General features: G+C 37.2%; 1 protein-coding gene across 1 annotated transcript; it reads right to left on the minus strand.

The window, feature by feature from the left end:
- Window positions 1-38,664: 38,664 nt before the first annotated feature.
- LOC107739798 (paired box protein Pax-6) lies at window positions 38,665-56,198 on the minus strand. The gene is made up of 14 exons (XM_016552002.1): window positions 55,818-56,198; window positions 52,094-52,243; window positions 49,331-49,384; window positions 48,483-48,512; window positions 46,231-46,361; window positions 45,820-45,861; window positions 45,514-45,729; window positions 45,075-45,240; window positions 41,383-41,541; window positions 41,067-41,172; window positions 40,819-40,886; window positions 40,597-40,709; window positions 40,247-40,388; window positions 38,665-39,532 (listed from the first exon to the last, which is right to left on the minus strand). The coding sequence occupies exons 2-14, from the start codon at window positions 52,104-52,106 to the stop codon at window positions 39,447-39,449; spliced, it is 1,326 nt and encodes a 441-aa protein (XP_016407488.1). The 5' UTR covers window positions 52,107-52,243; window positions 55,818-56,198; the 3' UTR covers window positions 38,665-39,446.
- Between the last annotated feature and the right edge of the window lie 10,832 nt (window positions 56,199-67,030).

Genomic DNA, 67,030 nt, shown 5'->3' on the forward strand with positions numbered 1-67,030 from the left:
TTTTGTCTTTTGTGGTTGCTAATGCTCTGACTTTTAATGGACACTGTGATATTAGGGTTGCATAATTACATGCTGTGTTTGCATTTGATTTTATGCACGTAATCTAAATTCTATGTGTATTTGCGTGCATGCATGTCAGTATTGGGAAGTATCTAACTGTAAGACCCTGTTTACGCCTTGTATTAACATGAGTTTTTGATCCATTTTAAATGAGATGGTGCTAAATCAGGGTTGTTATAGTTAACTAAAACTGAAACTAATATTACAACTATAAAATTTTGATACTTGAAATAAAACAAATACTAACTGAAATAAAATCTAAAAAAAAAAAAAAAATTCAGCTAGCTACAAAGGCAACATTTTCCATTTTATTTAGTTTAACTGGTGTACTAAAATAAATACAACTAAAACTGAAATAAAAAAATAAAATGAAATAAAATATAATATGACAAAAACACAAAACAAAATTAATACAACTTTAACTAAAATTAAAATGAAAAGTAAAATAGGAATAAAAACGAAAAAAATAAGATTTAAAATATATAAAAAAAATAAATAATTAAGTATAATAGTATCACAATGATACTGAAATAACACTGGGTTAAATATAAGTGTCAACAGAGTCTAAAGCATTTTGAGATTCGGGCATATTTTCGAAAAGCCATGATTGATTGGTTTATTTTATTTTTATTTTTTATTTTTATATTTTGTTTGTGTATTATCATCACAGTAACCCAAGACGTATTTAAATACCAAGTGTAAAGAGGCCCTAAAAAACAAACAAACAAACAAAAAAAACATTAAAAATGTTTTTTAAATAAACAAAACAAACAAAAAAAGCTTTTCAAATTCATTTGTTTGAATTTGTACAGGAACAGATTCAGAAAGTAATTCACAGAATCAAGTCTCTCCGTTGCATTTTTTTTTTTTGTAGCAAAATATTTAAAGTAAGTAATATATATTTAAAATGAAATATTTAATATTAATAAATGTAATAATTTTAACTATTTCTAAGTAATATGTATTTAAAAGGTAATATTTAATATTAATAAATGTAATAATTTTAATTATTTCTACTGTTCATTACACTAGTAGCTTCAGTGATGTTTACTTAAATCTACTATTTCTAAATAGCTTGGCTATAGTTTCCCTACTTGAACTTGTTTACTTGGCAACCTCCAACTCTACTGTAGTTTTCTCAACACTGGTGCATGAGTGCCTATGTATGTATCCTAATGCTCTGGCCCTGTGTACATTCTGGTGTTGGTCTGCCTTACTGTACATTGGGGTCACAGCGTGCTGGGGACGGTGTCAGCTGGGTGGGCATATGGAAGTCTTGGCTGCTGGTGCAAGCAGACTGTGGGCAACCCTGGGTCCAAACTTGGGCACATTTGTTCTATAGGCAGAAGGCAGGGGCAACCCCTATACCGGCCACACTCTGAGGACCCGGGACAGCGGCCCCCACCAGATGCCTGTTTTTGTCCACCCAGTGCACTGCGCCATTTTGAGATAAATCTTGCTGTAATTCGGTTTCAAATGGTTCATTTTAAGAAACGTCCATGTTGTTCTGAAGTGGTTTTAAAAGCATTTTAAGCAGACGCTCATTTTGTTATTGCATTTTCTCGAACTTTGAATAATGTATAATTAAAAGCCTGTTACATCCTGCATGAAATGGTTATATAAACTTAAAAAGTGTTTTTGGAGGCCTATTCTCTGCTGTTCATTTTGCAAACTCATAATCTAGTAGTTCTGGAGCTCTGTTTATGTAATTTCATATGTCATGCTGATTAACTGTAAGAGGTACTACTAAATTAGAAGATCTTGACTTGACCTAACTAAGATGATGTATAATGAAATGGACAAAAAAAAAAAGAAAAGAAAAAAACATAGCTCTCGGAGCATGAATGTTTCATCAGCTCTATGCTGCTGAAAGCCTCGAGTTGAGTCTCTAGCACACAGTTGACCTGAAAGTTTAATAATAGCTCGCTCATGAGGTGCTGCATGTGTGTCAGGCTGTGTTTCTGAGTCTACATCTACATTTTTGCTTGTATTTTCAACTGTATTTCTGTGTGTGTGTGTGTGTGTGTGTGTGTTTACAGAAAATTTGACACCCCCCACCCCATTCTGGATGAAAAGGGTCCTGCGAGAGAGGAGAGTACAGCCAACCACATGGCAGGGCAGGCGCGGTGTCCTGGGCTGGGGCCGTATGGAAGGTCAGGGGGGTTGGCAAATAGTGGCAGCCAGGATTCTGAAGGAAACAGTGGGAGAATGGGGCGGCTTGAGCCCGCTGGTCACCAGCCAACACGCCCAACCTCGAGAGTTCGCTTTCCTCGACTCCCAGTCTCAAAGCACTCCATGCCAAACGGTATGCAGAATGGCTCAATGTAGTTATCCGGTTAGCGTAGTAATGTTGATGTTGCTGACATCGCCCATTCTGAGCTTAGTTATGAAAAGTATAATTGGGATCAACAGGGCTTATTTGTGACTGCACAATACAATCTTAATCTTAAAAATTAAGTGTTCAAGAGAAGGTGTTCGCAGTGATGTCATAAATGAACCATTCTGGGTTCCCCAAAGAACCATTCACTGAGCACTTCTTAAAAGAACCATCGTTTTCTTAGTCTGAAGAATATTTTAATAAACTAAAGAACCTTTTTCCACTATAAAGAACTTTTTTTTCTGAAATGGAAATGTTCTATGGATTTAAAGGCTCTTTATGGAACCATCAATGCCAATAAAGAACCTGTATTTTTAAGAGTGCTTGCCACTTATTATATGATTGTGTTCCAAATAATCAATGTACACAAAAATATTTGTTTTAGTTTAAGTATTGTATACGAGAAGAATGATACCACAGATTGATATGATGAGAGATGTGAAAAAGCTATGTTGGAAATCGTTTGGCCTACATATATGTATGTATATGTGTGTGTGTGTGTGTGTGTGTATATATGTATGTATATGTGTGTGTGTGTGTGTGTGTGTGTGTACCTGTTTTTCTATTCTGGTGGGGACTTAAACCTGAATACACACAGACTCATGGGGACTCGTGTCACGGTGGGGACCTAAATTGAGGTCCCCACGGGTAAACAAGCTAATAAATCACACAGAATGAAGTTTTTTGAAAATCTAAAAATGCAGAAAGTTTCCTGTGAGGGGTAGGTTTAGGGGTAGGGTTGGTGTAGGGCAATAGAATATACGGTCGGTACAGTAGAAAAACCATTACGCCTATGGAGAGTCCCCACAAGGATAGCAAACCAGACATGTGTGTGTGTGTGTATATGTATGTATATGTGTGTGTGTGAATAGATAGATAGATAGATAGAGGTTAGGGTTAGGGTTAGGGTTAGATAGAGATTATCTAAACCTAACATCGATAGATCGATACATTTTTACTGCTGGTCAAAATTTTGGAATATTTAAGATTAAATGTTTTTGAAAGAAAAAGTTTGTTTGTTTGCACAAATTGTTAGCGTTTTTTTCAGCATTGATAAAAATAATAACCTTTATTAATAATTGAGCACCAAGTACACATATTATAATGATTTCTGAAGGATCATGTATCATTTTACTACTATAATAATAGTTATTTTAAATTGTAATAAAACAATGTATTGCATTTTTTTCAATTTCGTAAATGTCATCTTTTGTATTGTTGATCAATACAATGAATGCAGTCTTTGTGAGCATGAGATAAAATTGAAATGGTAATTATTACAAACTTCTGCAATGTATTTTACAGAGTGATTTAGAAAATATATGTGAGAAACAATAATTTATCTATTCATTTCTTTTTTGAGCCTGCCGATCTAATTTCATGAGAATTTCTCCACGTCTTTATCACAAACTCTTTTCAGTCTATATACAAAACAGTCTTCACACCAGTGATACCAAACCTTTGCTCGGTCTCGCCTGTGATTTAAAGTAGGACAAAAACATTTTTTTTCCATGAAAATTGCATAAGGCCAGGGCAACAAACATGGAAAAGGGGGCCATGTGAAATATTGAAAAGGTTGAATAATTCAGGGCATCCGGTCATGTGTTAAAAACAGGATTTTGGGGAGACGGGGAGGAGGAGAAGGTGAGGCGTAAGGGGAGTGATCCCCCAGCTGCTCTCCACACCCACCTGCAGGGTGACAGTCCTCTCTCCTGGCCTCAACCCCATCTGGAGCGGGACGGGATTAGACCAGGCCTGACAATATAGTGCAGGAATAACTATGGAAAAAGTTTAATACAAACTGCTTCTGTTCTAGCTTTTTCCAATTGTGGGCATTTCTATTTAAGTATTACAGCCTTTTCATTTTACAGTATAAAATTGTTTCCATTTTAATCAAATGCAAGTATAATTTTTCCTCATTTGTACTTTACTTAAAATAAAATCTTAAGTAAACAATTACATATAAATACATTTTAAATAACTGAAAATAACGTGCATTAAATTAATCAAATTCAATTTAGTAGTTATGTTGTGTCTATTTACACAGCTGAAGTGTATGTATAATGTATAACACACACATGCAACTGTTATGTTTATTTATCATTTTGACATGTACTTATATTTTATATGATATAAAACTGCTTATGCTGTGTCCATATGGCTACAAAAGTAAGTAAAGGTGTTAAAAGTTTTATAGTTCCAATGATCCTGTGCATATTTAATCCAATCACATGTATAAGAAATAAATATGTTATGTTTATTTTTAACATTATGACATGCTTTTATATTTTACAGGATATGAAAAGTAGCATTACTGCAGAGGACATCTATAGACCAACTATTGGTTTTCTTTCCTTTACAAATCAGCCCTCACATAAACCCTGAGGTATTCTGCCACACACACACACACACACACACACACGCAATCGCACACACACCACGTCATCCTCTCTGAAGTGAATGGAGGGGTGGATGGGCTTCTCTCGTTCTCTCACACACACAAAAAGTGCATTAGGGGCTGGGAGGGGTACATGGCAACTGCTTGCGTGTTGTCAGGATAGATTAGTGTGACACGACTCAATCAGACGTTCAGCTCGGCAGACAGGCTCGGGGGAATTTTGCAGAATGCCGTACGAGATCTCCATTGCTCTTGGATACACACACACACACACACACACACACTCTCTCTCTCTCACTCACTACACACACAAAAAGTGCATTAGGGGCTGGGAGGGGTACATGGCAACTGCTTGCGTGTTGTCAGGATAGATTAGTGTGACACGACTCAATCAGACGTTCAGCTCGGCAGACAGGCTCGGGGGAATTTTGCAGAATGCCGTACGAGATCCCCATTGCTCTTGGATACACACACACACACACACACACACACACACCCATTGGCCATCTCCACTTCTAGTTCTTAGAATCAGACAATCAATATTTATTTATATTTATAATCCTATTACATTTGTACATATTGTGCGTTTATAAGTATTGTTGTATTAGTAGCATATGGCTAGTTGCACTGGATTTCATAAATGTCAACACAGAATGGATATTTTTAGTTTGTTGGTTTTGGTACAAGTTTTATTGGGTTGTTTGGTACAAGCTGTTTTTGTGTGTGTGTTCGAGCAAGAGAGAGTATGTTTGTTCTCTGTAAACATCAGCAGGCCAACTCAGGTCTCCTCCTACTGTTTTGTTTACCAAAATGAATGACCCCATTACATCACTGGTAGGGGAAACTCAACATGGATTTCCTGTTTTTTTATGCCATTTAATTGCATTTATATATTAGGCAAATTATTAATATATTGGGCATCACAACTGTTTTCAATGTTTTCAAAAGCAAATCAGCATATTAAAATGATTTCTGAAGGATCATGTGACACTGAAGACTGGAGTAATGATACTGAAAATTCAGTAACATTTTCAAATATATTAAAATAGAAAAGTTATTTTTTAAAGGTATAATAATATTTCACAATATTACTGTTTTACTGTGGTTTTGATCAAATAAACAGTCTTGGTGAACATAAGAGACTTCTTTCAAAAACATAAAAACCATTTACCGAAAAACCTATGGTTTTTTGTTTTGTTTTGTTTTTTTTAAACAACTCTGTGAAGATTATTCCGAATCACGAAACATCTTTGTATTCTTTCCGACTTTCCTTTTCCGATGACATCACAAAGCCCACTTATTTTCAGCCCCGCCCCTTCAATCTCCTGTCTTATAAAGATCACTCTTCACAATTCAGTCTTCTCCTGATGGATAGAACCAAATCCCACTCACTTTCTTCTTGTTGAATATCTTCTTTCTCGTTAATATGAAAGTAAAATCTGTTTCATATTGGCTTTAAATATCAGAGAGAGCGAAAAAGGTGATCTTTGGAACTAATTTTACCATGTTTGGTCCTCCAGGGGAGCAAAATGTCACAAACCAAGCTGTTGGGTTTTAACATGAGGTAGAATATGTAGCGCAGCTCTCTGTCTGTCTCAGCTTGCTATAGCTGCAGCAATGTGTGGCTGAATCCTGCATGCCAGCCGCCCTGTCATATACAATTAGACCAAGAGCAGTTCCTCTCTTCCTCTGCTTTTATGCACACGTCTCTCATTTCAAAAAGAAATCTACTGCATTTTTTTTCTTGTGACAACAACATATATGCAGTTATGGACTTACAGTGGAAGCCATAGATTTTCATTGTACAATGTAAGTGCTTTTCTGCACAAATAGAGTTGTTATTATTATTAATGGGGCAGGTTTGGGATTTGAACAAACCCTTAAAGTGATAGTTTTACTCACCCTACCCTCAAGACCTTCGTTCATCTTTGGAACACAAATGAAGATATGTTTGATTAAATCCGAGAGCTTTCTGACCCTGCATAGACAGCAACGCAACTGACATGTTCAAGGCCCAGAAAGGTATAGGACATCATTAAAATAGTCCATGTGACATCAGTGGTTCAACCTTAATTTTATGAATCTACGAGAATACTTTTCTCAAACTAGTGTGAGTTTTGCATGATCAAGCATCACATTTTCTACAGAAATTGTCCATATTTGCTTGAATTCAACCATGAATATTGCTTTAAATTTTTTATATGTAAATTTGTACTCTCCCTCTTTCTCTCTCTCACACACAAACACACACACACACACACACACTTGTCCCTGTTTTAGTAGCTGCGCACTGGTGCAATTAATCAAATAAAAAGGACGCAAGCGTGCTGTAGGCATGGTGCAAGGTGATAGCCGGATCTGCTTACTGTAAATACTGCATAAAAACCCCTCACCTCCGTCACACGCAGAGGTGACTGTGACAACGAACCCTAGACGTCTTAAAGAACCACAGAACCTTAGAACGGTTAGTTGTTCGCTCTCCAATAAGAATGGCTGTTTATCTTGTTCTGCTTCATTACATGAGAATAATCACAACATTTTGCTTCATTGCCTCAAGTGTTGAAACTGCACTGCAGACAAAAGGAGCGTGTGTGTTTGTTTGTGCGAGTGTGTGGGGAGGTGTTGCTAGTCCAAGGGGGTGCTTTCGGAGTGGGAACGTTTTGCTGAGTCCCTCATCAGCAAGTCAAGTTTATCCATCTGGGTTGGCAGGTTTACTCTCTTGTCCCTAATTTTCTTTTGTCCTCCAGCAGGGCCTCTCTGTGCGGCTCATATACACACACATTCACATACACACACCTCTGCCTGGTGACCTGGAGTGTGTGTGAGCCTCTCACCGGTGCTTTTAAGCCAAGCTGTGAGCTGCCGGCTGACCGAGGCCGAATCTCTGTGCAACCAAGCATGGACTTAAAAACAAACACATGTTGAATTTATTCATTTCTCACTCAAGTAGATCATATTGTTGTACCCTGCACAGATAACAGGATTTTTTTGTTTTTAATATCCATAACTATATATATTTTTTAGTGGCATGTGAATCAGGGACCTGGGAATGCAATGCACCCTACAAAAAGTTTGAAATAATTATGATTTTTTTTTTTTTTATATTGTGGAAGACGTTTCTTATGCTCACCAAGGCTGCATTTATTTGTTTAAAAAATACAGTAAAAACAGTAATATTGTAAACCGTAATATCAGCAGGGACCTGGTATTATTTTACTAGAATAATAACAATAATAATAATAATTATTATTATTATTGTTGTAGTTATTATTAGTAGTAGTAGTAGTAGTAGTACAGTTATTATTATATTTCATGTTATATATATTATAAGCACAGAGCAACCATATATATATATATATATATATATATATACACACACACACACACACACACACACACGTGTACATACACACGTTGTATATGTGAGAATACACACACTTGTGCATCTTAGTAGCGTAAAACAATCTATTTATTTATCTATATGAACAGTACTATTCATGTAAACCGTATTATTTGTACCACTTATTAACATCCATTAGATGTTCAGTGATCACATTTTGTGGTTTATTAACTAATCTGGCAACATTTTCCATGTCTGTAGTCAAGAGGAACTTAACAGTTTACCTACTGAAGCTCCTTAGTCAAATTACTGATTGAATGATGCTGTTTAAAACCTGATTACATGCGTGGTCTGAGCTGAATTAAGACACTCGAACAGTTTCAAGGTCCATCAAACATTTGCGACAGCAATGTATGTGATATTAGGTTAAATTGGTCGTAAATGTCTAGTTAGCGTTTCAAGAGAAAACTCTCTCAGCTTTTTGCTCGGTCTTCTCGTGCCCGTAAGGAGCAACGGGTTTAGATAACTTGGCTCAATTGTATTCAGTCTCAATCAGTAATCTCTCTTTTATTGAAGTATTAAGAGCCTATAATGGCTTCTAAGCTCTTGTGGGTGGCCGGTGGTAGCATCTAAAGAGCTTCGATGCTGCTTCTTTAGGTCTGGCAGATCTTCTTGCAAAGCCACCACTGCTGAATGTGTCTGAATGCCATACCTCTCTCTGATTAAGTCCCCTGGCCTCGACCAGCTGAGCGTGAAAGATCAAATGTGTGAAAACAGAGGATGGTCCATAGTGACGTAATAGTTATCTGTCCCAGTCAATGCAAGGGAGCGAGATAATGGGTGCACGTGAAACAAGTGGGCAGCACTGACAACCCCGGACCTATCTGATCCTCCCCAGACCGTAAAGGGGGCTTAAGCCAGGCCCTGTTTCACATAAGAATACTCGGTGGATAATTAGCATACTCCTCCTCCTCTCCTTTCACAGACCGGCTGCTCTATTGGTTTGGCACCGCTTTGGTGTTTGGGACTTCACCCTCAAATGACCGATCTGCCCCTGTGTTGACCTGATGGCCTCTTTAGCTGACCACTTGATTAAGAGACTTGGGCGTCCTGTCACATTGTCACAGTTCACCTTCTGCTTTGCTCTGCTGAGGGGTCTCTACTAAGGCTGTCAGAAAATAATAAATATGAATCGAATTAATCACAGTCAGCTGTGCACAGTATTTGCTAAAAAATCTATCTATCTGTCTGTCTGTCTGTCATTCTATCTATCTATCTATCTATCTATCATCGTCTGTCTGTCTGTCTGTCTGTCTATCTCTGTCTGTCTGTAGTTCTATCTACGGTATCTATCGTTCTATCTATCTATTGTTCTATCTTTTGTTCTATCTATCGTTCTATCTACCGTATATCGTTCTCTATTGTTATATCTATCGTTATATCATTCCATCCATCATTCTATATATCTATTGTTATGTCTATCATTCTATCATTCTAACGTTCTATCCATTGTTTTATCGTTCTGTCTGTCTGTCATTCTATCTATCTACCTATCTATCATTTGTCTACCTATATCTACCTATATATCATCTGACTGTCGTTCTTTCTAAATATCATTCTATCAATCAATCATTGTGTGTTTGTTACATTTTTTGGCTGTTTTTTTTTGTTTTGTTTTTTTGCATCTTGCACCATGAGTGTTGCATTTTTTTTTACTTTCAAGAGAAAGTAAACTCAAAACCTCTCTAACTTCTATAAACTAGTAGTTTAAATTTATTTTTATACCCATTTTCTCACAAGATAAATGATTACTGTGTCATTTGGAATTGCTTTTATTCCCTTCTGTAACTTTGCTTGCATATTTAAGGCCGGTCTGTCCCGTTAGTTCCCCAGAGGTGCATTAAAAACCTCCACACCCAATAGCTGGCCCTCTCTACTACCACCTGCCCCCCTCTAGAACACAGCCGTGACAGGCTACTGCCATTTTAACAAGTTACTTAGCGTCTGCTCTAGGGAGTTACCCAAAATCTAGACCACATTAACAGTGTCTCCTCAAAACACTCCCTCAATGTCCCTATTTAAATATCAGAAATGAAATTAATCTGACTTTCTTTTGCTTTTGTCAGAGTAATTTTAATTTTATGTTTGTTGGTTAACCTTTTTTTTTTTTATTTACAAACAATTGTTACATCTGCCTATCAAAAAAGATGTCCAATCCCATTTCTAAAATGAAAACGAAAGAAAAAAATTAAGGCATCTTAATGAGTCAGAGATAAAAATTAAAAAAAGGCTCCATTTGACTAAATGATTGTCCTGAATCTCCAGCAAAGGGGTATAATCCTCAATTGGGCCAATTAGCACAAGCCTGGGTTCACTATCCGCAGACAAGCCAACTGATTAGAGCTGACACCAGTCTAGTTCTCACTGCTGCAATGCCAGGTATGATGGGTCTACTTCAAAGAGCCTCCAGGCATCAGCAGGGCAAAGGATTGGAGGCCAACTTTGGCCGGCCTGCTAATCTCCCTGCCACTAAAGCCACGGCGCTCCCCAGTACTCGCACAAAACCAGCTTACAGTTGCACAATCAGGAGGTATTAAGACCTGAGTCTGAGTCATGCCAATTGCCTTTGATTTTCTGATCGTCTGACCGAGAGGATGGTCACACGTCCTGTCATATGTTTTTAAGGCACGCCTATGATTATATGGCTAAGTAATGCAGTAAAAATGTCTTTCTGGGAATCTAATCTTTACATTTAGATCTACACAACATATTGGTATCCCCGGGCTTATATTACACACTGTAAAAAAATATCAATAATAATAATTAATAATAAAGAGTCAATAAAGTCTTTATTAAGTCAATAAAGAATTTAATACATTTGTAAATAAAACTAAAGTTATTTGATTATAGGTTTTACAAGTATACAAGTTTTATACAAGTACAAAAATTTTACAAGTTTTCTTAAGTATATTTAGTCAAAACAGTATAGTATTTCAATATCGGCCATAACAAGACATTTTCGACTTTTCATCAGCCATAATTAAAGTATCAGGACATCCCTAATATTTATTCATACGAGTACTATCAAAATACATGTAATCAGTCTTTTTTTGTTAGTTCTGTCTTTAATGGTGACTCCACAAACATGTAAAGGTAGCTGTTAGTGTGCATTAGTGAGTCTGCAGCTTGACACATGATTGGCAGGTCTGTCTTTAGAGAGGGTTCAGATAAAGGCTGATTGCTGCTTAAGGGAGTTATGCGACTTCTAATTGATTAATTTTTGACAGATCCTGACCAGCAGAATAAAGAGGAAACTTATGTCACAAAGCTTCATATCCAGAGCACATTTAAGGGCGCTGTCAAACAAGTTAGTAAATGACTCCATTTTCCTTCTTAGTATACATTCCTGGACTTATTGTCAATCAATTGGTGTACATCATGATTTTGCCAATTAAAGAAGCTTAATGTGATCAGTTTTTGTAGGAAACAAAATCTTTTAGAGCAAATTGTTCCCACAAACTATGACTGTGATCTGAAAGTCAAGTTTCAAGAAGGCTAAACTAGACCTGGACCCGTTGAAGAAACACAATTGGCTTTGATTACATAGCTAGCTGGTTATGGGCAAAAATTCCTCTTAATCAATTTACTGTTTGGTGTGAGGATTGACTAAATGTAGACTGATCTTTTATCCTGTAAAAAGAAGTATATGTGTTGCATTACTCATTAAAAACACTAATTTGTCTTCTAGCTAGTAAATGCTAACAAACTGCAAGAACTAATAAATTCGTTTTCCAATTAGGAAATTTGAAAGTGATGTTTTATGCTTAAAATTTGATTAAAATTTGGTTAATAGCACAATTTGATTAAAATTTGGTTAATAGCACTACTTGTATAATGGTAAGCTAAGTCAGGTAGACTTACAGTAACATTCAGGTACATTAGCCTAAGGCTACCATTAACTTCAGGACAGGTGAGCTATGTTGGATTAGTTTCTTCACACTGGAAGGTGAGTTAAGGCTTGGCTAAGAATGTGAAACAGGCATGTAATTAAGCTTCTTAAGCGGTCGGAGATTGAAGCTAATGAGAACTTCATCACTGACAGGGTGAGAATTGGACTACATGATTGGTTTTAAGTTAGCTCAGCTTGATTTGCTTTGCTTTGGAATGTAGCGCATGCAGCCATTGCGTTTCTCAGAGGTGTCATTGTTGTGATGCTTCTGTTAAGTCGTTTTGAGAATCTTAATAATTATTTTGTTTTTCGTTGTTTTTTTTTGTTTTTTGTTACTTTGTCTTAATTGCAACTTTATATCTTGCAATCGTGACTTTATTTTTCATAATCGTGACAATATCTCACAACTGTGATTGTCCAACCCAATGGCAATTTGTACATATTTTACGAGGTGGCAAATTCGTACGAATTCATACAACCTCACTCATATGAATTTATACGATTTTTGCTAAATTGTACGTATTTTACAAATTCCCCAATTCGTATGAATTTGTATGAATTACCTAATTAAACCTGCCCATCACTGGGGTCTAGACAAATCATACAAAATCGTACGAGTGAGGTCGTATGAATTTGTAGGATTAGCTACCTCGTAAAATATGTATGAATTGGTCATGAGATAGCATTGGACTGTCACAAATACAAATACGTATATCTACAAGTGCAAATTTATATCTCATACATGTGACTTTATTTCTCTCACTTTTATACATGCTTTTTTATTTATACATGCTTCCTTGGATAGACCAATAAAACACACACACACACACACAAAACCCCAAAACAACTTAGAGATGCACTGATTGGGAATCGGAATCGGCCGATTTTTCGCATGACCGGCCCGGATCGGTAACCGGCCGGTCAGTCTCACGTCTTGCCGATTCCGAGCCGATCCTTTTATTGCCATCGGCGCCGGCAATGACGTCACAGCCACGCTCACACTCACAGTCGCGTGTAAACATAAACATGTCGTTTCGCGTGAGAATGATTCTAATTTCAGTGTAAGCGGCGACTGATAATGTATTTATGTCATGCCAGATGAGGCTTGCACAGCCTGAGTGAGTGTGTGAGAGAGACAGCACACACAAAGTAACTCACAGAAATTTATAGATGCATATTGCGGTAGAAAAAAAAGATATTTACAAAATATGATTTAGGTAAGCAACATTATACGGCCATGATGTTTCCCCGTATATCAATCAATACACGATTGCAATGTGACACTGATTTTATACAATAGTATTTAAATAAACAAGAAGTTAAAATTAAGTGACAATTGAAAATATTGACTGTTTTTGCTCAATTTCGCGGACGAAAATAGTTCCGATCAAAGCCACAGCAGAATTGTTGAGTGTGTCTCTGAGCAACACACAGCGGTGTTTCGATACTGAATGAATCCACGTTTTTGAACGAATCGAGTGAGTCAATGATTCAGTGGCCCATTCATAAGGACAGTCACTTGCCTCGTTTCTGAATGAATCTTCTGTGTTTCCTCTGCAGTGGAAGGATGGAGTTTGTTGATACTGATTTCATTTGAATGGTAACAGCTCTACAGTTTCTGATTATTCTAACTGAATGAATTGAAACAAAGTAAGAATTTGATGTGAAAGATGACACATTTAATAAGGTTAGGGGGAAAAAATGACCATTTATAGACATAGTGGGAAATGACATTTGTTTTGTTACATACAGCAACTCATTTTAAGTTAACTCTTCCTCTTTTCAGTCACAGAGCACTTTATTTTGAGAGTTGTTTAAGTAACAGAAAATCTGTAACTTAGTCCAGATTGGGGGAATTGTAATGTTTAATAATTTCTTTTATTATGTAAATAATTTTTTGCATTGAAATTTTCATAGATTTTTGTTTGTATATGCTGTCAATTATAGTTCTTAGAAAGAAAATCGGAATCGGCAAAAATCGGTATCGGCAGGTCACACTTCCAAAAAATCGGAATCGGCCAAGAAAATTGCAATCGTTGCATCTCTAGTGAGTATATATTCTTACTAGTATATATGTGTATATATATATATATGTGTGTGTGTGTGTGTGTGTGTGTGTGTATATACACACACTTCTAGCTTTATTCTTGGTTCCAGTTTGTAACCAGAGGCGAACATTGCTCACTTGGTCAATCAGGTAACAATTTAATATGTTTTGCTAACAAGCAATTGGGGAAAAGAAATAATAAACCAATAATAAATGCATATTTTATTTTATTTTGCTTTTAATTTATTTAGTTTAATAATACTTTGAAATCTACAATTTTGCAATGTGAGTCAAAAAGTTATTCATTCAAAAAGAGAAAATACTTTTTCACTGGACAAATGTGTGACTGTTGACATTTTTGTGTGATGTGAGCATGATTTATGAGTCAGAGCTTAATGATAAATTAATAATAGACTTGTTCAATATTATATGTACCAAATATGGTATCTATATTATGACAGGTTTTACTTTCATGGAGCTTCTGAGACACATCTTTCTGATGTGCATTACAGAATTGGTCCTGGTTATATGAGTATTTAAATCACCCATATAAAAAATACATATATGTATAGTTGATAACTCTGTAATGTGATGTGTAAAATTCATCAACAACGCTTTCAGACCCTTTTTAGACCATCAAGCTCAAAACATATGTTAGCGGTGGGATTAAATGGATTCATATATTCATGAGGTATTTTGTGTAGTGAAATAGCAAACAAATTGTAAGTGGATTCTGTTGTTGGAAGCTCCAGCTACAAGCCGAGCTGCTGGAGTCTAGGTCACCAGTTCAGGTCCTTGTCACCTGGAGTAGCGCTCTTATCTGAGCTGTTTTGTCAGATCCTGTCATGACATCTGTGCTCCTATTGGCTGCAATCTAACCTGAAACATGTTGGCATCAGCCTGCCAGAGGTACAGCGATGGGGAGAGAGACAGATGAAGGAAGAGAGTAGGAAGGAGGAAGATTGGAGGAGAAAGGGCAACGGTAAAGACGAGACAGCAAATAAGTACAAAAAGGGGGGTCAGCTTGGGGACTTGAGATTGTGAATTCAGAGCTTGTATTTTGTTCTTGTGCTGCAAATACATGATGGTGGGATTTATTATTGCCCATGTTATGTAAGATGCAAGGTGATGTTTTGAGTGCTGAGGGCAAGATATCCGCCGAAGTGATTATCAATCAGTTCTAATTAAAGGAAATGCTTGAATGAGTGAAAAAGACTTGTTCTATTATGTTCTTTGCCTACTTTGTCCTCATCAATTAAGTTCACAGTAAGCAAGCAGTTCTGGCATTGTTAGGAAAAAATGCTTCGCGATTGTTAAATATGTGACCCTGGTCTTAAGTGTCAATTTTTCAAAATTGAGATTTATACATCATCTGAAAGCTGAATAAATAATCTTTCCATTTATGTATGGTTTGTTAGGATAGGACAATATTTGGTCGAGATACAACTATTTGAATATCTGGAATCTGAGGGGGCAAAAAAATCGAAATATTGAGAAAATCGCCTTTAAAGTTATCCAAATGAAGTTCTTAGCAATGCATATTACTAATCAAAAATTAAGTTTTAATATATTTACAGTAGGAAATTTACAAAATATCTTCATGGAACATGATCTTTACTTAATATCCTAATGATTTTTGGCATAAAAGAAAAATCTATAATTTTGACCCATACAATGTATTTTGGGCTATTTCTACAAATATACCCCAGCGACTTAAGACTGGTTTTGTGGTCCATGGTCACATATTATGGGAGGCATCTTAAAAATCCTTCTTAAACTAATATTCCGCCTACAAATTGAGCGCAACTGACAGAATTTGTGCCATATTGTTGATAACCACACAAAAAATGCCTGAAATTTTGACTCTTACAAAGTGAGTGGGGGCAAATTTTTGGAGCAGTTTTGGGAAAACAAATTAAGCATTCTCTATGTATATTAGATCCTACTTCCCCTGTCTACTCGAATTTTGGGTCTTTAACCACCTATAAACATGGCATAACATCACTTTTGAAATGATTATACTTGCATTTTTAAGAGAAGTTTAATTCCTGCTGTAATGGCATGTCTCATGCAAACTCTACACTAGGCATACATTGAATAATCATTCAAAATGCATATGCTTATGTGACTTTGCACTAAAATGTTGAAGAGGTTTATGTATTTGGGAAACAAAATCAGTTTGCTTTTCATGGAAAGTAGATAACTTTAAATGAATCTGAATGCAAATGTTCACAGTATTATGTAAAAATAAAATATAAATGAAGCTAGTCTTTAAAAACTGGTAGACAGGCATTATCATTTTCTGCACAGTTTATTTTAACGCCTGACAAATTAGCATTGCGAAAGGTCACAGGTCATAGTTTTTGCCAGAGAGTAAACGTAATGCGACGTCATCAAATAGTCACATGAGTGGACAACAAGACTGTGAAAGGATGAGCAAACACTTAATGTTGTTTATCTAGCAATTATATTAGCATTACAGACAACTATAAGTTGTTAAGTTCTTTGATTTTCAAGTATCAATTGTGCAAAATCCCCTGGTTTTGGACTGGCAGGCATGTGACTGTGGTTTTGGCTGAATTTATTGTTATCAGTGTCCCAGGCATCATCCGCCACCCTCTTGTCCGTACTCAGAGGGGGAAGTCCAAAGGTGGAATTTTGATCCAGGCCATAGAGTGCCATAGCCAGGAGCAATTCCTGCTTTGTCTCCATTGGCATTCGACTTAAAAATAACTTTCCCACAGTTTGTGTCGCGTCCAGATATGGGCTGCTGCAGGACAGGCTGTTTTGTCGGATGGAAGCTTTGGGGTTTTGCTTAGGGGGTGTGGGGAGCAACTTTGGTGTGTGACTCAAATTTAAATTCACATTAGACAATCATCTGATGGTTTAACTCAAATGCTTTTTTGACATATGAAGTAATGCTGCGATATATGTGTTTTGGCACTTGCAATTCTAAATTGCACGAGTAAAGGTAATGAGAGCTAACTGACAGCAATGCAAGTATTACTCCTCTCCAAAATAATTACGTAATATATTGTTATATACTGTATTGCACTATGTAATTATTTTGGAGAGGAGTGATACTGTTGTTATATATTGTCTAAACATATTATATAAATATATTTAAATAGTTTCATACTGGAAACGACTGCAGTTCAAAGCTGTCTTGTGCTTCAGTAGAGTCTGTTGCAGCTTTATCAAACAGACAACGTGACCGTACGCATTTTAAACACATGGGGAATTGTGTGGAACTAATGACGGTTTGTCTACATCAGGATTAACACCATATCACATTTCACAACAGGAGATAAGAGGACTGTTGTGTATCTTACAGTACAGTCAAAAACAGATTGAATTTTAATACAATTTAAATTTTTTTTTTTTTTTACTTATATGGTGGCTACAAAGTGTGTGTGTGTGTAATCAGATTATGGAGAGCCACGTGTGTGTGTGTGTGTGTGTGTGTGTGTGTCTGTCTGTTTAAAGGTAGCTTCTATTTATTAATACCATACATAAAAAATAAAAAATAAACTTTCTGTATCATCTAAAGTATTACTAAAATGTCCCTCTCTGTTTACAGAAGAGCCTACAATGATGACTTTAAAATTAGCTTTTTGTGTGTGTGTGTGTGTGTGTGTGCGTGTGTGTGTCTCTCTAATGGAGGATCAAGCAGTGACCATCAGGTCCAAACCCCACAGGTAGCCTTTTAGAGAGGTTGTATAGAGATGTACCAGAGCACAGATAATAAGTATTGATCACCGAAGAATGTACCTTATTGTTGTGGAAAGATTGTTCACGGCCAGGCATAAAGAGTAACACTACTTCAAAAAAGGGTGTCTGTGTAAGTAGATCTGCCTTCTATTTTGTGGAAGATTATTTAGCCCCATTGTAAGCTGAGGATGATTTTAAATGTGTGGCTAAGATAACCTTTCCCATTGTCATTAATGAGGACGGCTAATACTGAGTGACAAGTGCATTTGGAGAGGGAGAAAAAAGAGCCGTTAAATTTGTCAAAGCAGATCATTTCAACTGAGCAAACTTAAGGCCTTTGGGGGGTGTTTTTTTATTCTCATGAAACCGTAGCCTTGAACCATTTTCAAAACGTACAGAAAAAGCAAAGAAATGCTGGAAGAATCTCGTCTATTTTTGCTGTGTCAAGAGAAATGATTTTTCAGTAACATTTTGGCCTCTTTTGAAATCTGTCACTAGCACTGATGTGTATACCTATGTTTTTGTTCCATCATTTTAGTGTATTTATGGATTTCAAATGCCAGTCACTAATGAAAGAGACAATTTTGCAGTAGCATAAAATCATCAAAACATTCAAAGATCAGATACTTGTGTTACAATTGGTAAGATTTTTTTTTTTTAGTGTTTTAAGTCTCTTATGCTCACCCAGGCTGCATTTATTTGATCAAATATACAGTAAAACTGTGGAATATTTCCATTTAAAATAACTGTTTTCTGTTGTAATACATTCTGCATCATTACTCCAGTCTTCAGTGACACAATGTAATTCAGAAATCATTCTAATATGCTGATTTGCTGCTCAAGAAACAACTATTATCAGCGTTGAAAACAGCTGTGAATACAATGAATAGAAAGTTCAAAAAGCAGCATTTATTTGAAATAATAGTCTTTACATTACAAATGTATAAATGTCTATTTATGCTACATGCTCAATGCTATGATACTCCTAACCTGTGGATGAATATTCTGGAACTGAGACGATATATGTGTTTTTAGCCTTTTGTTTTTCACATTTTTCAGTTTCCATTTTACCTCTTGAAAAGTTCTTTACTCGCCCCCTGTGGCACCTCTGACACTTTTCGCTAGTTTATGCCAGTCGAGCCACAACAGATGCTAATGCAAAAGCCACTGTGTCCCTTTCAGCGTCTCTCTGCCACTTTTCCACAGCTCCCAAGTCTCTGCCCTTAATTCAGTCTGTTAGGCTATTCATGTGATAACTATCTGAGGAGATAGCGCTACATGAGACTTCTTGCGAGCAAGCCATTCCCTGTTCACGGGCCCAATCACTTTTGCTGAGAGCTTACTGATATCAAAATAAGATGAGAAAACTGCCTTATCTGATCTCAGCTTTTTCTACAAAGTCAAAAATGCCATTCTTGGTATTACAAAACAAACAGAAATACTAACCAAATCAACTTCTTTTTATAACAACTCGCCTTACCTTTCATTTCGCGGCTTTGAAAATTGATGCCCATTTGGCAGATGCCAAATCTCTTAGCCGACACATTGTGCAAGAAAATATGACAGGTCTTAATTATCAGTAATGAAGCAGGAATAAGCTGCGCACTTAGATATAATATACTAAACGACCTTTCAGGGGCTAGGAGTGATGATTAAAGGTATCCGTTTCATGAATCATGCCTCATTTAGTCGCTAGTCTTTTGTGTTGGCTAATGAGCGCGGAGCGACGGTTTTAAGTTGGACGTGTAAATGGTTGGAAAGTGTAAAAGCTGATTAAACTGATTTAGTGTCTTGAGACCAGTCGAACATTACTTTAGTTTAGAGGAAACTGCTAGCCGTCTTTATCGCAGGTTTTTCATAGAGCTGATAAGGACTCTGCTGTCTCATGCTGTTTATTTTATTAGCATACTCAGAGATTAGCATAGGCGAAGGAGAGAAATTGTACTTAGCTCTTTGTTTTCATGCAATGACAGTCTTTAAATGCAGTATTAATTCATTATTATTGTGGAAATAGAGGAAATGAAGAGGAGATGAATTGTGAAATGCTAAAGGCTAGCATGCTAAAGGCTAGGACAGAAAAACTGAGCTGTAGCAGTTTGCACAATCCGCATCTTGATGGCTGGTTTTGAGTGGTAGTGCAATGAAATACTCAAAACAGTTTGTAACTCTTTTACGTTTTGGTGAATTGGTGGCTAGTTCGTATGAATTTATACGTTAATCACACTTATTCGTACATTTCTGTATGATCTGCTTACCCCAGTGACATGAGGGGTGGACCTTCATGCTGACTTTTTTCTAAAAATCATACAATTTTTGCATTTTTGATTTACGTTGTACAATTTCATACGAAATCATCACCTTGTAGAATAGTTTTCCTGTGAGATCAGGTTGGAATACCACATTTTGGCATACTTCACAGAGGCATGTACCTGCAGGGGCGCCGCTATGGTTTCTGGGCCCCCTGAACAGCATATTGACTCAGGCCCCCTCGGTAGGAATCGCGTTCAGGCCCCCTCTCCCTCGCCGGGCCCATGGAATCGTCTTAACCAATCCGTCCCCCCCACAACACTTTACAGTATTCCTGTTTCCACTTACTTTCCATAGGCTTCAATAGTGCAGAGTTTCTGAAATAATTTGAAGTTGGAAATATCATAATTATGAGTTCCAAGCACATGAATGATGGAGCGAAGTTGTATTTACAATTCAGAATTAGCAGAATGTGTGATGTTGGAAGGGGCATGCTGATTTGAAACACTGATATAGATATAGATATTATCTCTATTATAACATCTATATAGAGAGATCAGTGCACGGAAAACAAGCCGTGAAAACAAGTAGTGAATGGTATGTAGTTTAAGGGATAGTTCCCCCAAAAATTAAAATTCTGTCATCTCACCCTCATGTTGTTCCAAACCCGTAAGACCTTCATTCATCCTCGGAACACAAATTAAGATATTTTTGGTGAAATCAAAAAATGTATTGTACTTATTATAATTATTCATAAATTGAATAAAAAGTATAAAAGCAAAAACACGCCTGATGTGCATTCTATTATTTTATAGAAAGAAGAAATAATAAGATAGAAAGAAATAATTTTGTAGAAAGTTTCTTGATCATTTTTGTTCAAGTAGAGTTAAAATAATTTTTTGTTGAAAAAGTACATCGCCATTTTGCTCCTACTAAAATGATTTGAACAGAATTGACGTCCAAATTCGAACTTCCCAACTCATAAATACAAATTTCACTGGAGGATGTGAACACACCAATAGGTCCAACCAAAAATTCTTCGTTAGAAAAAGTTTTAGTGGTTTAAAACGGAAGCACTTTGCAGTAAAAATGCATAAAGACTGTGTTCAGTTCCAAAAAGAATAAGACATGTGGGATGTTACATGACTGTTAGCAAACTCGCTAAAGGTCTTTGAAGGCTGGAGGCTTGAGTTTGAGGTTGTGCTGTAAAATTTCCTCAGTATCTACCTCTTAACCAACCCCAGCTGCCTCCACATGAAGATGCTGAAGGGTTCAGCTGTGGGCATGAAGCTCCATGAAACTCTTGGTGGTTACATGCAACTCACTGACTGTAGTGAGTATGTGGTCTCTTAACTTTAGTTTTAAAGATGTGTGCCAGTGTAATTCTGTATATTATTTATAGAAGATCATTACATTTTGATGGTACAATAAAAATGCAACTTTTATGTAGCAGTCCGTTAACTCGCCTAGAATATAAAGCACCAATGGTAATATAGTATTTCTTCAGTTTCTGGCAGAACAATGTTGTTTTTCATTACTGGAAAACACTAGCTGAACAATTAAGCCTGTGTTGATTAAGATGTAAATTCTTTTTAATTAGAATGTAAATTCTTAACATTTATATGAAGACATCAACTGTCAACGTTCCATGTGATATCTGTTTTTTTTCAGCTCACTGCCTGAATGAAGCTTTCATCGTTCATTTACGATGCTAAAACAATTTTGCTCTCCCTTTTGTTCGTCGATTCCTGCGTTCCCTTTTGACATTACTTTTGTTTGTATTGCCACTCGCATCCCGTGCAGTAGTGCCTTGGGACTCTAAGGAAATTTGGAATGAAAATTGAGTTCATTCAGTGTGCACCAATTACTTCTGCTGAATATTCCTCAATGCAAATCAAGCCTGTGCTCATGAAAGGTCCACATGTATTTGAAATAATTAATTTTCTCCTCTTTGGGAAGCTCACGCCAGAGCTTCTAATGTTTTATTGTGTCTTTATACACGCGCACACACGCACACTCACACACACAAACTTAATCATTGGCAACCGTGTCAATATTTCTGTTATCTGTCAATTTAATTTTCATTTTTAATTGTGGGATGTATATCATACAATAAATGTTATACACAGGGAGTGAAATTGGCATCGTAGGTGCTCTGGGGACCAATATCATCTTTAGCCAGATCTGAATCGGGATTATTTGGCTAAGTTATGGATGTTGGCTGTCTCAGGCTTTGTTTAGTTGAGCTACGGTGCACATGTTTAGGATAGAGAGTGGGGAGGTGGTGTTGACTCTCTGGCTGAACCCAGGGCCTGAGCTGGAGAAGAAGAGCCCCAGGGAGGACGGCCCGATCAGGGTTAATCTGGGCTGGGGCCTGCCTCTAAGCCTTCTGGAGCTGACAGGATGAGAGCCAGAGGCAACCTCTCCTTCTTTCGCTGTGTATATGTGGCCTTGTTTTTTGAAGCTATTTGAATGTCTATATGTGTTATGTGTAATATTTTTATGTCTCTATTTTTCTATGATATTTATCTATTTGTCTGTCTGTCTGTCTGACATTTTTCAATCTGTCTTTCTGACATTAGATAGATAGATAGGCCAGTTTGTTTTCCCTTTGCTTGTAGTAGTAGTGTAATATTGTTTCTTCAGATTTTAAAATCAAACTTTTGACAATCATGTTCCTCACAATGCTACATACTGGAGTTTATCTGATCTCATTCGGTTAGCAGGAGGGCGTTACAGTTTCTCATTACTTTTTTCTGTGTGTGTGTGTGTGTGTGTGTTTGGAATGTGGCACAACCTTGCTCTTGCTCTTCCAAATCCCTCTTTGGCCCCTCTAAGCTAACTTGTTGACTTACAAGTTGTGGCTCTTTTCTCCTCTCGGCATTTGGTTCAAGACAACTGCTTGAGACGAGAGGGGAACATTTATCCTAGAGGCCACTTGTGGCTACTCAAGCAGAAAGACGTGACGCTCTCTCTCTCTGTTTCTCTCGCTCTCTCTTTCCCTCTCCCTCCACAGCATTCCACATTTTTAATGAGTTTCTTCACAAACACTCTAGGGCCACCTATTCTCTCTCTAGTACTGGCTAAAAGGGGATTTGTCCTAATTAAGAAGGCCGGACATGTATGTGATAGCACACAGTGCCCACACATTACTTTTTAATCACCTTTAGTTTGCAAAAACTGATGATGACCCTAATTTTTATTTATAAATTTTTTTTTTGATTAACCTTTATTTTTAATTGCACCCTGACAACATTCCTTTTTTTCCCTTTACATTTTGCCACGTACTGAACATATATGCAAGCAGAAAACATTTTTCTCTCTCTCTAAAATTTGGCTTTCAAAGGGTTTTTGTTTCTCTTGTCTCTTGAAGTGAGATTGCCCCTTCTTGTTTGTATTTGTGTGTCTTTCTCTCTCCCTCCTTAAAAAGAAGTGGTCCTTCATCTGTCCCTCCGCAATTACCGCACGGTACTCCTCCATGCATGCGACGCCTCTTTTCTCTTTTGGAGCTATATTTCATTGTTGATGCTAGTGGGCTGTGTCTATGTATTTAGAGGGTAATTGGTGGGAGATACAAGGAGCCAGTGAAGTACATCCACTTATCTCACTTCTCTTTTTTTAGCCCGCCCGAGCATCTTGGTGAACGGAACAAAATGCCCATAATGTCTGTTTTATACGTAGGTGGACAAACACAATCAAGGGCTGGTTCGGCATTGTCCTCGCCGCTGTTTGAAATAGTCTCCGAGTGCATCGTTTGTGCCAGGGCTGGCTGCGGGCCCTCCAAGACGGCAACCTTTTGAAAACCCCCTCCCTCCTGTCGCTGAATGGCATAATCTAATGATTTCACTTACACCTCCCTTATTTAACACTGTCATGGAAAGCAAGGAATCAGCCATTTATAATTTACATGTCATTTGCTGCCTCATATTGTGTGAAATTTAATTACGGCCCCGCTCCCGATTGTGGCCGGTGCTCGTTTGTCTCTGGCGGGGCTCACAATGCGGCATTGATGTGAGCCGGGGCGGCGCTGGCTGTGTCTCTTTTTATCTCATCACCTTCTGCTGTAGCCTTCAAGTCTGCTTGGTCCCTTCCTTTCAGTCCTTTGTGAGGAAAATGAGAGAAGTTGACCCCTCATTTTCATTTAAAAATCCAGAGGCCATAATATAAAAGATTCACGTTCTTTTCAAAAGATCCCATTCAGGGCTTTTAGTACAATGAAATAAACTGATATTTTTGCGCAGAAAGCGATTACAGCTCTTAATCGCGCTGTAAAGATTTTTCGAAACTTTTGACTATGAGTGAAAGCGGCTAGTCACAGGTGTCTGACTAACTAGCAAAGACGTTGTTCGACGCTTAGTGACGTCAAACAACTTTGTGTGTGTGAAGGAGACTTCAAGGGAGGGAGGGTTTCTTTTGGGGCTCTGGCCTTCAGAATCTCTAATGGCTTATTATTCAACATTTTAGTCAGTTTCTGAAAGTTTCCTTTAAATCAAAGGCGCCGCCACGCTGTAATTGCAGGCTGCTCGGCCTCCTGCGGAGCGATTCATATGACTGTAATCCACCTGACAACTCAGACTCTGCTTCGAGCTGGCAGCCGGCCCGTTTCTCTGCCAAACACTAAAGTCTGAATTAGGAGGATGAAGAGGATAATTATTAGATTCAGAAACAGTTTCCCAGCAAAGAAAACTGTTATTCACGGCTGGGAAATGTGCTTATGACATTGGTTGTAAAGAGTGGTATTGGGCTTTGGTGTATGATGTCGCAGTGAGGAGAGGTTTACTGAAAACAGCAAGCTGGAACGCTAATGGCCGAGGCCTTTGTGAAAGGGTGTTGAGAGATACAGAAAGGGAGAGAGAGAAAGGGGTGAAAGGAGTGCTGCCTGGGGTTGGATTACAAATCAAAGATTGCTGAAGTGGAATAACAGCATTCCACTAAGTGTTTGATGCTCACGCATCCATTTCTCAAAATACTTTACAACCCATCCCACACAAATCATTGGTTCACTGTATTCATGTTAAAATGTTAATGAGAAGCTGTGGTTTAGAGTCACATACGTTATTTATTTGCAATGGCAGACTGCACTGTTCATGAAAAAAGTTAAATCTCTGTACAATCTAATGACTGTTTCCAAGCAGGTTTCCTGTAGCACCACTCCCATATCCTGTCATTGGATGGCCACACAGGTAGCCCCTCCCCAAACTCATGCCATTGGTTGAGCCACTGTTGCTATGCTGGAACTGGTCATATTTTTAAACAAAACAGAGCAATGTTTTGATAGCACCACTGTGGTTACACTGCAGTTCAAAAGTTCAGGGTCAGGTTTCTTAAGAAATCATTTTATTCATCAAGGACATATTAAATAGTCAGTAGTGTGACTATTGGTAAATATTAGGCTGGAATAAGAGAGAATATTTTAACAAAGAAAAAATCGACCTTTAAGTTGTTCTGAAAACGTAGAATGACAAAATCTGAGGAAATTTTGATGAGGCCATTCAGATTCAGTGACATGCTGGCATATACTTGAAGATGTATGTAATCATTTCAGAGCCACAAACCCATATCCAAAAATTTTTTATAGGTTTTCCCTTTGGGAAAATTAAGCAGAGGCGTTAAAAACCATTGATTCCTTATGCAGAATCTCATGAATGAAGTCTTGCTTGCCAACAACAATTATTTTACAGTAAATGTACCCAACAAATGGCAGTCAAAGGTGACACCGTAAATGTGTTTTCTGCATGTGCTGGAGGCTTTGCACGTAGGAAACATGTCACAATCACTTTCATGTCTAGTCACCAGTCCCTGTAGGAATTTACTGGTTTAAATTTGCAGTCCATGGTTATGACAAAAATATAATTTATTTTCTCTCAAACTACTTTTAGAACAGTATCAGCTTCATCATCCTTCCATAAAGAAACACAGGAGTTTTGCAGTACAAATCAGGCAGTTTTATGTGAGAGAAATGCTAAATGGTGTTTTTGTCGGGTGAGGATAGTGACTGTGAATATATTACCCAGAGGGCCCTGATGGCCATTGTTTGGCCTCAACTGGTTAAAGTTATTGAACAATAGGCTTCATTGTCAAGAATACCAGAAAGGGTAAGGGAGGTTACTGTTGACAACACTGTCCTGCACAATCTATGAATGTTAGGTTCCACTTAGCTGAAATGCTGAAGTACAGATGATTGCTGCTTTGCGTTTGTAGGATACCGATTGCAATTTCTTCTCCTTTCAATCAGAAGTGTATTATAATCTTGTCTCCAAACAGACCTTCTTTCTAAGGATGGCATGATAACCTGAACATGACCTCCCCACTGTAAAACAGCAACAGACGTGCTTACAAACTGTGTTTGGTACCTTTGTGGTGTCTATAATTTCTGACAGGACTCGCCGTCACCTCCTTGCATCGTCTAGCTTGTAAAAACCGTTACTTCTAGAACCAGCTTGTGCTCTGAAAAGCCAGGAATAAACAAAACATCCATCAAATGCATCTCCTCGCTGTCCTCAACATAAGATAATACGCATCTTACTATGTACAAAATGTCGGAGGGTCATACAAATAGAAGTGTTGTTTTCTCTTTTTTCCCCTCAGAAATGCATTTCTGTGCAATAACCGAGAGTGAGATTGTCGCATGCCACTTGAGGTGGTGGTTTCTGGCATGAAATAGCCTGTTTTTGATTCCCTCAAAACCAGTTCTGAAATACTAGTGACACCTTTATTCAGAATTCACTTGTATGCCTTATGAATTTCGTCAAAGTGGAAATGTGACTTCAAACCTGTGCAAAATGTTGCATGATGAGAAGAAAAGTGATGCATAAATTCATCTTTAACGTTTTGTTACACATGCTGTCAGACACATTTTTCACATTGTGAAGCTTTCTTTTTGTTTTTACAGGCCAGTCGTAGAGACGTTATATATCACTAAAACAAACAAGCCTAGCTCGCCTTGTGGAGCAAATCCTGTCTTGTCATGATCCTGTCTAACTTTAGGTCATCGGACCACGACAGTGACCTCATAAAGACTAGATTAGCATTGTATTTTACGGCTTATTAACCCCAAGCTTACATCTTTAGGCTGGATCTGCACACTGATTCTGTCGCCAGTGAAATTAGATGCGTTGCTTCATGCCGACGTTAACAATGCTGTCATTAAAAGGCTTGTTTCTGTTGCAGTTATTACATGCTATATCACACGTTTTTAGCAGAGATTAGCATCTATATGCATTTTACGTCAACATGCACAGAAAGTGTGACTGAAGAGGATTAGATTGGATTAGTCCTATGAATATTAATTTTCATAAACGCCTGCTCATTAATATTCATGCATTCTCTCACATACAGGTCCTTCTCGACACCTGTTTTAATGTTTAGATGGCGTTCTCATCATCTTTACAGCAGTAAAGTGAAATATGAGTTGAATTTCTATATATTACTAACTCACGTTATTGTTTTATTTATATAGTTATCAAATTGAAATGTAATAATAATAGTAATAATATTTAATGTGGTTTTTGTGCACTGTATTATTGGATGTTTGTGTATATGTGTGTGTGCACAGTATAAAATGTAAATAGCCTTCAGATATGTTGTCAAAGTTCATCTCATTGTAACATTCACAATGCCTGTGTATTTATTCTGAAGGCAGCACTTACATGTATTTTGCTCATGCAGTGTGTCTTGCTCTCACCCCCAGGGCCAAGCCTCACACTCTTCAAATATTTAACACACACACACACACACACACTATCTGGCCTGTCTATGCTGTAGCCCATGCTGATTCAGCTCAGAACGCCAAACATAAAAACATAAACACATTGGGGGGGAAGTCGTGGCCTAATGGTTAGAGAGTCGGACTCGTAACCCAAAGGTTGCGGGTTCGAGTCTCGTACCGGTCCGGGTGTATGTTCACGGTGTGTGTGTGTTCACTGCTGTGTGTGTGCAGAGCACTAATTCCAAGTATGGGTCACCATACTTGGCCACATGTCACGTCACTCACTCACTCACTCATAATACACACTCATAAGTATACACAAATATCCACATAGGTGCACACACTTACAGTGTCTTGCTCTATTATGCTGAATTGCAGCTGCTTTGCTACAATTTATATTTTTTGTTTTTATTTATTTATTTATTTTTGTATACAGAATCTCAAGTGATTTTAACGTTTAATTGCCTCATATTAGAAAATACTTATCAGAAAAGTAGAAAAAAGTAAAAAAGTATTCTCAGTGAGGAGAAAAAAAGTGGATTTTTATGTATTTTATTCTTGACACAAAAATCTTAAATGTACTGTTTGCAGTATTCATTTTCTTTTATTTCTACTAAGGATGTCCAATATGTTGATTATCAGCTAATATTATAGTTTTTTTTATGTATTGGTATAAATTTGATATTTAATTATGTATGTTTATTTATCTTATTTTATACAGTACATTATAATTTTATGATGCCTACAATCACTTCTAGCACAATTTTTTTTTTTTTTTAGTGATTCATTAAATTTTTGGACAAAAAATAATATAATTTGAATATCAGCATTTATCTGTTATTAAATAAATTGAAAATAAATATCATCATGATAAATAATCTGTATCAGACAGGATTTTAATGTCAGTGCATCGAGTTATTATTCATACAATTAGTTATTTTATTTTTATATTTCTAAGACCAGACTCTTTTAACTGTTATTTATTAGAAAATATTCTCATCATCTCATCAGTGTTGTTTCCAAATGTGTTAAACCTATATATTTTAATATTTTACACAGTCATTTTCAAAAGCTACCACATGGGACGTTGTTCATTCTTGGTTTATAAATAACCTGTCTTGACAGGAAATAGCATGTTCTTTTATCTAACTTTCTCTACCTATGTGGTCATAACCATGCTCAGTTCAGCATATTCCAAAGGTCCTTTTACTTCCAGGTGAATATGTTGCTGATATATTACAAATGACCTTTTCATGCAGGCAATCCTCAGAGAATCTGTTTTTCAAATCTGAGCAATAAGAAGAGAGTGGCCCTAGCAAGCAGTGTGCCCTTTACAAGGTCTGATTGGCATACAGGAAATATTTATAGAGTTGTGTGCTTCTCCATTTGGCTTGTTTGTGTTTTTTGCATATGGGTATTACAGATTTAGGTACGATGACATTCATTGCCTTTTCTATTATAGTATATTTTATTTAATTATCCTCTCACCTTTTGGATCCATAGCACCCAAAGACCTTAATTTACCAGTCAGGATGTTTTAATGTAGTCTTAAAGACTATTCCACCCTAGTAAAACATCTGCTCAGGTCTTGTTCCTGTGTCAGCAGTGCAGAGTCATTCAAAAGTCCCGGCGAACAATGGCGCGTAACTCTAGATGACTCAGGGCTTATAGGCAGGCCGAGAAATGTTTGTGTTTTTAACAGTAGGGTTGAATTTCGGTTCAAGATTACTGCCAGACAGAGGTGGTGGGCCAGGCACAGAGCTAGGATTGCTGAAAAACAAGCTTAATCATCCCCGTCAAAGGAAATCCAAGAGCGCACACAGATGTCTATGTGTCTTAGGAGTTTCCTCTGAACGGCTTAAAAATGGCAAAACTATGGTGTGAGTAAATAAATGTATTAAATTGTAAAAGTAGAACAAGTTTCACAGAAGTAATACAATGCGGATGAATCTATATTTAATATAGATCTATATTTTAATCTATCTTTATTTCTTGACTATTTGTCTTTAATTGACAGTAGTGGTACACAACATATCAGTTCTATACCTGTTATTGACCAATATTTGGGATTTTTTTTTAATCATGTTGATTTTCAAAATTTTTTACTATTCACTATTTAAATTACCCAATGCTCACTTACCGTACATTTAATTTATTAATAACACTAATAATGTAATAACACTGATAGATGGACTGATAGAATAGTGGAGAATAGTCAGGAAGATGGAAGGAAAAATGGAATGGGACTAGTTCAAAACTCAAACCTTCATGTCTATGTCAGCAGCACAGCTTGTTTTGTGAGCATTAACCACTGCACCACGGCTCTAACATGCAAATAAATCTTTAATTTTCCCATTTACTTTCTAATTTTGAATCAGCGTACAATATTTTATTTCAATTCATACAACTAAAAACGGTAAAATGCTAAAACCGCTGAAAGTTTGTGTATAACTTTACTTACAATGCTAATCATGTCAGAATTCCTTTTTTTTTTCTTCAGTTTTATTTTTGCCATTTTATGCCTTTTATTTAGATAGGACAGTAGGTTGACAGGAAGCGAAGCGGGTGAGAGAGAGGGGGGTGAAGTCGGGAAAGGTCCATGAGCCGGGACTCGAACTCGGGACACCCGAAGCACAATCGTGCTACATGTTGGTGCGCTGCCCATGAGGCCATCGGCGTCGACCAGAATTCCTTATTTAATTATTTTCTTTATATTTATACTTGTAAGTACCCTATATATTTGTTTTATAAGCCGTTTTTGTGTTAATCGTCCTCACTAGCTTAAATGTTATATGGAAAATGTCCCAGGAACCAAAAAAAGTGACAGGAATTAGCACCTAATACTTCTGTCGTTAGCAACTCTGGCCAAAGCTTTGGAATTCCTTTGATGCCGTTCTTATAAAGGCTGTTTAATCTCTGTTTGAGGAAATCATGGTATTTGGGTCACAAATTATTCACTCACATTAGTGATATAAACACCGCTAAACTGCACAAAGTTGTTAGCGTGGAGCTCCCGCTAACACACAGTCCTCACACTCCTGCAGTGTTTTTGTTGGGGAATTTGTTTATGTCACGACCAAAAACATGTGTTTGGGGCAATGCACTGCTGAGCCATCAATAGTGTAAAGATAAAGTTACATTCTAGTGAGACTTGGGCCCGAAGTTTTGGCTCTAGCAGCGCAGGTCATTCATTGTTGTTGTTGTTAGCATAGATGGTTTTGTTAGCATGTTCTGCTATTCATGCTGCTTCTTCTTCTTTTAGCCTGGTCTGAGGGAGTGTTTAGGGTGGCGAGGTTTATTTGAGAGAACAGTTGGGTCTTCGCCCTGTCCCTCAGTCGCAGGTGGGGGGTTGGTTACAATAGAGAAGCACTGCCATGCTGCCATCGCCATGACGGGCTCTGGCTCAGAGGACTGTGTCTTGGTCCAGAAAGACGCCGCTTTCTGTCTGTCTCACTGACTGGGGTGTCCTGAGACACTCCAACAAGAGAAGTCAAGGGTGAGGTGTATAGACTAGACCCCTTTCCATCTGCTGAGTGTGTGCATCTGTGTTTCAGTTGAGCTTGTGTGCGAATGTTTACATGAGTCAGTAGTGGTGAAAACACAGCTTCTCCTTTATATTATATTATATTATATTATATTATATTATATATTAATTTAGGGCTGGGCAAGTTAACGCGTTATTATCGGGTTAACGCATTAATTGATTAACGCCGACAATTATTTTATCGCGCGTTAACGCAGTTTTTTATTATCATGAAAGTCCGTTGCTCACTGGCTCTGAATACAGACAAACCATGGATCACAGGAGGGGTGGGATGTAGGCTACTGGCTTGGGATGAGCATCATCACGCTTCTCAACCAATGAGAGCATATGGGGTGGACCTAAGACTGCAGCAGCAGCGCTCACATGAATCGCTCACAACTTCATAAGTGGGAAATAGTAAATTTCCGATTGCACGAGAAGACAGCAGAGAAGCGCTCTCGCTCAGCACAGTGGAGTGCATCGTTTTGTTAACTTTGTGGTTTATAATTTTGAGTCGTTTGGGACGCGGTAACACACGGACCTCTCACAATATATTGCTTTACAGATCTATCGCTTTTGCCGCTCAGAAATGTTCACGCAATCATGCTGCACGTATCAGAAGTTCAGCGCTCCGGCACTACATGCGTACCGCGCCCGAGCCCAACTGAACCGCGCTCTGGCCCACCTCTTCCAACCGAGTCAGGGCCGGTGTTCTGTCGATTTGTGCTACCCTGTCAGATTTTGCTACCTCCCATTAAAACAGTGGGTAGTACAATTCGACTGTAATTATGTGTTATATTCACAGTTGTGGCTAGAAGGGATACAGCTACAGGAAACCAACAATAAATAAGTTTGTCTACCTATTAGATTGTGTTTATTAAAGTCTACACCTACCCCAACCCTAAACCTACCCTTACAGTAATGCAGATACATTAAATATTGTTGTTCAGCGTGAGAAAAAGGACACAATATTGATGTGCGCATGCGCAGTAAACCCTGGTAGGACAATCTGACGGGTAGGATAAAATGTCAGGACACCTGTTAAACTCACACTAGTCAAACGAACCGGGCTTTGGGGGTCAAACGCACTCGTAATGTTATGATCGAGGCTCTGGACTCTGAGCATAACTTGTTTTTTTATAACAAACTATAAAATATTTTCTATAAAAACATTAATGCCCTGGCAGTGGCAAATAGCTTTGGTTTTATATTTAATTTGATTACATTAATCTTGTTCTCGGGCGTGAGAAACGAGAGGCGCAGCCGCGATCACTGGCGCTCACTTTATCATCACTGTTGCCGTTAAATGCTATAGCTACAGCATATTCCTGTCTTCTTTTCTTTGTCGTATGCCGAGATGCACCGGCATGAGTGAATCGTGTGATAAAAAAATAATCGTTGCCCAGCACTAATTATATTATATTATATTATATTGAGTGCTGTGAAACGATTAATCGTGATTAATCACATTCAAAATAAGTTTTTGTTTACATAATATGTGTGTGCACTGTGTATATTTATTATGTGTATATAAATACTGTATACACACATATATTATGTAAACAAAAAGTTATATTTTGGATGCGATTAATCGTAATTAATCCTTTGACAGCACTAATTATATTATATTATACAAATTTAGTATAATTTTTTAATAATTATTGTACAAATTTAGTTTAGATTTTTTTTATTTCATTTTTAAACGTTGTAAAAAAAATGCACTTCCAAACTTGGACAATTATTTTTGTTATTTAGTACATTATTAAAATTAGTAAAAAAAAAATAATTAAAAAAAAATTGCAATTATTTTAAGTCATTTTACTGTTTAGTTGTAGTTTTAGAAGCATTATTTTTATCAGCAGCATTTATTTTATCTTTCTAAATTATATCTGTGTTTCTCCATTGTTGAAAAGCAGCAGCTGCCACTGTCTGTGTGTGTTATTTAATAACTGTGCATGTGTGAGTGTGTGTCATTCATGCTCAGCGTGTCTGGCCTGTTGTTTCTCCAGCTCTTTTTGCCAGTTGCTGTCACTCATCTGTCCTGCCTCTTACAGCATTGACGCTCATCCCACTATCTGTTTAAACCTGACCGAGGCCAGCCAGCTTTCTCTACTGTAATCAACTGCAGGATTTGTGAATGGAGAGGTAATATGATTAAACACATTTATAGGTACAAAATATTACCGAAATCCTTTCTCTGAAAATTCCACCTCTTCAACATAATAAAATAAGCACAGAGAGGATGTCAGGACTCAAGGTCACTCGCTTTCCCATGCAATCTGAGCACACTGTATTTAGAAAAAATATTGTTTTGCAATTTTGCAAGTCTTGAGCAACTGAAGTACACAAAAGTAGTTTATATTTACTAAAAATTATATTATAGTATAATTATACTTTTTTATCATATCTTTTTTATTTTTTAACTGAACAATATTTTTTGCACACTTTTGTGCAAATAATTAGAACTCTCATATATATAGGCAAACAAAACTCCTCCATCATTTCAGTAGTTTTGTGAGAGGCTGTTTGACTGAATTCAGCTTGTTCCTCCACATTAGGTGAACTGAAGTGTCACTTCACCCGCTGACTCTGTTCACAAGTGGTCGACCGCAAGGCCTCTCAATAAAGCTTAACCGTGCTTGTTCATTAAGAGAGAGATAAGTAGCAGTATTTGGTCAGCAGAGCTTGTCTCTGGAAGTGGGCATCGAGAGGAGGGGTTTGTGCTTTCTGAGGACGTGTGAAGTGGCTATTACTCTAAATTACAAGCTTCAGTATAAAGCACTGGCAGGCAAAAGATACACACACATTTATACAATGCAATGCTGAAGCATTATTGCTCAAGTACCAACAGCCACTTGTCTTTTCCCCTCTCAGACAGACTGATAACCCTTCTTTACACTCTCTGGAAAACATTCTGTGGTTTTACGCACAGGGCGTTCATTGGATAGCCTCCCACTAGACTAATAGCATTTTGATGGAACATACCATCATTATAAACCTCATTCAGTGTAACGAGTCTCAGTTTTCATCTCTTCTTTGATTTCCTTCTTCAATCTTTTTTTGAAGCATGCACAAATATGGCAATATATATTAAAATATTTTATAAATATATAATATAAATATTTATATAATAATTGCAATAAATATTTAAGGTATATATTGAATATATAACAATTAAAAGAATATTTAATATGAATATATTTTTTTTATCTATCTATCTATACATATGTATGTATGTATTTATTTATTAATAATGCAAAATAGAAGCATACTCAGTACTGGTCTCACAGACTACAGTATAGATTTACAATCAACAATCAAATTTGTTCACTGGTTGGTTTTACTGCCTGATTCTGGTTTGTTTTTTGCGTCTTTGTCTTTTCGCCTCGTTTCCTTTGTGTTTATCACTTCAAACACAGCTGCATTAACTCTATTGTAGGGGTCTGCAGCGCAGAGACCCTTCAGACTGATGCTCAGAGCAGAATTACAACAGAGCGCACGCATCTGCAGCCAACAACAGAGCGAAACATAATTGTGTCCTGTCATATTTAAATGCTCCTCGACTGCAGAAAAGGGACAAAATATCTCCCTCTCTCTAGCTTTTCATTGGTCTATTTTGCCTCCTCCTCATCCTCTGTGTCTCTCTTTCACTTTCTCTCTCTCGTTCAGCAGAGATGCAGCTTTAGTCTCTAGACTTGTCAGAAACAGCCAGGCGTTTGAGCGAACAGGCTTTGGCAGAATCCAGTAAGTGCTGGGACTGAGGTGGGGAGCAGCACAGCCATGGGCTAGAAACACCTGGGTTTCCTCTGCTCCTATTTAACCGCTTCATGCAAACAAGGCCTGAGATTCAAACTCACTCGATTAGCACATGCTGTAAACAACCTACAAAACACCAGACGGCTTCTCAACAGCTATGTTATTTAAGAATCTTAAACTGATCATCTTAAATTGTTCACTATTCTTCTTCTCTGTTTTATTTATTTATTTATTTTATAATCTGCAAAATCTGCTTTAAACTCAAAGGAAGGTCACACCAAATGTTGATTTAATTTAGTTAATAGATGTTAATTGATAAAGAAAATCTATTTATGACATTATTTTTGACAGCATCCTCATTTTACAGCTTCTTTATACAAGTGCCTAAAACTTTTTAACAGTACTGTAGCTTTGCAGGTAGGTTTCTTAAGGTAGGGGGAAGTCGAGGCCTAATGGTTAGAGAGTCGGACTCGTAACCCAAAGGTTGCGGGTTCGAGTCTAGTACCAGCAGGGATTGTAGGTGGGGGGAGTGAATGTACAGCGCTCTCTCCCACTTTCAATACCACGACTGAGGTGCCCTTGAGCAAGGCCCCGAACCCCCAACTGCTCCCCGGGCGCCGCAGCAAAAAATGGCTACCCAATGCTCCGGGTGTGTGTTCACTGCTGTGTGTGTGTTCACGCTGTGTGTGTGCACTTTGGATGGGATAAATGCAGAGCACTAATTCCGAGTATGGGTCACCATACTTGGCCACATGTCACGTCACTTTCACTTAAAGCATCTTGGAGACGTTGCCACAGTTCTTCTGGATTTAGTGAAGAGATTATATCTGCAATCAGATGTGCAAACAAAAATCCCACTAGTTTATATATATATATATATATATATACACAAAGAATGTGTTATTGGTCAGTATTGTTCTTCAAAGTTATTTTATTATTTTACTATATATTTATTAAAATTTAATACAAATGTGTTAATTATTTATCTTAAATTGATCAGTATTGTTCTTTCCTGTTATTTAATTTAATTTTTTAGAATATTTATTTAACTTAACTAATGTAAATTAATTATAATTATTGAATACTTATTAATATATATTATTATATTTTGTTTTATGTTTAATTTTCTTTTTTTATATTTTATAATTTCATGTCATGCATTTTATTATATTTTATAACTTTTTGAATGTTAGTTGTATATTTATAGCATTACATTTTATTTGGGGGCTTTTTGCCACTTCATTGATACAGCAGGAGAGGACAGGAGGAGATGGGGAGAAGAAGGGAAAGTGGAATCAGTAATATCACAAGCTAAATTTGAGCTTGTGTCTCCCAGACACAGCTCACGGCCTTGTGCGCAAACCACTAGGCCACATCTCATGGCCTCTTGTCATGACTGAAAACCTTTGCAGATGAACCTAAAGAAAGGTCTGTTGTTGTTTGTTCCTTGGCTGGAGAAAATAAAGTCTTGCCTCACTTTCAATCAGAGGTATTCTCCACCTCTGAAGTCCTCTTGTGACTAAACATACAACCAAATCAAGTCAAATTCTCACAGCCATATACATGAAACAGACATGTCTGGGGTTTCCATTTCGAAGTGGGTTAAATGTGATCGCTGCAGGCTGAACACACGTCCCATCGCAAGTCTCCTTAGCGTTGTGCTCGCTGGTGTGAAAACATACCCCGACAAGGCTGTTTCTGACCAGCTTTCATAAATGGATGGCTTGTGTGTACTTTGGTTGACTTTTGGTATGTATAAAAAAGAGAAAGGAAGTAGGAATTGTCATGCTTTTGTGTAAGAAACTTGTTTTTGAATGAATGTTCTAGGTTATCAAAGTTTCTTTGGCACTAAACCATTCATTAGACATTTTAAAATTATATTTTCAGTTGTTAAAAATGCACTTATTAGACCCTCAGATTAGATACTGCATATACAGTAGCCTATATATATATATATATATATATATATATATACAATTGATTTGTTGAATGGTTGAATTTTGCAACAACTTAAACTATTAGGCTAATATACATTGTTTGCGGCTGTTAATACAGTTCATTCATCCAATACTCAAACTCCCACAGCGTAGACGATTATATCATGAATTACCTGCTATTAAATATGATGGTATATTTTATGCTAACGTTAACTGTGCCATTTCATAAATTCAACAGTCATTTAAAACGTCTGCTTGAAGTTTAGCTCTTCGTTTCTTTTTGTTGTCTTTAATATCAACACAAATTTCCTAACTAACTACCTATCTACTCAGTTCTTAATTACATCAATGCAGCAAAACTTAAATGATTGTCATTGCAATTTAGTTATACGGGGCAGTTATACGCAAATTATATACATTTTCCAGTCTACTGTATCATTTTGTCTTTGTCGATGTTTTTGTTGACGCGCCTAATGTATTTTCTGTACGTGACGAACAGGCCAATCGCAGTCACACATACCTATCCGTTCTCCTGTAAGGATTCTTCTCTACATTTCCCTCCCTGCTGGGTCTCCCGAGGGGGCAAAATCACAGATTTTACCCTGCAATCATTCCTTACACTTACTGGTGGGATAAATCTATTATTTTTTTATGCTTTTGGTTTCTTCTTTACAGTAAACAGTTGCTTGAGTTCTTTTTGTTTGCTATTTTTCACATTATATCCGGCGTGGTGTTTCGAACATAATACTTTCTGAAACGTTTCTTGAATGCATGCCGATAGCCCGCGTTGCCAAGTCTTCGGTTTTCCCGCGTGGAATTGGGATATTTTGATACACTGCTGCCGCGGGCTGTTTTTTAGTCCGCGGGTTGAAGCGAAACCCCCCGTCTTCCGAAACACGATTGCGACCAAGTTGGGACTTCCTGGAAGCAGAACGGGATTTTGATAGCCATTTCCCCCGGAACACGACTGGGCTAGTTTTGGCCGTGATCGGGCTACTTTTGAGTAGCAACTACTGGGCTGGTTTTGTTACGCAGACCTGGCAACCCTGCCGATAGCGTTCATACAGCTGTGCACAGAAGTGAAGGAGTTTTCTGACTATGCAGCCCCACTTTTTTGTTTTTCATTTCTTTATGAAACAATTTAACTTAAATGGCACAACATTATTAACATGCAGATTATTTTAAAGAGAACAGGCTTATTGAAATATCACAAGAATCTCATATATGAGAGTTTCAAGTTATTTCTGAATGGAAATGCAATGTAATCATGAATGCAGACTTGGATAATTATGGTACATAAATATATTTTCAATCACGTCTTTGGAGATAAAAAAAAAATCTGAAATGGAATTTTAAAACATTTGTATTTCATTTAATTTTTTTTCTTTTAATATTAATTGTTATTTATTTTTATGTTTCCAAACCATCTGCTTGAGATTAAACACTTAAAATTAGCAAATGAATTCATAATTATTAAAAAGGATGTATGCCATTGGATGACCTGATGATTGTATAAATAATACTCCATTCTTATTGTCAGCTACATTAATGTTAGTTATGTTTAAAAAGTGGCCTTCAGTGAAAAGCATGTATTGAATATTCAGAGAATTATAAAATGAAATTAATTTTATTAAAGAAATTGTTCTGCGAGACTTCTAGGGAAGACAAATACTTACATGTTGACATAAGCAAAACTGAATTATACCGAAGACACAATCTACCGTTTTAAACTACCAAACATTTTCCTCCTCCGGTTCAGCAGTCGCCATGTTCAACAAATAGCTTACTTTTGTCTGCAAGCTTTGGAAAACAATTTCTGGATTGGCTTCCTTTGAACTCTGTTGCTATTTTTGTCTTGAAATGATACAGAGATTGTTTGTTTCTACAGGTCCACATTTGAAACAGAAATGGGCAGTTCTTGATATCAGCTGATGATGAAAAAAGAATGATGAATAAGCCTGCACAAATGATCCTCCTCTCACTGATGCAAGACCAACTTGGTTTGACAGTCCATGGTTGTTCTTCTTTTTTTTTCTTTTTCTTTTTGTCATAACATACAATTGGCCATTACATGTACAAATACATCAAAATGACTTAGGTTGGAAACTGAAAAACAGATTTTTTTTTTTTCATTTTACGATATAATACCGGGCACTTTACAGAAGTCTGTTCTCTTTTATTCTTCAAGTCTTTGTGTCCAAAGAATGATAGAGAAGTGGCACTATCCCAGTACAAAAGGGTCCTTTAGAGTCTCCTCTTTTCCTTCCATAGTTAAATACTGCTGAACAGCCCTGCCTTGAAGCTGAAAGACGTCAGGAGGTGAAGAAGCTCCTCTCTCTTTTCCTCTCCTCTGTTTTCTTTCTCTTTGTTTTTGTTCTCGTGTGTTCTTGTTCTCACTGTAGTCTGGGCCAGTACTGGGACATGTCTGGTTCACTGCCTGGCACTTGGACTGGTACAGACACTCCAGGCGAGATTAGACCTGTAGCATGGTAAAAAAATGCGGAAATATTTAGGCTTGTCATATTATGTAACTTAAGAGCAATTCTCAAAAAAATAAAACATATATAGAGTATGCATGTTTAATATATAACAAATCAAAATATGAAATAGAGATTTTAAATAAAAATAAGTTAAATGTTAAAAATATTTAATTAGTTTATAAATACATTTCTGAAAAAGTTAAGACTTGATGTGTTAGGTTACATGTGACTTCGGAGCTTCATAAAATGTCATACAAATTTTAATAAAACTATGAAATTATTTGTTTAATATTTTAATTAATTTAAAATAAAATATTAAAATGATCTAATAGAATGATACATTTTAAATACTTTTTTAGGTTTTGTATATTATAAAATATTAAATCATAAAATATACAATAGAAATTTTAAATAAAAATAAATTCAATAATTAAAAATATTTAATACAATTTTGAAAATAAATTTCAGAAAACATTGAGGCTTATTATGTGTCACATATGTGACAGAGCATTTTCTGCTTTTTAAAAAAATTGTATACAAATTTTAATTCAGTTATTTATTTAAGATTTAAATTCACTTTAATTAAAATTGTAAAAACATTTAAGAAAATATTAAAAATCTTTAATAAAATAATATCTTGTATTACAATTTTATGTTATGTTTTTAAATATATATTTTTTTTTTTTTGCTTCAGTAGAGGAATAAACGCTTACCTGTTGAGGTTGTGCCTGAGGTGGCCATTGATTGGCTGTTCATATGTGCCTGCATGTGCGGGGGTGTGTATGTGTCATAGCTCCGCCCATTCACTGAAGGACTAGTGGGCAACATGCAGGAGTAGGATGAGGTCTGGCTGGGCTGTGGAGGGGGTAAAAAGGGCAGACCTGTCAGCAACACTCACATCTGATAGAAACAGCCTTACAGACCTGAATGCTGTAATTGCATAAGATTTTACAGTGCTCGGAAATATCAAATTACTAATCCTTTGAAATACTAAGGCAAACCCAACATAGCATAGAACAATATAGTACAGTGTGAGGCACTAAACTGACAAATGTAGACATACTTGCATAGGAAGGTTGTTGGCCATGGTGAAGCTTGGCATTGGTGGCAGGGCGCTGTATGTGTTCGTAAGGGCTGTGTCTGATCTTCCCAACATGGAGCCTGGTGTGAAGGATACTGTTGAAAAAAGGAAGAAATAATCTAAACATACCATTTTGGTAAATTTTCAGTAGTGTTTGCTTAAGGCCCTCGTGAGCCAACAATATGCACGTTGTAGAGGTTTTACCTGGCGTTGTGGGCTGAGGGATTGGCTGATAAACGCTAGTGTAACAATTATTATATAAATTTATAAATAAAATTTATTTATAAATAAAAATTATATATATGTTATGTATGTATATGTGTTATATATAACACACAGAACTCTTTAAAGTGATATTGTTTGAGTGGCTAAGCCATTTATATTAATATTTTAAAAGAATGACAATGGCAAATTATTATGAAGTGTACCAATTTATCTCTATTCATCCGATTTTAGAGGGGTTTTTTTCGCTCACCTGTATTCTTGCTTCTGGTAAATCTATTTTCGCAGCTAGTCTCTCTCGTGCAAAAACGTCAGGATAGTGCGTTCTCTCGAACTCTGGTTGAAACATAAAAAAATACGTCATGAGTTCAAAAATTAGTCATTTTCTGTTCAATTACACAATGGTTGCTTAAACGTCATGCAGAGTAATTAAATTGAAATATAAAAGTTTACAAAGGTTTTCTTCTTGAAATGAAGTGTGATTAAACTGTTCAGTTGTAGCTAGTCTACAGATGCTTTCATATAAGCTCTAATCTTCATGTTTACCTTTTTCAAGTGCTTCTATTTGTTCTTGTGTGAAAGATGTGCGGTTTCTTTGCAGTTTTCTTTTTAGCTGAAGCCTCATTTGGGTCTCATCTGAATCCTCTCCATTGGAGCTTATTGAGTTGGTGTTCTCACCGCCTCCGTCTGATTGTTGGCAGCCATCTGAAAGGAAAGGAAATATCAAATGTAAGTTTGTTCTGTTTATTCACACTTCTCATGTTTGGACTCTAGGTTTTAATTAAGGTATATCATGGTTTGCCTGTCATATTTAGATTTTGGTAGAAAATTAGTGGAGTGTTTTGTAGGCTACTGTACCACCCTCTGCGGTGTTGTGGGAAAACATTTAGAGCACGCTCACTTAGATCTTTCAGCATCGAGTCAAAAAGGCTGACGAGCTTGAGGGCTTTACAGAAATGCGATAAAATGTCCCAGAAACCTTTTCAGATCCTCTGAAATGTTTTTTAAAAACCAAACACCCTCTCCCCCCTTTTCATTCCCGAGTTCTTCAATTAGGCTGCAGCCACCATATGGGCGTTTGCAGAGCTATTGAGGTGACCACCAATACTTGAATAGGAGAGGGATGCTTTCACAGCCACACAATGCGGGAGAGTAAGGGTAACTCTTAAATACTCGCTGGGAGGACGGATGGCAAACTTTCGTGGGTTGAATTTTGAGGACACAATTGGAGCGGGCGACAAAAGGATTCTCTCCAGCAGTCATTGTAGCACGAGGATTCCAGTCAACAGACTTTTCAGCTCGGCGTGTTAACCTTTATGCTCTACTGTCATTAATCACTGTCCCTAGGGCCGGCCCGTTCAACCTCGGTTAGGATTTATACCTTCTTATAGGCGCAGAAAGAAAAACAGCCAGGCCACCGTGAATGAGACATCTAAATATGAAGCCTCTTGTTTGTCACAGACTAAAGCACTGGAGTGCCAACTGTGAGTCGATAAGCTTTAACCTGCTGTGTTGTTGGACACCAGTGCCTAATTAACCCATCTCACCAGATACATTTGAAATTAAAATTTCGTTTGGAGTTCGAAAACTCTAAAGAAACTTGTTGATGTTTTGCGGAGAGTCGTGAGGTATTAATGAAACCCCAAACTTTTTGGACTCTTACATGGGTGGAGGTGTAAGTAGTCACATGGCCACCCAGTTGCCCATTTGAAAGATGATTTCTGTGTCCTATACAAGGAAGTCATGTATAACCTGTCATACTTTGGAATATATCATATTTAAAGGGTCTGTTATGAATGTATTTAAAATAATGCTCATAGGACCTGTGAACATCACAATTGTGACCAGTTGGAAAACACAGAGCCTGTGTCTGAGTCCAATTTAAAAAAAGAAAATTAATTATCTTAATTAAATTAAGAATTAAATTATTTGATCAGTTATCGTTCCATTTTTCCCTACAAATACCTTAGAAAAAATTTAGAAATGTAAAAATATGTAAAAATGTAATATATCAAATCTTATATATATATATAGGTCACTGTTTGATTGAGCAAATGAGCATTTTTGAACTCTGTAGTTTCCCACAGGTTACAGTTGATCCAGATTAAAACTTTTTACATTTTCATTATTTTTATTTATTTTTTTATTTTTTTTTGGAAAGACGGTTTGTTTCATTGGGCTATCCATGGAGTAAAAATACATGTGTTTATTTATAGGAAACAATATGAAGTTAAATTAGTTAAAACTACAGTGTTATGAAATTTAGTCCCCCATTCTTAGTGAAAGTAGATTATTTGCTTATAATGTGTACATTTTTTATTTTCTGGAGATGGTGAATTGAGTAAAAATAATATTGATTTAGAGGCTAAAATTAAGATCATTGCTTGCATATATAATCACTGAAAAATATGCTGTCAAAAATAAACTTTTCCATACCTTTTTTTGATATGATGTAAATAAGACATGGTTACTCTTCTACTGATGTAGCAAGAAATATTAGGCTACATATTAATAGACTACTAGCTAAGTTATTTAATTTTCAAAGACAGTGCATTTCTATGTTCTAAGAAAGTTTTAAAAGGTCTTTGTGTTTAGTATCCACACTTTTCAAGAGCTAATCCGAATGTGTGGCCTGTTCTCAAAAGCCTGACCAACTGTCGCCAGATTTCGGATTTGTTTTCTCTGAGAAAGGCGCTGGGAAATAAAATCATTCCTTATTGGGGCGTTGTCGTAACCGGTGAGGCGGAAGGCGAGCAAAAGGGTGGCAAAACAACCGCGGCATCTTTCAGCTGAGGAGGCCTTGATCAAAACATGCGAGGACCCTTGGAAAAGGAAAAGTGTCCAAATCCTTTAGACGGCTTTAGCACCACGAGCCTATGGCGCCGGGAGGGGCTGCTATGAGTCCTCTGAATGCGATAGGAGTTGTCTCTTTTAGCGTCCTGTCAGCCCAGATGAATCCGCTATTTTATTCAGTGTTGCGTGACATTCATCAGATTGCGACCATATTTGTCTCGCTCTGAAACCTCACCCTGACTAATAGCCTATTTTGGGAGTGGACTTCGAAATGATAGTGGTGAAAATTATATAAGTTAACTATTTAAAAAAAGCATTAAAAAAGTTTGTAGACTCGAAAAAATAGCCAGTCACAGATATTATTGTTGTTGTTACATTATGTTATGTTTTATAGGCTAATATTTGTCGTAACAAATCAAAAACTAGATGCTTTAGAGTTCTGGCAATTAATCCACAGAATTAAATAAATGAGCACTTTTATTAATAAGTTTTGGTCTCAAACATGGTGCGTGTAGGCTACGAGGCCACATGTCAATAAACAGTAGGCTATTAAATATGTAGGTTATGTAGCATGTCATGCGAACTCAAATTAATCCATAGGCGTATCCTGCACTGTATTTTAAGTAAATATGTCTCATTTTATTCATAAAAACATGTTAAATATTATATAACGTAATTTGCTCATATGAGCCCATAGGCTACTCTCCTTTGCATAAAACACATTTGCATTTGTTTTGTTTAGTTGCTGTAAAGTAACCCAGTCAATGGTTTGACAGGCCGATATTACACAGACATTAATTCTCTATTTATCATATATTTTTATATGTCTGTCTTTCGTTGTGTAGCGCCTTTAACAGGGACAAGTCTAATTGGCAGACGATGCCATATCATGCGGGTGTCTCCGGTGGAACATTTCCACAGCTGTCTCCTCAAACTAAACGCGTATTTATGTCGCCTTAATGGGAAACAAAACGTTCTCTATAATGAGCTATTACATAGCGACAGAACTGTTCCCATAACACATTTTTCTGTGTGACAGAAACATATTTTGCACGGGGAATCCTTGTTTATTCGATGTCGCGTTCTTTAAGAACTGTGAAGGTGGATTGCAACTCGCATTAATATTATTAATTATTATAGTCATGGTATTTAATTTATTAATTCAAACGTCATTAAATTATTGATATTATAACAGTACATTAAACTCCGTGTAACATGCATAGCTTAATTTATTTAAATTGTATATATCATCTAATAATAGGCTACTTGAAAGCATGTGGGATAAAAACGAAGTATAGGCTACTTTTATTATTAATATGGGAATTGTTTTATCTTTTTAAATAATAATTATAATTTACTTCAGGTTGCAAAATAACAATCCAATTTAGCGAATCCGATGCCCGTTTTGACACAGCCTTCCTCTATGGAAAGTAAAATAGCCATACCTTGATTGGGCTGTCCTGGCACTGAGGTTCCGGGGTACCATCCCGGCCGGGTCCCCCACGTGCCGGTCTGACCGTTCAGCATCCTCAGCTTTTCATACATGCCATCTGCGCCCATCTGTTGCTTTTCGCTAGCCAGGTTGCGCAGTACTCTGTTTATCGATGACACCTGAAAGACGAACCCAAAGATGCGGCACATTAATTAAAGAGCGCATCCGCGATGTGGCATGTTGGCTTTTGGAACGATTGGCCCCATTTCTGCACAGGCCTACATGCCAGAGCATTACATCGCATTGCATTGTCCTCTGGTGTAGCTAGAGGAGATTACAGCAGCGGCCGGGGAAGACCGATGTTGGAGAATGTTCACGTTCAAGGTCATTAGTGCATGCTTTTTAAACAGTGCATCAAACTATTACGCATTAAGTTCTCTGAATGAACTTACACTGGGTATGTTATCGTTTGTGCAGACCCCGTCTGATAGCAGCCTGTCTCGGATTTCCCACGCGAAGATTGACGGACACTCCCTCTTGTACTGGGCAATTTTGCCGACCACCTCGGGAGTCGCTACTCGTGGTTTACTTCCTCCGATCGCCCTGGGTCTGATGGAGCCCGTTTCATAGTATCTACCCAAGATTTTACTCACGCAGCCGTTCGACACCTAGATAGAAAACAAAAGAAACAATTCACATACATTATTTAAGACTAGTGTGAAATGTTAAGTGTATGCTGCAAGCAATGATAAGCTTACGTTTTCATTGTCCAGCACTTGGACTTTTGCATCAGCATGGGTCTATAACACAAGAAATACCTTTAACACGAAAAATATGTCTTCAGTGGTACGAGAAATTATGCACTTTTTAAAATGCATTTCGGTCGCCAATTTTCAAAATTGCCAAATGGGAAAAAATGAGAAGTGCTTCGATCCATTCCACAAGACCACTGTTTATGCATTCCAAAATGAAATTCGAAATGAATCCTCGTTGTTCGCTGGCATTAATAATGCAAGGACTTTAAAAAAAAAATCATAATAATAATACTATTTTTAAAAACTACTATACAGCTGGAAAGTGAAAGTACAAATGTGAAACAAAACTACTGTATAAATATTTAAATTTTTGTTGAAGACTTCACATGAACGGAAAATATGCATTCTCATCACCTGCAGAATCCGGGATATGTCACACGGCCGCGCGCCACTGTGAGCGAGTTCAACTATTTTCTGTCTCGTGGAGTCTGGCAGCGGTCTGCCGTTGACGAACACACCGCCGAGCTGGTTCACTCCACTGTGACCTTAAAAAGAAGAAGGTAAGATCCCGTTGTAAATCACCAAGCTTTTAGCGTACCAGTCTCAAAATACAGACTCTATTTAAACAGAATCCAATCACAGCTGTTTTCAATAGAAGCCTTCAGGTCGCGATTGTCTAAAATGAGTCAAGCATTACAAGAGCATTGTCAACAAATCTCAGTCTTCAGAGTAAATCGCTTTTAAATCAGCATAGCCGGTCATTACTGCTGTTGTTCAGCTGTCATATGTTTTCGACTGTTCTCCAGATGTGCCCGTAATATCATAATCTCCTAATGCACAATTGTAATATAATTACACATGCAGAACATTGATTAAGCGTCAGCGCTCTTGTATGATCTGGAGCAAAACATCTCCAACCCACTGAGCCGAGATTTGCGCATCTATGCAAAGCCTTAAACGGATCAGATGGCGTACTGCTATTTGTGGCATTATATTAAAACTTCTTAAACGCTGCCATGATTTAAACCATAGCTTCACACATTAAGTAAAACAACTTTTTAAAAAAGCATGAACCAAGGCACAGCATTATGTTACTTTGTCAGTGGAAAAGCCCCTAAAAAGCAGACCAAAGGCACCAAACCTGAAGCCAAAACGGAAAAGCAGCCTTCCCGGTTTGCTTTACTTCTCAGCTCCCTTCCCTCCGAAGCCTCGCGTTAAATTGAGTCCAAGAGCACAAGCTCCTTTGCAATAAATAAGCTCCAAATATAGAAGAGGGGGGAAATATGATGAGCCTGCCTGACATTTGTCTTTAAAATAAAGCTAGCTGCACGTCAAGTTTGAGCTTAATTTCTGGAAATAGGCGGAAGTCGCCCTGGATCATGCATGGAAGGCTAATTGAAAAGATCAGTTGGAGCACTTGTGGCAGGCATGTCACTTTATGACATCGCTCTGCTTTTGAAAATCGCATCGTCACGACAAATAGTAGCATGATAAAACGACCCTTTCTGTCTGCATTTGGATATCACTCAGACTAAATTGGACTCTACTCATTTCCCCTTTAAGGGAAGCTTAATTTTAAGGTAGCCAGGGGCTGTGCGCGTGTACGTCCACGGGGGCGCGCCTCGCCCTTAATATATTAAAAGTGACATTTCTTTTTTTCCCAAGTGACAAACCTCCATTGCCTATATTTACGCACTGGGAGCGAGTCTGCGGGATGCTGTTTTGTTCTGTAGGTTTATGCATAATAAATATGTAGAGCGAAATTTAAAATCTGAATTATTCACGAATGTTTTATTTTTATTATGCACACTACCTGAGAATTATTTCTGATAATATCTCTGGCACACTTAACACGAAGAATGGCGGAAAGAATATCCATATCCATTTTCGGAGCGAGTTTAATTCGAAGTTAGTTTTAAATAGACACATTTAGATGTATTGGCTTTGAAATCAAATGCCGTATGTCTTTAAAAATACAGCCACTTGATTTGAGCTCGCCAACACGCAAATTAGGATATAAAATCAAACTTTCGCTTGAAAGGTTAAGTCTTAATCGTTCTATAATTCCCCACGGTGAATGGTGTCGGTCTCACCCAGTGGCAATCATTACATTTCTAATCAATTAATAAGAAGACATATGGTGTCAATTTGGACGCTCCTCTCTATATACACCCAAGAGTTATTAGCACAAAGCTTGGATTGCCGCCTGTGACCTTTAAACAAACCAAAGGCCTATCCCGAATGATATCTTTTTAGTAATACACGCGAGACATCACACGACAACATTTGTGTACAATAACATCGTTTATCTCTAAGAAGGAAAAAAAATCAACGGAAAGTTTTTATAGGCAAAAACTGTTTTTCGGCGCGTAATATTTTATTATTTTTATCTCAAGGCTTTTTTCAATAATAATGTTTTTTAAAAATGTGGGAATATTAATTCTTTATTTATTGCTCATACAGTGTAATGTGCTCCACTTCAGCTGACCTAGATTTAAACGCTCAGTTAAAACTCCAAAGTGTTGCACCTACAGAAATAATCTATGGACGTCAAAATTAGTGACTAACACAGTAGGCCTACACCAGTCGTTAGTATGAGGACAGAGCAAAAAATGGCACTTACAACAATAAAATCAATAGAAATGAGAGGATGACATTCAACACACCTTCGTTACAGATGTCATACACCTCTTGTCCAGCATTAAGAGAGAAAATATGTCTCATTTATTGTAATCATAACTTACTCAATACTTTCCACAAATGACTAAGTATATGTTTTGCTAGTTGGCCTTCACACATCTCAAAGACACAGACACATTCGCGCATGTAATTTATTCATGCTCTACAACACTCAATGTTGCATCAAAGCTCAGTCTATTATTTCACTCTCGCGGTGTTTCATAAACATGATAGACGTTCCATCAGAATCATGCAATGTCAATTTCGTCTCTGCTAATGGACTAGGTGGATTGGCCGCCGATGCTAACATTAATTCAGCAATTATTTAAAAGCAAGTCAAGCAGAAACATCCTCTCTCTCTCTCTCTAACACACACAGACACACACAATTATGCAAAGAGCATATGGGTTAGACACTCTAACTAGGTTGTGTAGCTATGCAGGCTTCCTTGTGAGTTTTTTTGCAATTCAAAGAATTTGTCGCTGGGAATGTAATTTTTGCTCTCTCAAATGTAGCCTGTAGATTTTTAAATAATAGCTTACGATGTTCCATAAAACTATAAAATTGTTCAAGTCAGGCTTAAGCAATGAGTTTAGCTTACTATGCAGTGTTCAGCTACTTTGAGGGAGCTGTATGAATGACAGGCAAAAATTTTGGCAGCATGCACACGCCCAACACCCCTGACGTACAGTGTAAACTGCCTTCACTAATATACCAAAACAAATGCTTTGCTGGCTAGACGCCCCTCACGTTTCTCTCGTGTTTTTTTCCCCTAGCACACCTTTCTTTTTAATAATAAAAACGCATTTCAGAAAAAGAAAAGAACTCCACTTACTGTTTTGCATCATGGACGCGACGCCAGACTCCCACGTGGCCCGGTTATAGTATTCTATTAGTCATAAAGAAGCAATAGTAATGGTCAGTTTCACATTTTTAAATCAAGTGTATTGCAGTGCATTGTGTGTAAGACTTGTGTGCAAGAAAGTTACGGACAATAATTGTGTGGGCTGAAGCCTCACAATTTTTGCATTCATGCTGCAAAAAGTGAGAACAAAAAATACTGTCTCCACAAATACACTTATGTCCAGGGTTTAAAACTTGCCTGGAAACAGAGTTGACTGTCCGCTTAAAACAATTTATAGACTCTCATCTGCTTCACTCTATTAAAATATCCCTAGGACAAAGCAAAACAATTTATTAGTACACCTATCCGTAATTATTTCTTTAGCATTACAACTAAATCTAATATTAGCTTTTTTTTAGGATAGAGTTTTTATGACTTATGATGTGTTTATTATACTTAAAATTGTTTTCTTATTATAAGTTTAATTGTTTATTCGAATAATAATAAGTCAAATTATTATTACTACTATTACTATTATTATTATTATTATTATTATTATTATTATACAAATTATTTTCGACCTGTACATCTGCTTTTCCCTGACCTTCATGATTAGAAAACTTCAAATGTTGTGGGCAAGGCCTACTTTTTTCCTCTCCTTCAGATACTCTGTTCTGGTGACACACGCTGTCTACCTCGCCTGGCTGCGCTGGAAAAGTAAAGCCAGGAGGGGGTGAGGGGTCCCCGACAAAGCCCCGCTGAATTTTAACAATAGCTTTCTTTCTCCCTCTACACCAAAACCCAGAGAGTAAAACCCGGGCTCCCTAACTAGCTACACCGCTTCCAACTAAACGTACCAACAACTCTCAGAAAATACAAAGAGCTGAAGGGAGCGAGCCCCCCTCCTCCTCCTACACCCGGTCCAGCATACCCCCCTTCACCCGCAACAGCCAGTGCAGCTCACTATGACCCGGTGCCCGTTACCTCAATGCCTTTTTGTTTGTCTCGTTGCGCGAAATAGAAAAGTAATTTCTTGTTATAAGTATCTGGAGGTAATTGTGTTACTGGTATGTGTCGTTAAGGGCTGTAAAAAATGTACAACAGCGCAGTGGGGCGCTCAATTGGTAAAAGACAATTGCAATAAAGAACCCATTCAATACATTTACCGAAAAGGAGGCCACTGAAGAAATACTCACTGCTTTGATTTTTTTTGATGGATTGTGGATGGATTGTGTGCGCGTTTTACAGTGAACAGCAACAAATAAATACATACACCAATCGCCAGCCAGCGTTGCACGTGTTTCATGAAATACCATTTATATTTAAATATATATATCACTGTATTGCTTTTTAAAATTAATTTTTAACTCTTTAGATATATCCAGAATTTTTTTTAACAAGGTTTCACTTTTCTTTTTTTTTCATTTCTCTAGAAATTACATCAATTCAAAACCATTTTTGGATTGCAAATAAAAAAATGTAATATCACGATTAAATTTTATACGAAGTAAACTATTCAGTATTTCTTTCCCACGTGGGCTATTTAAGGTCTTCTGCCTTGACTCATCTCTTTAGGTAATGATCTGTTTTAATAGTGCTATCTGTAATTGACAGGGACTAATCATTTTTGGATTGCAAATAAAAAAATGTAATATCACGATTAAATTTTATACGAAGTAAACTATTCAGTATTTCTTTCCCACGTGGGCTATTTAAGGTCTTCTGCCTTGACTCATCTCTTTAGGTAATGATCTGTTTTAATAGTGCTATCTGTAATTGACAGGGCCTAATCTGCATTTTGTTCGTTCTAATGTGCAACATGAAGGCTCTTAATTAAGCACACTTATTTAAGCCTTTGATATTCTGCGGAAAGTAGATTCTTGTGACAGTTTAGAAAGCTGAAAACCGTGCTGATTTATACAAATGTATAAAAACTACTATACGTAGCCTGTATTATAGCATGCAAATGACTGGCACCGTAAAATCAAAATAGAGACAGAATTAGATGCATTTAATTTTACAGCATTTAATTATATATTTATCAGATGTTTCATTTAATACTTTTATAAGACAACTCATACACATAGATTTAGATTAGATACAATATCGATCATATTTTTGTTCGTTTTTTACTACAAACTTAACCACAAAAATAGAGTAAATTAACTGTCAAGTTAAAAGTTTAAACATTAACGTAATTTAGCTTTTTAATAGTTAGTCTGGGACAAAGAAGGCAGCGTTTCCCTGACTGAAAAGCAAAACACCCAAGTTCACGGTGCGATTTGGTGGTGGCGCCCGGCTGAATGTGATGGTGTGATTCAACCTGACACTCCACCTCATCGGGTCATTGCGTTCCCATTTTCAGGACTGATCGCGGTCTTGGCCTACTGTGGCTTTTTGCTTTCCTCTGTCATAAATAAGAACTTTGCTTGGCACAAAACTCGACATAGCTAAAGCATTAAAAGGCAAAGAGCATCCGTGAAAATCCATGATAGAGTTTGACACCACGAGGTTGTGCAGCTTTTACGTTTTCTTTTTTAGTATCGTGCTTTTCGTTGAAAGTTTTTGTTTTGATAAACAGCTTCTTCAAGGCCATAACTAACTTTTTTCCATAATTATTATTTACAAACCACTAGTTGTTGTTTTTTTTTTTTTTTATATATATGTTTAAAGTTAGCGTACATTTAGCAATTTCACTTGTAAGTGGTGCATATGCGTGCAAGTTGCTCGAAAGAAAAACATTTCTTAACTTACCTTTTTGAGGCATAGTTCCTACAGCCTTCGTATCCTCGCTGATATACTTCGCTTACAATAAAGAGAAGACTCTGAAGTTCTAGAAAATCGTCCTCGAACAGTTTGTCTTTTATAGTTTCCAACTGATCTCGGGTGGAAAATATAAATTCCCTGCGAAGGAAACAGAGATTGACAATAAAATGGGATGTCAAGACTGCGCGAGACTGAAAAATGTGCGCTCGTGGGAGAGAGTGAGAGAGAGAGGGGGAAAGAGAGGGAGAGGGAGCGAGAGAGAGAGAGGGCGCGCACCTATGCTGATTGGTGATAGCACTCGTGTATTAATGTATGTGTTCCTGGTCTGTGCCTCGCCTCCTCTCCTCTTCAGTGGCCCATTAGCTGAGCCTGACCTCTGTCATCATCTCCCAGCAAAACACTTCCTCCTGCCCCGGTGACAGAGCGGGAAACAGGGCCGAGCAAAAAAGCTAGTTTTCAACCCTACTTAATCACTCCTCATAAGCATATGATTCTCTCGAGAATTTTTCCATTGAAATGCATTTGGGCGTTCACGTTATTAAACTCTGTGTGACTAGACACTTGGAAAAAAGTACCAGGAAGTACCATGGTAGTGGTATTTTTTTTTTGTCATACAAGCGTGTTCTTGGAATTATCTGGAATATATAGTGCCATATTTTTATGAGAATTTGCCGTGGCAGTAGCCTACTTATTTGTTGTCAAATACTAAACAAGCGAATTTGTATACAAGTAAGCATTTCTTAAATGTTGGCCTGCTTTATTACTTACATTTTTACTTAACTCCGTTATTATTGTGTCAGTTCACGCTACTTTTGTCGACTGAAACGAGCCCAAACTTTCTCCACGTGTCATTGTTGACTTGGTGTCTGAGAATGTCATCCGCCTTTACGGCGCGCGGTCAACGATCAGTTGGGAGACCCCATACTATTTACATTAATAGCGTGATTTGTTGTCGTTTTCAGCGGGAGAAAAAGAAACTCTGTGTCGTGGGTTGCCAAGGGGGAAATGAAAATATCATTACGTCCATGGCCGGACACTTAAACTACATTTGTTGATTGCTTGGACATTAGCACACACCTCGGTAAACTCCAAAGCAACCCCTCCGCGCCTGTGTTCGAGGTTACATACGCTGCACTCTCAGCTCGCCACTCGCAGCTTGGGGTGTTCCACCCGTTCACTGGAGTGGAATAGATTCCGGGTTGGGATACAAGAAATGGAGAGGGGAGGGGGGACGTATAGCATGGTGGGACAGCTTTAAAGAGAGACAAAATGTGTTGGGACGCACGGAGCATAAAATTAAGCTGTGGTTGCATACACTTGACTTCGTTTTGACATGTGAAAAGTGCTAAAAGTCGGAGCTCATCAATAAACTATCGCGAAAGTGAATGCGAGCTCTGACAACCATTGCATTCCCCACTATATAGCACAATGAGGAAACAAACGACACTGCCAAAGAGTCTGCATCGCAATGAAAGGCCGCTTGAATGGGAGTCGGATAATGAGCTGGCGCGACCGTCATGCACTGTCATCTCGGGTCCTGCGGTGCGACCCCGCCACGCCGTTTGATATTTTCGAATAATTTCCCTCTCCTTCCCATTTAAAGTTTTGCTGGTTCCTTCGGAGGTGAAAGTTCAGCTTGAAATGCAACACGTTGTGCTACTGCACTGAGATTCAAACGCTTGTTTTTAGGTTTTTTTTTTTTTTAGTCTGTAGCATGTCAACTCCATCTTGTTTAAAATATTCGTAGCAACCAAACTGATGGTTGTCCTTAAAATAGAGCAGCTTTAACCTTACACTTTAAAAAAATAAAAACTATTCGGTGTTTTTGGAGGTTCAGCACAGAAGCTTATTAAGAAGCAGGCATCTTAATAGCTAACCGGTATTTTAAAATGAGGTTCTTCAGAACAATCTATTTGTTTGTAAAGTAGCCTACCAAAATTTAGTGAATAAAAAGTTATGTATGGAAGATTCCATGACATCACACTTTGAAATTATTTTGGTTCTAATTGGAACGTTTAATTTGAACAGTGTATTTATTTAAAAAAGAAAGAAAGAAAAAAAAATAAGAAGCCACTAAAACATGCTTATGGAAACCAAAGACGTGCTAAATATTTGCTCTATAGTTAAACCAACCTGTTTAAAAGGCTGGTCGACATCAAATATTTGACTAGTTCCAGACTTTTCACACGGATGGACTCTTGTAGTCCTCCCATCAATTAGCACATTTCGGATTAGCAGTCAGTGGTGTTTGGTCATGAAAAAGACCCTAATCTTGTCGCTGTTTCCCTCAGGCAAAATAGACGGTGCCTCGCCTCTCCCTAAAAGTTTTCAACAGGGAGAAAAAAAACTAATAGTAAGGGGGGAGGACTGAATGCAGCTGACGTCAGAGCGAGCGAGAGAGACGTGTATGGAGAGAGAGAGAATTAGAGATAGGCTGGCTCTTATTAAAGCAATGTGGGAAAAGTTTTTCGTTATGGCCAGTGCAAGCCCTACATCTAGTCACCATGTTCTGGGGGAGGGGACCTACCAAAGTTTTTTGATGTGGTTGCCCACAGCGACATCGACCACTGCACTGGCAAAGGGCCCTTCTGTGTAGGCTAACTCTAGGCGCCATTATCCAAAAAGCAAGTTACACATTGTTCCATTTCATTAGGTATAATAGACAAGTTGTTGTGGGCTGATAATTGTAATTATTTCCGTTCTACCTTTTGCTTGTTATTTCAGACAAAAAAATGTTTTGCAGCCTTAATGTTTTGTTTTTTTAAATTAGTTACTGAAAGTGGATTTCTGTAAAGCTGCGTAAAGTGTAAGCATTAAAATATTTCGATAAAATGACAGTTGTGACAATTTATGGACCGTGTAATCTTCATTCAGGGCAAAGTTTATGCATTGCAGGTCAAATGGTAATGTTAATCTTGAAATGAATTTCTAACGACTGTGTTTTATATCAGTACTGAATAGTGTAATTTGCATAGTAGCCATATTGTACTAGGCTACTTCAAATATTTCTTCTACAAATATTTAAATACACAGTTGTTAAATACACAAATTCCACTTTATAGGAAGAATTGTATTGTTTTATGGAAAAATAATATCTTTGTAGGCTAGCCTATATAAAATATTAATTTGCGGCAACCATACATTATTTTTTATTTATTATTACTATATTAATTTTAGTAGTAGAAAATATTTTTTATAGACACCAATTTTATTCTGTAACTTACTGGTGAAGGTATTTATAAAGTAACTCAAATACCTACGTTATCAACTTTATTTTGTTTATTTAAGAAAGCTTTAATGATGCGCGACGTGCTTGATTTAAAAAAAAATGAAAATGCATTGTTATAATAATGAAAACAAAGTTGTAACTTACTTAAATGATTAAATGTTTAAATTATTTAGGCCTACTCTTTATCATGATGTCCTGTTTAAAATGTATTTGAAGACATTACAACCCAATTAAATTAAATTATGTTGCACATAAAGCAGTTGACTGGCATGGTGTCAAAACGTGTATCAAGTATTGAAGAATAATCAATTAATTTCACGGCATAGTTTTAGAGGAATAAGGTTCTGCAGTCACATTCATGGTAAATTAGGTATTGCTCGAGATTAACAGACACCTAAATGCTGTCAGCGCAACAATCTGATGTCATAACATTTGTGAAAACATGTTTTAAAGTACAGTTTAGAACCTTGTAAACTCACTTACCTCAATAAACGCTATAGCCGTTCCGCTAGCGAATATGAGTGATTTCGTTATGAGAGGCACGTTTCCAAATGAGCCTCGAGACGAGAGTAAAGAGTGTCTAGAGAGAACCCCTCCGGATCCGATTCACAAAACTAGTCCCAAAGTAAATAATATCCAGTCCAACAAGCCGAAAAGGAAACCACGGGAAAAGTTGTGAGAGATTGTAAACCCCTCTTTGTAGTGTTGATGAAAATACTAGCCTATTTAACAGATGAAAAGCAGGTCCAACTTTGGACTCTCCCTCGAGATTCTTACGACACACGCAAACCTCGCACGTTAACTGTGTTGTCTTGTTGAAAATACCTCTCTCTTTAAACGTGGTTCGGAATAAAAAAAAGACGTCCTCGTCTCACCGTCAACTTTCTCTTAATATTAACCTCAACCTGGCAGTGATTGGCTAGAGTGACGGCCCACGTCACACTTGACGCCATTTATCATTCCCCAAACCGGGAAGTTGAAGGAACTGCTGTCTGTTGTGTGCGAATTTGAGAACCTATAAACCATACATAGCATGTGGTTTCTTTTAGGTTCATCTCACTTAATAATTCTGTTTAATGAGAGTGTTTAAATTAGTGTGGTAGGCTATTATTTTGTAGCCTATGCTTCCTTAAAAAAACAAAGGAACAATTTTTGTTGTGAATAGGTCTATAAATAAATATTTTATACCTAATAGAGACAGGATTTAAATGAAATTTAAAATAATAGAAAATAAGCAATGTTGCAGTTCATTTAGGCTGTTTACAAACTGTCACCAGCAGAATGTAACCTACATTTATACAGGCCAACAAAAAAGTGTCTCAAAAATCTAAAGTCGTCATGTTAGCTAGTTTTACCACTGAAGTTTGTTATTTATGCCAAATGACAACACAAAATACAGTTTACATCGCCTTTGTTATGGGATCCCATATTTATTACATGATATAATTTATTCAGATGTGTTGGCCCTATATAAAAAATATTAAAATTTCGAGATTGTGGCGTGTTATTGTGTCAAGCAGCGATGCTGCCAACGTAGCCTAGCTTAATATGAACCTTAATAAAGATTATAAAGATTTTATCTTTGTACAAAAGATTATGGCAGATTCGTAGAAGTATGCACATTTTAAAAGGGAGAACACAGATGAGAATCAAGTGCTGCCGCCGTTTAGACCCCATGAAACCGGTGCAACCCAGCAGAGTTCTTGAGAAACCGCACGGCCTGGCCCCGCTTATCAGGCTGTCAATAAAGCGAGATGGGGATGCTAAAGCCGGGCCAGGTGCTGTCTCTCCCTCTCTCCGCTGGCCTGCACTCCAGAGCGCGATCAGGCGTAAACTTAAATCTGTCCAGCCAGCTTTCCCTTACGCCGACCCTCTGCTTCCAAGCGTGTGTGTGTGTGTGTGTGTGTGTGTGTGTGTTTGGGAGAGCGAGAGAGAGGAAAGCAAGGGGAGCCCTTGAGCCCCCCCACCCCTCCCCCGAGTGTTAAAAATTCTGAAAAATATTTTATTTGTATTTATTTACTATTATTATTTTAAGAAAAATTACACTTTTTAAAATATTATATTATTAAAAATTAAAACATAGGCCTACCATTATAAAGAAACTTTACACTACTGATTAGGCTGTGTCTGACTTCACGCTCCCTGTAACTATTTTACGATTTTATTAATCTGTATTTTATTGTTAAAATGTAGCCAATGTATATGAGAGAAAGAGACCGACAGAAAAAGATGCTCTACCTAAATATGAAGTAAAGAATTACGCTGCGACCGTTTGAATGAATGTTTATGATGATTAAACAAGCGGCGTATTGGCTTTTTCTGCTCAGAAGGAACATTTTCTTGATATTAAAGCCAATGTTATACCTGTGGATTTTTGCTTTTCTATTAATTAATAGCTAATCAAAGCTACTTCGATTTTACCAAAAAAAAAGTGACGGCCTGTTTAATTCATCATGAGCACAGAATCACTCGTGTGGATAATTTATCCATAGCAAAAGCTTTCCTGACTTGTGAAAATACCTGACAAAATATTTATGGCACTAATCGTGATTTTATTGGAGGTGGATTTTTGGTGATTATGGAGTAATTTAATAAGCATGCTTGTGTGTGTATATGGTTTTATTTGTTCTGGCGACATTAGTTGAATTCCCTCGGGGTGATTGGATGTAGTTTGCTCCAAGTCGACAGCCACGTCCTGTAGGCTATGTTAGAAAATCATTTTTGCTCAACACGACAAGGCTGAGTTCGATACTCAATGTATTTAAAGGCGCGTCAAGCGGAAAGACCTTTGATTATTTTCGTCTAATCCCAAACTGTTTGCAGAAACCGAGAGGCAGAAAGATGCGCCTGTGCGTAACCGTGTTTGGATAAGATCAACAATTGTACCTCAGTCAAAAGAGAGCTCAAACTCTGAGATTAGATATTGACAGGCTCCAATAGCATAAAGCGAAGACTGACACTTGCCTCCGAGTCGATGCATAGTACAATAAAATTATATGAATGGATCGAGCACGTTTGTCATTTTCTTGTCAAGGAATAAAAGGACAAAAGTAAGCACATTGTACCTACATGACTGCCAGTAATGGAGTAATTGATTTTTTTTCCTGCACACACACAAAAATTGTTTTAATATCAGGGGCATTTTGACTGGCCAGTCAAAATATATATAATATATAATATTAGTAAGTCTGATATGTATTATTTTACATTGTGCTTACAGGTTACTGCATGCAAATGAAAAGTAAAATCTATTTTGTTGTGTGAAATGGGAAATGCATGCATGGAAAACATTTCTTGTGTGCTTAAAATACATTTCTTGAATGAAGACCCCTAATCAAAAATGAGTTTTTGGAGTCCATTCTACTCAGAACATATAAGTTGCGCATTAAGATTATCAAATGACTTGGAGGAGAATGTCTGTTGCAGACAGTGATGTAAAACCTCACAAAACTGAGTAATGACTAAATGATGAGAGCAGACTATTCTGTCCAAATGTCCACTCCATAAATGGACAAATCCAGTATTCTTTGTGATCAGTTAGGTCAGACATATGCCGCGTGCCTCTGGAAAAGCTGCTTCTCTTGAGATCATCCTCCTCGTGATGAGGAGAGCTGCCATAATCATTAATGGTTCTGCACTGTTGGTTTTAGATCCAGTTCTGTGAATTTTTTTCTAAGCTTTGTTAAAATATTCTTCATTTGACCCTAGATGCCCTCTTAAAAATTGTGGAGTGTGAATACATAAAAGGAAACAAGAAAACGGGCCAATTTGTCAAGGAAAAACTGCATTCCGATGAGTTTGATTAAAATGTAGACACACATTTTTTGTCTTTCCGAAACATTGTTTGTTATTGTCTTGATTTCTAAATGCCTTTCCATGTAATTGCTATTGATGAACAGCTGTGCTTTGCATCTACTCAAAGTTCATAGAGACAATGAAAGCGCAGTAAAGGCCTCTGAACTTGGAATCCACCCAAGTTCACAAGCTAGAAATATGCATGGTGTCATAAATGCTTTTTTTTTTTTTATCCTGCTCCCAGATATAATTGCAAGGAAATGTATGCCTAACATATGGTTTCTTCTCATGGTTGTGCAAAGGTTGAACTTAAATATTCTACACTTTATATCACTGCTGAAAGCTATTTGTACTGTAGCTCCACTTTTTCTTTAACCAAGATCCTGGATTTTCCTTTTCTATAAGCAACAGGCTCATTTATCAGTTTTATTTCAGGTTATAGAAATCTAAGCATTCACTGTCCTATTAATTGACCGTACCACAGTGGGTAGATATTGTAGATATTGCTCTGCCCATTTCTCTAAATTAGGCCCATGCAGAGGCAGGGTAAGCAACGTAAAGCAAGACATCAAGCGGTGAATTAGGTTTCCCTTTTGGCTGCTCTCCCTGGTGAGTCTTTACATTTACCATTTCAAATGCCACATCGCTGGGTGTTTTATACCATTGTTGGGGCATCCAAGTGTCCACTGAGACCAGGACCCTTGGCAATTTCTTATAATTAGCAACCCCCATCTTGCCAATAACTGAAAGGATTCCATTTCATCCCAGTCTTAATCCATGCTAATTTGGCCTGCTCACCTCCAGGTGTTCTTTCCCAACGCATGCATTGGAATAAAGCTGCATGCTGGGCACTTCAAGGAGTGATATTATGACTGATATGAAATTTCATCCTGCTGAGAAATCAAGTATTTATCACAGTTCTCATTATTAGATAAATAAACATATCTCTCTCCGAGCTTCAACTTTCAGTGACTGTATGTCTGCAAGATAAGAAGACATGGAGTAGCAATAAAGGAAAGTTAAAGGTAATGCCAATCTAATATGATTATGTAATTAACTGGTGATATTGGAGAAGGATTTATGAATGTTAGAAGTGCAAATAAGATTGCAAAGGAATCTCTGCAAATGGAGGATGAGTGTCATTTGAAATGATAAGATAATTTAAGTTTATTTGTACGTTTGTATAGTTTTAGAAAAGAACATACAGTGTGTTTGCATGGATTCGTACAGTTAGCCTCCACATTATGGAGGAAACAAAATAGAATTCAGAACTATATTTACACGTTTGTCCATTCAGCCGTATTGTCTGTCTGAAAATCTCGTTAAACGTGCAGTGATGAGAAAGAGCGAGGATTGTTATGTTTTGTGAAACCGCAAAGCAATTTTCTAGGAAACCTGAATAACAGGAGGGAGGAGATTATGAATAAAACTAAGGTCATTAAATCGGGCTGCGTAGCTCCCAGCGAAGCGAAGACGAAATGTAGAAACACCTAAAGTGACAAACTCAACACAAATCTGGCTGATACATTTAAATAGATGCGGCAGCAGCGCCGCTATGTTTGAATAACAGGAATACTAACACTAAATCAGGCAATAACAACGACAAACCGCCTGGAAAATAGATTCATGGAGTAATGAGATTTTTCCGGTTTTATCTAGCTGACAAATTTTGTCCTAAAGTAAATATTTTGAAGATAATTGAACTGATTGCTGCTCGCTTGCTCATCTGAATTTCTGAATGCGAAATACAACGTTGTGAAACAGAATACACTTTCAACAATGCGCAATTTAAACCGTTATTAATTCAGTTCATTAAGTGATATTATAAATAATGTCACGAGCTGTTAATGCAAATTCACTCGTATCCGTTGCATTTAGATTTAAATCTGAATAAATTTCCAGTTTTCCAACACTGAGTGTCTGTGAGCCTCAAAATATTGAAAATAATGCAAATGTAAACTTTGTTATGGACTAAAACGGTATAATTTGTACGAGTTTTACTACCCTGAACGATTTTGTTTTAAATAAATAAATAATGTGAATTTTTAGCGATAACACGTGAATGAAGGGTTTATGTTGTTGTTTTTAGTAGTGATAATGGGACGTCTCGCGTTACAAAACGAGATCCATCGAATGAATTCTTCAAAGCTCGTACTGTTGACAGAAAACCATCTGTTTACGTTCCTGCCTCTGACAAAACCTGAAATATGCTTTTAATTAAGGACGGGTTAAAGCTGTAGACCTCATGATGGGCAATAATTACAAATTACACTACAAATTCGACAGATGTGACAAGGGGCCTTCGTCAGCAGGGAGAAAATAAAAGACAACGAAGAGCAATTTGACAGAAGTTGTGCTGAATTCATCTGGTGTCTTGAGAAACACCGTCTTTGATTATCCAGGCAGGATTTGTTCTTCTTCTCCGTCACGATTGTTTTCATATTTCTTTGACATCCATTGATTTGGAGGCAGCTGTAAGACTTTGTCACAAGAGAGAGGACCAGTCACAACGCATTAGTCTGATGGCATAACTCGAACGTTAGGGGCCCTACAGAGCGCATGTTGAGAGACCATGTGATGGCTTGTCTTGGCTCCCACCTAAACGGATAAAATGTCTAATTAGTCCATTTTTAGTCAGTTACAAATCTGATACAGGATCATTTAAATTGTGACGTATACTTCATCACTCATTACTACTATAAAATATGATGATTTAGGCCTTATGGCTGATATCCGCAATGAAACAAGTTTTACGCGCAAAACAACTTTGAATTTAGGTGTTCTGAGTTTGTTTTGAAATTAGTTCTCAAAACTCGTATCACTCTTACCAATAATGTGTAGCCTAGTGGCAGAAAAAGACTGTCTATGAAAAAGAATTTTATTTCCAGTTTAACCGTCAGTTATCAGTGCACTTGACGACTAAATTGTTGATTTCTTCTTATCATTTTTGAGAATGTAAAATTGAAACCAGCCCCAAATAATTGTACTGAGAAAAAAAATATTTATTTATTTGTATGTAGGCTATGTTAAAAAATAAACATCAGTGTGTAGCCTACTTTAGAACTTTTTAAAGGATTTCAATAAAAAATAGTGAATCTTGTAATATTGTGTCAGTGCTTTATACAGAACAAATATTTCAATTCTTCTCATGCCTTTCAGACAAAAATCAGTTGTTTTCGGATGATATAAAGTCACCTTCCGTCCTTTTGTTATAGTAGCTTATATAAATCCATGAGAACCTCTGCTTAGTACAGAAGTGTAGTTTAGAACTTTGCTTTAGATTTTTTATATTGTAGGCTACTGATTAGGTTAGATTGGCATCAACAAACTTTAAAACAGTTGCAGTTCCCCCCTATAACGTTATTGCAGTTCTGTGTGTTGCATGCTCTATAAAGTTGGCGGTGAATGATGAGTTTGAGAACATGTATATAGCAGTCTCTCGTGGATTCATTTGGCTGTAGACTGTACCAATGTTTCATTTTGGGTTTATCGCCTTCAACAATGCTCGATCGCCCTCTAGCGGTTAATCTGCAACAGAAATGCAGAGGTGAAAAAGAGAGAAATCACAAATCCGATTATAGCATACTCAGTGGATTAAACCTTCAAATCAACAGACGTGCACAAATAAAATTAAATGACAAGTCAATAAGGAGGAGGAGAAAAAAACAGACGGGTTGCCTTAACTCTAATGCATGTTCAGACTTCACGTTTGTATGCAATGCTTTATGACGTTTAACGTATTCCTCTGCTTCCAACAGAATCAGTTAGGCCTATGTAAAAATTCAGCCTACTGATCTCAAATTTACTGAGTCTCTCTCGCCTATAATAATGCTATAAGGAAAAAAACAAGTAGCCTATTGTAGGTGTGCACACGCTTGTGTAATTTCTGTTTCTTGACATATGTAGGCCTATAACCAGTTCTTAAAGATGATAGAACTCACGTAATTTACAGTAATTAATTAGTGTTGTGCATATGCTGGAGTCTGTTGACTTCTTCAATGGTTCAGGCGCTCGTGGTGCTGAACGGACAGCGACAAGTAGCATAATAAAACGATCAGGGGTGCGAAGTATGGGAAGGGGGTTTGCAGGGTGGGGAGTCTAAGAAAAATGTAATCGTTTAACACACAAATATATAAAACAACGTTTCATTAACCAAGAAAGTTAGTCAGAATACGCTAAAATAGACGCTCACGAACAAAATTCGCGTTCGCCTGAGGAGGTAACCATAGCAACAGTAGGCTACGCTTCTTTAGCGCTTTCCGTTTAGTACCGGCCGTTCTCACTTTTTTTTTACAGATTTTCATAAGACAGATATTCTTACAGAAACTTTAGGTTCTGTTTAAACCATGTTAATTACTGAAAGATTTATTCTGGAAGTCGAAACATTTCGCCTTTAAAATCTACTGTTATGACCTTTACAGATTTTCATAAGACAGATATTCTTACAGAAACTTTAGCGTTCTGTTAAACCATGTTAATTACTGAAAGATTTATTCTGGAAGTCGAAACATTTCGCCTTTAAAATCTACTGTTATGACCTTAACGCTAGATTTCACAGTCACGTGACACTTGATGTGTTGCTCTCCAAGGAAGCCGGAATGTACAGTTTAAAGGTTTTTATTTTATTTTATTTTATTTTTTTGCGTCACTTGAGTTTCCCAACTAATCCACGAAGTTTGCAGGCCTATTTTTTGAACGCGCCCATGGTAAACACTGTGGGCTTCGGGACCTTTTGGATGGCAATGCCCAGTCAATTACATTTCTTTCGAGATCATTAAACACAAATCCGGCTTGTCTTTTAACAAGGCAGTCCCGTGTGTTAATGAGGGTCACGGAAGGTTAGAGTTACTTTTAATGGACGCTTTCCCCTCTGCAGCATCACTGTTGGTGTTCAGTGTGCTAGACTGTATTTTACGCGTCTGCGTGATCATGACAAAACTTTGAGAAAATGCGAATTCCCTTTAAATCCCAAATGTTGATTTTGTTTACTTGGGCACATCAGTGTGCATGCATTATTAATAATGATTTGAACCTTTTTGTAAATTTCCTCACAACACTAACGAGATTTAGAAGAAACAACATTATTTATGCTTAATGTTTATAATATTAATTTTATATTTTACACAATATTTTTATATTGATGATCTCCTTCACACATAAAATTGCACTTTAACAGGTTTTTTTTTCATGTTGAACTTGGAGGTGAGCCACCCTGTTGTCAATACACTTCACCAGTCATCAGCTGCCATGTAACTAGAATGCAGTTTCTTCTCTATTCCGAGCAGTGCACCAGTTTATGGTGAGTGAAAGAATTGCAATGTCTAAGTCATGTTTCAGTGTTCAAGGCCCGGTAAATTACAAAGAGCGAGCAATTGATTTCTGGATTCGTTTCATGATTCATTGCGTTGCATTAATTCTGTAGGATGACATGCATGAAATACGTTGTTGTCTCAATACTGATGAGGAACCGAGCTCAAAGTGATACCAGACCTGATGTGCTTTTAAGAGTAATTGGTTAGAAAATGGTTACACGTTATAGGAACGGTGGAATTACATAAGATTGTCTTGTTGTTGATTTCACCTCTAATATACAAAGCAAAATACATCTGTTTATCAATAATTTATCATCAGTCATTCGAAGTACAACTTTGGCCTTCATTTCCGTTTAAGCCATTATAGCTGTTCCTGCAACCCAAAGTATTACATTTAGATTGTTTTATGGTAGATTACAGATATTCTGCACTGATTAAAAAAAAAGAGTTTGATTGTATGTCAAGCTAGCATAAGTCAGAGATCTTCTCTACTAAATGAGGTGCTCCACGCTTGGCTAATGATGCTTAATGAAGTATTCCGGAAAGCGAAATTATCATTCAAAAATGTGGCAGCAAGAGGCAAACAGTCTGAAGGGTTGTAACACTCAACCACTCAACAGCCCAAAGAACAAAAGTATCATGCTGAAAATTAAACTAATGATGAAAAAATGTGCATTAATTTTGCATTTGAGAGGACATGGAAAATGTCAGACATATTTAAAAGGTTAATCTTTAATTCAACCACTAATAAACACAGCAGGGGAAAAGGAGAAATTAATCAAGTGTTCTTTCACTGGACATATTCAATATTCTTACGAATTAATAACTGTCCGCCCTGCAGTGTGTTTTCCCCCTAAATTAAGTAATTATCAGTCTTATCAGTGGATGAGCCTGAAATCCAAAGGTTTGTGGACAGTACAGAAAGAGTTTGTAGTTATTTTTACATTTGTTCTGAGAAATCTTGGCTGAAGGATGAACAATTGAGTGGAAATGTTTGGTGTCGGATCATTATGTTGGATTCTGTGTATTTCAGTTTAAGATTTGATGCAGATTAAACTCTCTTAGAGCTAGAATAAATGGATCACTTGCCCATCCTCATGCATAGTGCAAAAAAAAAAAAGAAGATATTTTGTTCTTATGAAAGTCAATGGGGTCCAAAACAGCAACATTGGGCCCCATTGACTTCCATTGTATGGATATTCTTTAATCTTTCTCTGTGTGCCAAAGAAAAAAGTTTTACATGTTTGGAACAACGTGAGGGTGAGTAAATGATGACGTAATTTTCCTTTTTGGATGAACTATCTCTTTATTCTGCTCATAGATGCTCAGAGAACCAGCACTAATGTTCTGCTACTACTTAGGAAATTGTCAGAACATGATGGATGTGGATCATCATGCTTTGCAGAAGGCTGGGGAGAAGTTTGCTGAAATGTAAAAAGCTGTAAGTTGAAACCAAGCTTTCAATTTTTTACATTCATCAAATACACTCTTTCTAGAAGCAACAACTTTAAGATTGTCCTCCACTTTCTTAGCACTCAGTTTTCCACTCGAGCTGAGTCTATTTTGATGTATGAGTGGGAAAAGTTTGCTCTAGGTGATGGGATAAGGTCATGCTTATGTTATTGAACTCAGTGCCAGGCACGTATGCAGGGAGCGAGAGAAGGACTTGGAACAAAAGCGGATTCACCCGCTAGGCAGCATATGCCTCCACACTGCCATTCCCTACAGGCCTACAGCACACATCCAGTCAGATCTGCCGGTCTATGCCCAAAATATAGCTCTCTGCTCCTGTTACCACATACTGCAGACCTCTCAGTATAAAGAACATACTCTGTTGTGTGGGATATGAAAGGACAAACTGTTATTGTTGGCTCCCTAGTACTCAAAGATTGAGGGTTTCGGTCAGTCAGTAGGTCACTAAATGTGTCACTAGGCGAGTTAAAAATAAACGTATGGATTAAAGTGTTTTGTAGATATTTTGTCTTACATTTATGAGTATGAAAGTAAGAAAATTGGAATATAAAAAGATGTTTAACTGCGGGTCATATAACAATATAGTTAATATAACAAATGTTGATTCATTTAAAATATGCTTTCCTGCCCTGAAATGGTGGCCAGTGACACTTTTATACACTCATTACAAGGCCATTTTCTTGCAGTCTAGTCGTCAGCAGAGTTTCCATGAAAGATTTTCTGTCCATTCCTCTCTGTGCTGTGACCTTAGGCACAACGGGGATCCCAATCTGTCCTAAGCACCTATTAATAACACAGAAATGTGATTATTCATGGTAGATGTCTTAGCTTGTGTAATCAATGAAGCATTGTCGTCAGTATGATGAAGATTTCTGTCAGGTAGAATAGCCCTCGCCTGAACTAATATTTTAGGGGGAGTCACAGCCTTTTTGTTTCAGCTGCTCATCCATTCACTTGTAAAATACACTTGTGAATTTAACCCTCATGTTGTGCTCCAGTCATTCTGACCCAGAGAGTTCTTTTTCCTGAAAATGCTTTTTCATGTTACTGCATTTGATTAAAACTTACTGACTTTGCTCACAAAGGCTATAAAAAAAGGGGGGATCATTTTTGTTC

Source organism: Sinocyclocheilus rhinocerous, unplaced genomic scaffold (genome assembly GCF_001515625.1).
Source record: "Sinocyclocheilus rhinocerous isolate Xijiao unplaced genomic scaffold, SAMN03320098_v1.1 scaffold255, whole genome shotgun sequence".
In the NCBI taxonomy this organism is placed as follows: Eukaryota; Metazoa; Chordata; class Actinopteri; order Cypriniformes; family Cyprinidae; genus Sinocyclocheilus; species Sinocyclocheilus rhinocerous.

Excerpts from the sequence above, each read along its gene's own strand:
- LOC107739798 (XM_016552002.1), bottom strand. Across the intron at positions 41,542-45,074 it reads GCCAGGACAGCCCAATCAAG|ATGGCTGCCAACAATCAGAC; the intron begins GTATGGCTATTT and ends CTTTCCTTTCAG. Across the intron at positions 41,173-41,382 it reads AATAGAAGCACTTGAAAAAG|AGTTCGAGAGAACGCACTAT; the intron begins GTAAACATGAAG and ends TGTTTCAACCAG.